This window comes from Pelophylax lessonae (assembly GCF_965119305.1).
Source record: "Pelophylax lessonae genome assembly, chromosome: 4".
Taxonomy (NCBI): domain Eukaryota; kingdom Metazoa; phylum Chordata; class Amphibia; order Anura; family Ranidae; genus Pelophylax; species Pelophylax lessonae.
Window position 1 is genome coordinate 649,922,822 of NC_138771.1, and position 72,089 is coordinate 649,994,910.

Consider the following 72,089-nt stretch of genomic DNA (forward strand, 5'->3'; position numbering starts at 1 on the left):
TCAGTGTAGGGGGGTAAGTGTGTGGGGTCAGTGTAGGGGGGTAAGTGTGTGGTGTCAGTGTAGGGGGGTCAATGTAGGTGTCAGTGAAGTTGGTAGTGTAAGGGGTGTCAGTGTAGGTGTCCGTGTATGGGGGGTGTCAGTGTAGGTATAAGGTAGGTCTGTGTAGTGGTCAGCTAGGTCAGTGTAGGTGTCTGTGTAGTGGTCAGCTAGGTCAGTGTAGGTGTCAGTGTAGTGGTCTTTGTGTAGGGGGCGCAAATTACTTACCTTGCCCCGGGCGCTGACAACCCACGCTACGCCACTGCACTGGGCAGCTCAGTGTGCTGCTGCTTCTCCTCCCCCAAACTCTTTAGCAGCTGAGAACTGAGGGAATGGGATTGCTTATAAAAAAGGGGGGAAAAAAGGTATTTATCAATACACAAATTTTGATTATTTTCCCTTTTTTTTTTTTAAACTGAATGGGTTGTTTTACAAGGTGATCGTTTACAATCCCTTTAACGTGAAACCCTTTGAGACTTTACAATCCCTTTAACCACTTGCCTACTTTGCACTTAAACCCCCTTCCCATCCAGACCAATTTTTAGCTTTCAGTGCTCTCACACTTTGAATGACAATTGCGTGGTCATGCAACACTCAAACCATATAAATTTTTCGTCCTTTTTTTCATAGAAATAGAGCTTTCTTTTGATGGTATTTATTCACCGCTGGGCTTTTTATTTTGTGCGCTATAAATGAAAAAAGACCGCAAATTTAAAAAAAAAACGTTTTTTTTTTAGTTTCTGTTATAAAATTTTGCAAATTAGTAATTTTTCTTCATAAATTTTGGCCAAAATGTATACTTCTACATATCTTTGGTAAAAATAACCCAAATAAGTGTACATTATTTGGTCTGCGTGAAAGTTAGAGAGTCTACAAGTTATGGTGCTAATCATTGAAAATTGATCACACCTAATGTACTGACAGACTATCTCACTTCTTGAGACCCTAACAAGCCAGGAAAGTACAAATGACCCCCAAATGACCCCTTTTTGGAAAGTAGACATTCCAAGGTATTTAATAAGAGGCATGGTGAGTTTTTTGAAGTTGTCATTTTTTCCCACAATTCTTTGCAAAATTAATTTTTTTTTTTTTTTTTACAAAATTGTCATATTCAACAGGTTATTTCTCTCACATGGCATATGCATACTTACAACTACACACCAAAACACATTCTGCTACTCCTCCTGAGTATGGCGATACCACATGTGTGAGACTTTTTTACAGCCAGGCCACATACAGAGGTCCAACATTGAAGTAGCACCTCCAGGCGTTCTCGGAGCATAAAATACACTTTTCATTTCTCAACCACCTATTACACTTTTGAAGGCCCTGGAGCACCAGCACAATGAAAAAGCCCACTAAATGACCCCATTTTGGAAAGCAAACACCCCAACGTATATTCTATGAGGCATAATGAGTCTTTTGAACATGTCATTTTTTTCCAGAATCTTTCGGAAAATGTGGAAAAAAAATGAAAACGCATTTTTTTTACACAAAGTTGTCCATTTATAAGATATTTCCAACACATAGCATGTACATAGCAAAAATGACCCCCCAAAATACATTCTGCTACTCCTCCTGAGTATGGCGATACCACATGTGTGAGACTTTTACGCAGTCAGGTCACATACAGAGGCCCAACATGCAAAGACACATAGCAAGCACATACCATGAATTACCATGAATTACACCCCACAATACATTCTGCTGAGCAAAGGGTAAACAAAAGCTTACCTGTAGTTTTAGAAGCGCAGTTGTCCACAGGAGTTGAGTCCAGGCAGCAGGCAGGGACTTGGTCAGCAACAGTGCATGCAATTCTCCAGGCAAGGATACCAGTCAGTGCATGCGGCAGGCAGAGGCATGATGGCAGTAAGTCCTGCAGGCAGAAGTAGGGCCTCTGTCGGGATAGAATGGGGACAGGGGTAGAGGCTTCTCCCACCCAAATCGCTTTGAAGCCTCCGGGATCCAGACCCTAATCTGAGAAGAAGAAAAACAAAAAAAGTTTTCTTCATCCAGAAAAACATTTCTGGTCCCCTCACATATGCGAGACCCCTGTGGTATGAATCCCACTACTTCCAGAGGCAGGCAAAAATGGTGGTCAAACAGTCCAGGGTCAGTTCCAGAGCAGGCAGAGGTAGGTACAAAATCGGCAGGCAAAGGCGTGGTCAAATAACAGTCCAGGGTCAGTTCCAGATCAGGCAGAGGTATGAACAGAATCAGCAGGCAGAAGCATGGTCAAAAAACAGGCCAGGGTCAGTTCCAGAGCAGGCAGACATAGGTACAAAATCAGCAGGCAAAGGCGTCGTTGTATAACAGTCCAGGGTCATTTCAGGAGTATACAGTGGCATAAGGGGTGAAAGCGGAGGACTACGTTTACCATACTAATAATTTAGACAAGTATGGTAACGGCGGAAACAGTCGTCTACACAGAGGCCTGGTTGGGAAGGACACTGGGGACAGTAATAGCGGGTGTCTTTTCGAATTCCTGCCTTGGTACACACCCTACATTTTTTCTGCCGTTTTTGGTCTCTTTGTGTGGGAGGGATTTTACTGGGAAAATGGCGTTCAGACAGTCTGCTTATTACGTCAGATCTAATGTTTTCTGGTGGGCCGTTTGGAAATATGAGGGTTGTGAAGATTTCCTCCAGGTAATAAAGGAAGGGTTGGGGGCTTTCGGTGGATTTGCGGTATAAAATGTAGGAATTGTATATGGCCAAATGAAAAATATAAATTGCTACTTTTTTGTACCAATGATAGGTACGTCTTGTGGGTAGATAGGGTTCCATCATTTGGTCGTTGAAATCCACTCCCCCCATGAATAAGTTGTACTCATGTACACATGTTGGCTTTCGGACTGGGCCATTCCATCGTCGGGATTCCACATAGTTGTCATTGTGGATCGAAGACAACATGTACACGTCTCTTCTGTCCCTCCACTTCACAGCCAGAACTTCCTCATTTCTCAGACTCGCCGTCTCCCCTCTTCTCAGCTTGGTGTTTACTAGCCTTTGAGGAAAGCCTTTCCGTTTTTTTCGGACCGTGCCACATGCAGGAGTCTTCTTTCTGTGAAGGTTTCGGAACAGGGGCAAACTGGTGTAGAAATTGTCTACGTACAGGTGGTAGCCTTTTTCAAGGAGGGGGTAAATGAGGTCCCAAACGACTTTCCCGCTTGATCCCATGTAGTCCGGACATTCAGGGGGATGCAGCTGGGTGTCCTTCCCTTCGTACACCCTGAAGGCATAGGTGTACCCTGTGGCTCGGTCACATAGTTTGTAAAGCTTCACCCCATAGCGGGCCCGTTTGCTGGGAATGAATTTTTGATGCCCAGCCTGCCGGTAAATTTAACAAGGGACTCATCCACACATATATTTTGGTCTGGGGTAAATAATTGAGGGAATATTTCTGAAAAATAATTTAGAAGTGGCCGAATTTTGAACAGCTTGTCAAATGCTGGGGAATTTCGGGGAGGGCACTGGGTATTGTCGTTGAAATGGAGGAACCTCATGATCATCAGATACCTGGCCCTGGGCATTACTGCAGAGTAGATGGGCATATGGTAGATTGGTTTGGTTGACCAATATGCTTGCAGTTAGTTTTTTTTATTGAGTCCCATGTTGAGGGTGAGGCCTAAAAATATCTTGAACTCCTCCACCGTTAGGTCTCTCCACTCAAAGGGAATAAAAAGATGTGGGGTTACTCTGGATAAATTGATGTGCATACAGGTTGCACTGGGCCACAATGGACGTCAGCAGGTCCTCCGTAAAAATTAAACGGAAGTAGTCAATTGGGGCAAAGTTCTCCGTGTTGACCTGGACTCCTGGCTGGGCAGTGAAAGGGGGGATGATGGCTTCTCCTGAGTTGGGAGGAAGCCACAGGGGGTTCAGAAGGGCATAGGGAAGGCTGGCGTTGGTCCTAACCCTTTGGGGGCGAGGTGACACCCTACTTGAGCTTGGCCTTTCTTGCCGAGGCACTGTGGTGCTGGTGGATGGCACTGCGGAGCTGGTGGATGGCACTGCGGAGCTGGTGGATGGCACTGCGAAGCTGGTGGATGGCACCGCGGAGCTGGTGGATGGCACTGCCTCCTCCTCACCAGAACGCCTTCGTTTGGCAGGTGGGCAGTATTCCTCCTCGTCGGAGTCGGTCTGCGTCCCGCTGCTAATGACCGGCTCGTAATTTACTTCGGAGTCAGACTCTGACTCCGAAGATTCCGAAGCAGAAAGCTCCCTGTCCATGTCCTTACTGATTATATTGAAGGCCTCCTCGGCTGAGAAAAATTTTTTTGCCATCGTTGGTGACACTGATGGGCACGGTGACACTGATGGGCACGGTTAAACTGGCTCACTGATGGGCACTGTGATGGGCACACTGATGGGCTCTGTGGGCACACTGATGAGCACACTTATGAGCACTGATGAGCGCTGTGGGCACACTGAGCACTGGGCACACTGATGAGCACTGGGCGGGCACTGATGGGCACACTGGTGGGCACTGGGCGGCACTGATGAGCACTGGGCGGCACTGATGAGCACTGGGCGGGCACTGATGGGCACACTGGTGGGCACTGGGCGGCACTGATGAGCACTGGGTGGCACTGATGAGCACTGGGCGGCACTGATGAGCACTGGGCGGCACTGATGGGCACACTGGTGGGCACTGGTGGGCACTGGGCACACTTATGAGCACTGGGCGGCACTGATGAGCACTGGGCGGCACTGATGAGCACTGGACGGCACTGATGAGCACTGGGCGGCACTGATGGGCACACTGGTGGGCACTGGTGGGCACTGGGCACACTTATGAGCACTGGGCGGCACTGATGAGCACTGGACGGCACTGATGAGCACTGGGCGGCACTGATGAGCACTGGACGGCACTGATGAGCACTGGGCGGCACTGATGAGCACTGGACGGCACTGATGAGCACTGGGCGGGCACTGATGGGCACACTGGTGGGCACTGGGCGGCACTGATGAGCACTGGGCAGCAGTGATGAGCACTGGGCGGCACTGATGAGCACTGGGCAGGCACTGATGGGCACAGGTGGGCACACTGGTGGGCACTGGTGGGCACTGGTGGGCACTGGTGGGCACACTGGTGGGCACTGGTGGGCACTGATGAGACTGGGCACACTGATGGCACACTGATGGCACACTGGTGGGCACACTGGTGGGCACTGGTGGGCAATGGTGGGCACTTTTTTCGCACTTACGATCTCTCCTCTCCTCACACTGCAGTCTGTGTGTGAGGAGGGAGAGCTGGCAATGAGTGATGATCTCAAATGTTTACATTTGAGATCATCTCTCATTGGATGCCTCGATCGTGACGAATGGCCGCTGTGATTGGCCATTCGTCACGATCTGTGATTGGCTGTGTCCAAGGGACACGGCCAACACAGATTATCCCCGGTGCGCGCTCGCGGGAGCGCACGGGGAGTCTGTTACTACCGAGGCAATGACAGATGATCTCATATGTTTACATATGAGATCATCTCTCATTGGATGCCTCGATCGTGACGAATGGCCGCTGTGATTGGCCATTCGTCTCGATCTGTGATTGGCTGTGTCCAAGGGACACGGCCAACACAGCTTCTGCCCGATGCGCGCTCGCGGGAGCGCGCAGAGGGCGTGTTTATGGGAGGCCGTTTAAAAACGGCCTCCCGAAAATTCAAGTCCGCGCTGCAGCCGTATATAGGCTGTAGCGCGGATGTGAGAAGGTTAACATGAAAACCTTTGAGACTTTACAATCCCTTTAAGGTTTTACATTAATAAAAAAAATCTGATCGTTGTAAGCATCCCTGTCAGTGGTAAACGGTTTGTTTTAACACTCTAACTGCTACATGCGCAGGAGACCTTGTTCTGTTGAAAAACAACATACTGGCTTGGTCAGCAAATAAAAATAAATGAACGACAGCTTAAAAAAATAAAACAAATGCGGCCGCCACACCTAAGAACTGGCAAGCTGCAATATAATAAATGTTTGATTTGGGGTTTAATACCACTTTAACCACTTGCCGACCGCCTACCGCAGATATACTGCGTCAGGCTGGCTCGGCTCCTGGGGGAGCGTGCCCGCCCCCATTAGGAAGCGGGCAAGGCAATCCATGGGGCCAGCGGCCGCGATTGCCCACCAGGCGCCTGCAATTGCTCCTCGCTGAGAGAGAATGACAGTCTGCTGGTGTAAACACTGACCGTTCTTCTCCTTGGAATGATCACAGAGCTCATGTGATCCTTCTATATAGGATCACATGTCTCTGTGATCATTTCAAAAGCCCACCCCCCCCCCACAGTTAGAAACACTCCCCTAGGCTCACATTTAACCCCTTGATCACCCACACTGTTAGCCCCCGTTCACACTAGGGCGACTCACGAGGCGACTTGTGTCGCCCCAGGTCGCTTGACATAACCAAAGCAATGTAATTCAATCAGTGCCGTCTTAATTGCTGCTACTGAAGTCGCTCCGACTTCAGAAAAGGGTCCGGTACTACTTTGAGGCGACCAGTGATCCGACCTCTCCCATATACTTCAATGGGAGTCGCCTCCTTATCTTAATTGAAGCGACTTGTCATCCGACTTTGCAAAAAAATGGTATTGAACAAGAAAAGAGCATAATTTTTATTAAAACATGAATATGTCTTCTGTCAACCTGGCCGTTTTTCTTGCAGGCATTTATCGGGCATTTTTTTAGGCAGGAATGTAATTTTTTGTATTTCGTGTCTGGGGGGTCTAAAAAGTGTACCTGTCAAGTTTCAGCTCTGTAGCATGTCCAGAACCCCTAAAAAACAGCATTTTTCTTATATTTTCAGTAATACGGCTTCTCTGCGGCTGGCTTTTTTTCTTGCAGGCATTTATCGGGCATTTTTTTAGGCAGGAATGTCATTTTTTGTATTTAATGTCTGGGGGGTCTAAAAAGTGTACCTGTCAAGTTTCAGCTCTGTAGCATGTCCAGAACCCCTAAAAAACAGCATTTTTCTTATATTTTCAGTAATACGGCTTCTCTGCGGCTGGCTTTTTTTCTTGCAGGCATTTATCAGGCATTTTTTTAGGCAGGAATGTCATTTTTTGTATTTAGTGTCTGATGGGTCTAAAAAGTGTACCTGTCAAGTTTCAGCTCTGTAGCATTTCCAGAACCCCTAAAAAACAGCATTTTTCTTATATTTTCAGTAATACGGCTTCTCTGCGGCTGGCTTTTTTTCTTGCAGGCATTTATCAGGCATTTTTTTAGGCAGGCATGTAATTTTTTGTATTTAGTGTCTGGGGCGTCTAAAAAGTGTACCTGTCAAGTTTCAGCTCTGTAGCATGTCCAGAACCCCTAAAAAACAGCATTTTTCTTATATTTTCAGTAATACGGCTTCTCTGCGGCTGGCTTTTTTTCTTGCAGGCATTTATCGGGCATTTTTTTAGGCAGGCATGTCATTTTTTGTATTTAGTGTCTGATGGGTCTAAAAAGTGTACCTGTCAAGTTTCAGCTCTGTAGCATGTCCAGAACCCCAAAAAAACAGCATTTTTCTTATATTTTCAGTAATACGGCTTCTCTGCGGCTGGCTTTTTTTCTTGCAGGCATTTATCGGGCATTTTTTTAGGCAGGCATGTAATTTTTTGTATTTAGTGTCTGGGGGGTCTAAAAAGTGTACCTGTCAAGTTTCAGCTCTGTAGCATGTCCAGAACCCCTAAAAAACAGCATTTTTCTTCATATTGTGATTGGCCAAATAAAAAGTCGCCTCGCGCTGAAGTCGCGCCAAAGTCTCGCTAAGTCACACCAAAGTCGCGCCAAATTCGCGCTGGAAGCGACGCTACTTTAGTGGTCGGGGCAGTGTGAACCGGCACTTAACCCCTTTCCTGCCAGTGTCATTATTACAGTAAAAGCGCATTTTTAAGCACTAATTTTTGCAGTAATGTCACTGTTCCCCCCGAAAGTGTAAAAAATGTCAGTTAGGGGTCCGATCTGTCCGCCGCAATGTCGCAGTCCTGCTAAAAATCACAGATTGCGTAGTAAAAAAAACAATAAAAATGACAAAAATCTTTCCCGTAGTTAGCAGACACGATAACTTTTGTGCAAACCAATCAAAATACGCGTATTGGGATTTTTTTTTTTTTAACCAAAAATATGTAGCAGAATACAAATTGGTCTAAAATGTTAAAAAAAAAGATTTTTACATTTTTTGGGGGGGAATGTTATATAGCAGAATGTGAAAAATATTGTTTTTTTTTTTTTTTTGTCAGAATTTTCGCTCTTTTTTTGTTTATAGCGCAAAAAATAAAAATCGCAGAGGTGATCAAATACCACCAAAAGAAAGCTCTATTTGTGGGAAAAAAAGGGACATCAATTGTATTTGGGCACAGCGTCGCACGACCGCGCAATTGTCCATTAAAGTAATGGCCTGGTCATTAAGGGGGCAAATATTTCCGGTCCAGAACTGTTTAATAAAGTTACATTTACCCATTTCCCCTGTAGTATATTTTTGCATCTAACGTCCGTGTCCCTTTAAATGGAGGTTTCCCTTTACTATGTAGTTTAGTTTACTACTATAAAATATCACAAACCAGCTATTATCGGGTTCTCTTTGTTGGCCGGTATCTGGGGACATATGTGAGGAGGTGATAAATATCCCTGGAAGTGATTTTGGGGCTCTAAAGGTCTCTATCTCTAAAATCAAACCCTGATTAGTCAGACTTCAAGTGTCCGGAGAAAGGTTTATCGGAAGATTGCACCATCGAGAAGTTCTGCTTTTACTGAGCGGAATTGTCACAAAAAGCAGAAGTGAAGGGGGGGTTGGGGGGACCGGCAGACAAGGATCAGACACATAGGGATGGACCGGCCACTGTGCACCATCGTCTTCATCACCTGGGCCCACCTGTGTCGGGGTAAGAGCCCACCAGGGCAGATACCGACTAGCCTGCCACTGATAGCATCTTTCCCAACCTAGTTACAGATGGATAGATCGTTCACTGAGAATGGCAGGGCTGATTGTCACCAGGGACGTCAGAAAAAAGATATACAGACCCAGGAACTCAGCACAGGGATAGTGGGAACCCCTTATAATGGACACAGCAGGTGTACAGACCTGGGAGCTCAGCACAGGGATGGTGGGAACCCCCCATAATGGACACAGCAGGTGTACAGACCTGGAAACTCAGCACAGGGATGGTGGGAACACCTCATAATGGGCACAGCAGGTGTACAGACTCGCAAACTTAGCACAGGTATGGGGGGGAGCCCCTCATAATGAGCACAGCAAGTGTACAGGCTCTGAGACTCAGCGCAGGGCATGGAGGGAACCCCTCATGATGGGCACAGCAGGTGTACAGACCTAGGAACTCAGCACAGGGATGGTGGGAACCCCTCATAATGAGCACAGCAGGTGTACAGACTTGCAAACTTAGCACAGGGATGGGGGGGCTCATAATGAGCACAGCAAGTGTACAGACTCTGAAACTCAGCACAGGGATGGTGGGAAACTGCCATTCCACTCCCTGACAGCGAGGTGTGAGGTTGCTGGTTCCTTAGCTCGTGTGCTTCCAGAAGCCAGGGGCTAGAGTTGCTTCTCTGCCCCAGGAAGGATGCTGGATCCTGGGGAGGACCCTGGCGGGGGCCCCCTGGATAAGCCTGAGACTAGGCCTCAGTCTATGGAAGACATGGAGCTCGGCCCAAGGAGGGGTGAATCCCTGCCTACCTATAGACGGAGGACTGTTGAAAAGCTGAGGCGGATTGAGAAAGAGGAGGAGAAATTGGCAACTTTGAAAGTAGAATTTAAAAAGAAAAAGTTGTATTGTGCCAAACTGTACAGTAAGAAGAGACCGGCTCTGAGGCCTGAATTGAAGGACTTGGAGCAAGCTTTGAGGAAGCAGAAAGAGTTGGTGAGCTCTCTGAAGGAAAGCTGTGAAGCACTTCAGGAGAAATACAGGAATGAGGAACGTTTCAGCCGTATGAGGAGAGGAGCCGTTTCCAGCATAAAGAGTGACCCAGTCAGTGAGGAGATTCAGGTACCGACAGAGTCAGCAGAGAGTGAGAAAGTGGGCCCGGAAGATGAGCCCAGCTCTTCGACACCTCACACATCTGCTGAGCCCCCAATGGTGGAGGCCTCTGTCTCCCTCCCTCTGCAGCAGCAATGTGGAACATCTGAGCAGGAGGTTGAGGGGGGTACTGGCATGTTGGAGTTCGTCGCTGAGCTGGAATCCCCTCTGGATGGAAGAAAGTTCCATTTTTCTGCAGATTCCCCAGATGAGGAGATGGATACTTTTCCTCGCCCTATGAAAGAGAGACCTGTGGAGAAAGGAAAAATTACCATTAAGCCTACAACAACCAGGAGGAAGTTTGATCCCACCATCAGCCATGACACTGCAGAGGTAACACAGCAAGCAGGTACAGTGTGTGTGCAAGGTGGTGATGTGAACTTTAATGACAATGTGCTTGCTGAGGGTTGTAGTGCTATGGGCTGTCAGCCCACACCCATAGACAATGTGCAGCATGCAGTGCAACCTGATACACCTGCTGAAAAAATTCCACTTTTAAATGCAAGTGGTGAGAAAATTGGAAAAAACTGTGTGTTTCTGGTTGAAGAGTCTGCAGAGAGGAGCACCACGGACATTGCAGAGGCTTTGCCTGGACCAAATACAGTGGCTGTTCCTGAGCATGGTGGAGGAGATGCTGGGAGCAGTAGTACTATAACTTTTTTGGAGTCTGCAGTAGACAAGGCTGTGATTGAACCCAGGAAAGCAGCTGAGTGCTCAGAGAAGGGGGAGGGGGTGGGTCTTGTCTCTGCTGCTCCAAAGACTGCAAGGGTTGATTCAGGCTCCTTGTCATCAGGTGTGGTAATTGCTGGTGTTTCTGGGAGGAAAACCTATGCTGGTGCTGCTGAAGGGTTTGGGAGGGGGGTGCAAGCAGGGAAGGAGCATGGAAATGTTTTATCTTCCTCATTATTTAAAAGGAGGAATGTGGTACAGCTCAGATGGGAAGGCGAAGGTATTCCGCCATATAGGAGAGCTGTGGTTGATAAGATTCTGCAGATGGGCTTTAAACCTGCAGATATCTTTGCCCTGATCAGTCCGACCGGCTCCTATGAGTATGATTTGTCCTTTGTCCGTCCGGAGTCTTTGGACATATTTTGGGAGAAATATGAACATGTGTGTAGGAGCCTGCCGGACTGGAAAGGGCTCATCCCCAAAGTTGTGTCACGTCAGCCACTCATTAAAATGGTGACAATTCTTGTGCGCAATGAGTCCATACCGCAAGGGGATTTATCTGTATGGCTGAGGAGATATGGAGACATCCTGAGCCCCTTACACAAAATTATGGATGATCGAGGAATATGGACGGGAGGATGGTCTGTGCAGCTAAAACTGAGAGTCATTGATAATGTCATCCAGCATCTGCCATCCTCAGCTTTCCTGGGGAGGGACAGACTGACCATCTTCTATCCAGGCCAGCCAAAGCTGTGCAATAAGTGTGGGGATAAAGGGCACTTTGCATCCTCCTGTCCAGTAATGAAATGCTCTCTGTGTCAGGATTTAGGGCATTTGGCAAAAGATTGCAATATTATAAGGTGCAACTTGTGCAATGCAGTTGGGCATCCTTATAGCCAGTGTCCTGAGGCAATGCACAACCAGCCTGAGCTCATGAGAGAGTTTTTCCGTCTGGACATGGAGGATGCTCAGAGCTCAGCAGCTAGGGTGCCTGCGATTCCCTCCGAGACTGTACCAATACCCAGTGTGTCAGTGTCTTCCCAGTCTGTGGTGCCCCAGTCTGTGCCAATGCTCAGTGTGTCAGTGTCTTCTCAGTCTGTGGTGCCCCAGTCTGTGCCGATTCCCAGTGTGTCAGTGTCTTCCCAGTCTGTATGTAAGGTATCGGTTACTAAGAATGTGTCCAATCCTTCTGTGTCTATGTCTTCCAAAATTGCAGAGGCGGCAAGAGGTGCTGAGGCAGGGGCATCAAGTACAGTGCCAGTCCCCTCCCCTAGACATTGCAGGGCTTCTATTAGGGACCATGGGGTGCAGAGGAGTGGGGAGAATGGTGAAGAGGCTGGTCTGGTGGTAGATAAGGTAAGGGAGAGTGGGGGTGAAGGGGAGGGTGAGAGTGGGGAAACTGTAATTTCCAATTTGTCCAAGGGGGATGTGGAATGGTTGGAGGAGAAAAGAAAGAAGGGCAAAAGAAGGAAAAAAAAGTGTTCAGCTACCCACAGTCCTGAGGTTTTGCCTTTGACAAATAAGTTTGGGGTCCTGTCAGATGATGATGACGATGAATGGGACTTGTTGAGTACAGAATCTTCCATGGATGATGAGTCCCAGGGTGCACTGAAGCGCACTGGTTCTCCAGGGAGAGAGAGTAGTCAGCCTAAGAAAGGGCTGCCTCAATTATCTGTTAAAAGTGGCAAACAATAATGTTATCAGCTGAAAATCAGTCATAAAATATAATTTTTGATTAAAGGCTCCATACATGGTGAAGTTTCTTAGTCTGGCTCTCTCGTAGGGTTTATGCTGTGTGCAATTTGGTTTATTTATTATGTTCTTGTTTTGTATAGTTATATTCAATTATTTTGTAAATATGTTATTTATTATGGTTTTATTGTATATAAGTTGATTGTTTGTAAGAATTTCCAATAAACAAAATTAACCCCTTATAATGAGCACAGCAGGTGTACAGACCTAGGAACTCAGCACAGGGATGGTGGGAATCCCTCATAATGGGCACAGCAGGTGTACAAACTCAGGAATTTAGTGCAGAGATGGTGGAACCCCTCATAATGGCCACAACAGGTGTAAAGACCCCGGAACTCAGCACAGGGATGGAGGAATCTCTCATAATGGGCACAGCAGGTGTACATGCCCAGGAACTTAGCACATGAATGGTGGGAACCCCTCATGGCCACAGCAGGTGTACAGACCAAGGAACCCAACACAGGGATGGTGAGAACCCCTCATAATGGGCAAAGCAGGTGTGCAGAACCAGGAACTTAGCACAGGGATGGTGGGAACCTCTCATAATGGGCACAGCAGGTGTACAGACCCCAGAACTCAGCACAGGGATGGTGGGAACCCCTCATAATTGGCATAGCAGGTGTACAGACCCTAGAACTCACCACAGGGATGGTGAAAACCCCTCATAATGGGCACAGTAGGTGTACAGACTCAGGGACTCAGCACAGGGATGGTGGAAACCCCCCATAATGGACACAGCAGGTGTGCAGACCAAGGAACTCAGCACAGGGATGGTGGGAACCACTCATAATGGGCACAGCAGGTGTACAGGCCCTAGAACTCACCACAGGTATGGTGAAAACCCCTCATAATGGGCACAGTAGGTGTACAGACTCAGGGACTCAGCACAGGGATGGTGGAAACCCCCCATAATGGACACAGCAGGTGTGCAGACCAAGGAACTCAGCACAGGGATGGTGGGAACCACTCATAATGAGCACAGCAGGTGTACAGACTCAGGAACTCAGCACAGGGATGGTCGGAAACTGCCATTCTACTCCTTGACAGTGAGGTGTGAGGTTGCTGGTTCCTTAGCTCTTGTGCTTCCAGAAGTCGGGGGCTAGAGTTGCTTTTCTGCCCCCAGGAGGGTTGCTGGATCATGCCTTGGGAGGACCCGGCGGGGGCCCCCCTGGATAGGCCTGTGACTAGGCTGTGGAAGACACTGGGCCTTGCCCAGGGAGAGATGAGTCCCTGTCTGCCTTTAGGATTGTTGATAAGCTGACGCAGATTGATAAAGAGGAGGAGATATTGGCAGCTTTGAAGGCTGAATTTAGAAAGAAAAAGATAATTTGTGCAAAAGTGTACAGCAAGAAGAGACCGGCTCTGAGGCCTGAGTTGAAGGACTTGGAGCAAGCTTTGAAGAAGCAGGAAGAACTGGTGAGCTCTCTGAAGGAGAACAGCGGAACATTTAAGGAGAAATATAGTAACGGTTTCAGCTGAATGAGGAGAAGAGCCGCTTCCAGCATGGAGAGTGACCCAGCCAGTGAGGAGGTGCAGGTACCAACAGAGTCAGCAGAGAGTGAGAAAGTGGGCCCAGGAGATGAGCCCAGCTCTTTAACACCTCAGACATCTGCTGAACCTCCAATGGTGGAGGCTTCCATCCCCCTCCCTCTGCAGCAGCAGTATAGAAAATCTGAGCAGGAGGTTGAGGTGGGTACTGGCATGCTGGAGTTTATCGTCGAGCTGGAATCCCCCCCAGATGTAAGAAAGTTCAGTTTCCCTGCGGATTCCTCAGATGACCATGGGGAGATGGGTACCATTCCTCGTCCTGTGAAAGAGACCTGTGGAGAGAGGAAGATTCACCATGAATTCTGTAACAACCAAGAGGAAGCTTGATCCCACCGTCAGCCATGACAATGCAAAGGTAACACAGCAAGCAGATACAGTGTGTGTGCAAGGTGGTGATGTGAACTTTAATAATGACAATGGGCTTGCTGAGGGTTCTAGTGCTATGGGTAGTCTGTCCAGACCCATAGAGAATGTACAGCATGCAATGCAACCTGATGCACCTGCTGAAAAAACTTCAAATTTAAATACAATTGGCCGGAGAGCTGGAGATAACTGTGAGCTTCTGGGGGAATAGTCTGCAGAGAGGAGTGCCATGGACATTGCGGAGGCTTTGCCTGGATCAAATACAGTGGCGGTTCCTTAGAATGGTGGAAGAGGTGCTGAGAGCAGTGGTGCCACAACTGTCTCGGAGTCTGCAGTAGACGGGACTGTGTTTGAATCTAGGAAAGCAGCTGAGTGGTCAGAGCAAGGGGAGGGGGTGGATCTTGCCTCTGTTGCTCCAAAGACTCCTATGGTTGATTCAGACTCCTTGTCAGCAGGTTTAGTTATGCCTAGGGACAATGCTGCAAATGCTGGTGGTGTGTCTATGAGGAAAACATATGCTGGTGCTGCTGCAGGATCTGGGAGGGGGAAGATAGCAGGGAAGGAGCATGGAAATGTTTTATCTTCCTCGTTATTTAAAAAGGAGGAGTGTTGTGCAGCTTAATTGGAGGGTGGGGGTATTCCTCCACATAGGTCAGTGGTGGAAAGGGTTCTGCAGATGGGGTTTAGGCCCACAGATATCTTCGCCCTGATCGGTCTGGCCGATTCCTATAAGTATGATTTGTCCTTTATCCGTCCGGAGTCTTTGGACATATTTTGGGAGAGGTATGAGCATGTGTGTAGGGGCCTGCCGGACTGGAAAGGGCTCATCTCCAAGCTTTTATCACGCCAGCCACTCATTAAAATGGTGACAAGTCTTGTCCGCAATGAGTCCATACCACAAGGGGATTTATCTGTATGGCTGAGGATATATGGAGACATCCTCAGCCCCTTAAAGAAGATTGTGGATGATCGGGGAATATGGACGAGGGGGGGGGTGTAATAAGTATGGGGATAAAGGGCACTTTGTGTCCTCCTGTCCAGTGATGAAGTGCTCTCGGTGTCAGGGTTTAGGGCATTTGGCAAAGGATTGTAACATTATAAGGTGCAACCTGTGTAATGCAGTGGGGCATCCTTATAGTTAGTGTCCTGAGGCAATGCACAACCAACCTGAGCTCATGAGGGAGTTCTTCCGCCTGGACATGGAGGATGCTCAGCAGCTAGGGTGCCTGTTATTACCTCTGAGTCTGTACCAATGCCCAGTGTGTCCGTATCTTCCCAGTCTGTGGTGCCCCAGTCTGTGGGTTTGCCTAATGTGCCTTTATATTCCCAGTCTGTGGTGCCCCTGTCTGTGCATAGCCTAGTTTGTCAATGTCTTCCCAGTCTGTATCTGAGGTATCAGTTACCAAGAATGTGTCCAATCCTTCTGTGTCTATGTCTTCCAAAATTGCAGAGCCAGCAAGAGGTGCTGAGGTAAGGGCATCAAGTGCAGTGCCAGTCCCCCTCCCTCAGCATTGCAGGGTTTCTATTAAGGACCACAGGGTACGGAGGAGTGGGAAAAATGCTAAAGAGGCTGGCCTGGTGGTAGATATGGTAAATGAGAGTAGGGGGGAGGTATGTGAAGGGGAGGGTAAGAGTGGGGAAACTGTTGTTTCCGGTTTGTCCAAGGATGATATGGAATGGTTGAAGGAGAAAAGGAGGAAGGGCAAAAGAAGGAAAAAAAGGTGTTCAGTTACCTCAAGTCTTAAGGTTTTACCTTTAGCAAATAAGTTTGGGGTCTTGTCAGATGATGACAATGAATGGGACTCGTTAAGCACAGCGTCTTCTATGGATGATGAGTCCCAGAGTGCACTGAAGCGCGCTGATTCTCCAGGGAGAGAGAGTAGTCAGGCTAAGAAATGGTTGCCTCAATTACCCTAATGGCAGTTCCCACTCCGTTAAAAGTGGCAACCATTAATGTTGCCGGCTTAAAATCAGTGAGTGCTCGTCATATGGCATATTTTTGCTCAGTGAGTTTGATGCTGACATTTTGTTTTTGCAAGAGACCCATCTGAGTAGTCTGGCTGATATACATCTGGCAAAGAAGGAGTGGAGATGTGGTCCTCCCTTTTGGTCTATTGGCCGAGCCTTACAGTGGGGTTGCGGTCCTTTTTTCCAGTTTGGCAACGTGCCGACGAGTAATTGAGGTAGAGATTGGGAGATGCGTGATTTTGGATGTCTCTGTGAGGGGGCAGGACCTGTGCCTGTCTAACATCTATGGTCCCCAGACGAAATGGGACAGTAAATGCCTCTTGACAAAGATTAAGCCTTTTCTTTTTACTGGTCAGCAGGTTATCTTTGGAGGTGACTTCAACACCATTACCAAGTCTAAAGACAGGAGAGGTTTCAGAGATAAGCTGGGCTATGACAGCCTTTTCCTGAATGCGACAGTTAGGGAAGCAGGTCTTGTAGATGTGCACATTAATCGCTGCCCAAACAGCATGGGGTTCACTTTTCAGCGAGGTAATAGTCAGAGTAGGATAGATAGGTTTTTTTTAAGGGGGACTCTACTTTGTTGGCACCTGTGTGTCAAGCAGTGGAGTTTTCCAATCACTGTATTTTATCTGTGACTCTGAATGCCTCAGGTATGCCACCTAGGGGGAGGGGTATCTGGAGATTGAATTCGGCCCTCCTGGATGACGAGGAAGTAAGACAATCCTTTGAGGAATTTTTTCAGGCGCAGGTAACTATCCTAGACTTTGCAACAGTAAGTCAGAATGGTGGGAGCTTATAAAACATCGGACTGTTAGGCTTTTTAAGGCTTCGGGAGAAAGAGACAGCAAGATAAGTATATCACCTACCAGCGTTTGCGGAGGAAACATGACCGCCTTGTTTAGAATTGAGGAGATTCTGGGGCAATCTCTGAGGTGAAGCTCCTCCTGATTAGACATCAATATGACCGACACGCCTCTTTGGTTCAGGAAAGAGACTATGGGAAATACCATTTGCCTGACCCTCACCAGAACTGTAAACAGAGCGTAGCAGTTAAGACGGTCCATGGCCTGAAGGACAGTACGGGCTCTCTGACGAAGTCTAGGTTAGGGATGCTGGAGGTCGTCAGGTCATACTTTGCCAATCTCCTTGGAGGAAGGAACCTTGATCGGGCAAGGATGTTAAGTTTTTTGGACTCTACACCAGGTCTGGACAGTAATGCTCCTTTGATGAATTTGACAGATGAAATCACTGCGGATGAGGTTATCCAGGCTATTGATTAACTAGCCATCAGGAAAACGCCAGGGGGAGATGGTTTGACAGCTGATATTTATAAATGTTTTAAGAAGATCCGGGCTCCATATCTTGCAGAGGTTTTTAATGGCTGTTTGTATGAGGGGTTCTCTCCCTCCTTCCATGAGACCATCTGCAAAAACTCTTCTGTCAAAGGACAAAAATCCTTCAATGATTGGGAATTGGTGGCCCGTTAGCCTTCCTAATGTCAATAGAAAGATACTGGCAAAGATTTTTTTCTGGCGATTATCACCAGTGGCAGGCGGTTTGTTATCCCATCACCAGCACTGTTCAGTCCAGGGTAGAAGCACTTTCTCAGCTGTGTTAGCTATCCAGGAGGCCTTGGAGCGTTGTAGGGCTGCTGTTTGGGGTAAATTTCTGCTGACATTGGATCAGGGTTTTGATAGTATTAATCATGAGTACCTATGGCTCCTTCTTGGCAAGCATGGCCTGGAGGGGGGTTTCATTAATTGGCTCAAGATATTGTACAAAGGGGCTGAAAGCTTTCCTCTGGTTAATGGTTGGGTTGGGCAGCCCTTTGTGGTTGGCTCAGGAGTGCTTCAGGGGTGTCCTTCTCTGAGTTCTCTGCTATATGTGTTTGCAATCGACCCCTTCATTAGAAGGCTAGAGAGTGGACCATTATGTGGGGTACCTTTGGGCATTGCTGGTGAGCCTCCTTTGAAGGTTGTGGCCTATGCTGATGATGTTTCTGATTTTATCTCTGGGACTAGAGAGGCGCAGGAGGTGGTCTCAGTTATAAGGAAGTATACAGAAGCATCAGGTTCAAAGGTCAGCCAGGACAAGTGTAAAGCTTTCTGGATGGGTGTGGAAGGTGAGAGCTTTGTTCTCCCTAGAGACTTCCTGGGGTCCCAACAAAAAATTAGAGTTCTAGGCATTGAATTTGGCCCAGGTGACTATGGTCATGCAAATTAGGTGAACAGGCTGGAGAATGCAGATGCCAAGGTGGCGAGCTGGAAAGGTTGGCAGTTTTCCTTAAGGGAAAAGGTTGATCTGGTCAGGGCTTACCTGATTCCAATTTTTCTGTATGTCGGTTTTGTTTGCGTTTTGCCAGTATCTCTCTATACCAGGATCTATAGTTGTTTCCTCTAGATGTTATGGGGGAACAGGATAAACCTTGTCAAAAGGAGTGTGACTTACCTTCCTTGGTGGGAGGGTGGTCTAGGAATGATCAACCCTGTAGTCTATTTCTCTCTGATGTTTGTAAAGTACAACCTGGGTAACATATTGGCAGAGAGACCGCCTGGGTAGGTTGGTATTTTTTTTTGTAAATTCTTTATATGGGTGGGTTGGTATTTTAAAGTCCTGGTTTAGACCCTTTCTGCGAAACTGGGAAAATGGTGGGCCAGTGAAAAGCCTGAGGGTCAAGCTTGATAAGCTCCCAGCTTATGTTGCCCCATATTTGAAAATACTTTGGCAGTGGCAAGTAACGGCAGAGGAAGTCAGATCTCTTCAAAGGAAGCTTCTTGAGAGGCGGATCATGAGCTCTGTTTTTTGTGAACCACTGGCCTTAAGGTATTGCCCAAGCCTGGTTTTGGGGGAGGGTTTGCGATGGATTAATTTGGAGAGTATCCCAATGTAGTTTATGGATCAGGTTTGGCTCGCTCTCCGTGGAAAACTATATGTGAAGGGCAACTTGAAGTTTCTTTCTATGAGTGATCGGGGCTGCCCGAGAGTGGAGTGTGGAGAAGTGGTGGAGTCCATAGATCATTTTCCGCTTCAGTGCCCTTTTAATATAGAGGTGTACAAGAGGGTAGGGAGGGCTCTGAGTGTACCCTTCCTCCCCCATATGAGTTATGCAGAGTGGGTGTATGGGGCATTCCAGATTTGCCGGGATTATAATTTGGAAAAACTTTTTCTTAGTTAGTTTAGGTCACATTGAATGCACAGTGCCAGGTATCCTTATGGAGTAAAATCCTCCCTGTCGAGGTGGTGGTGCAAGACATTCTGGGTGAGGTTGGGAAGATTCAGGGTCTTGAGAAAGACAGGTGGCAGCAGAAGGCCTGGATAAGGGCATGGAGGAATATCCGGACTCTGTAGCTGCTGCCTGTCGATCTCGGGGTGTGCGTTTTTTCTTTCTGTCCTTGCTTCACTCCCCTAGATTTTCAGATCAAATATATTTTTGATAAGACTACATGCATGGTGACGGTGATGTTCCTTAGTCTGGCTCTCTCGTAGGGATTATGCTGTGTGCAATTCAGTTTACTCCATTTATTATGTACTTGTTTTTTGTTTTGTATAGTTATATTCAATTATTTTGTAAATATGTTTTATTTATTCATTTATTTATTATGGTTTTATTGTTTATAAATTGTTGTTTGTAAGATTTTTCAATAAACAAAATTAACCCCTCATAATGGGCACAGCAGGTGTACAGACCCAGGAACTCCACACAGGGATGAAAACCCCTCATAATGAGCACACCAGGCGTGAAGACCTGGGAACTCAGCACAGGGATGATGGGAACCCCTCAAAATGAGCACAGCAGGTGTACAGACCCAGGAACTCAGCATAGGGATGGTGGAAACTCATAGTGAGCACAGTGGGTGTACAGACCCAGGAGATTAGCACAGGGATGGTGGAAACCCCTCATAAGGAGCACAGCAGGTGTGCAGACCAGGGAACTCCCCACAGGGATGGTGGGAACCCCTCATAATGGGCACAGCAGGTGTACAGACCCAGCAACTCAGAAAAGGGATGGCAGGAACCCCCCACACCGAGCACAGCAGGTGTACATACCTGGGAACTCAGCACAGGTATGTAATCTCAGATGATCTAGTCTTTGGCTGCTTCCCCCTGGGGGGGGGGGGGAGGTGTACCACTCACATCCCTTGGGTATGGGCTGCCTCACAGCTCGCTCTCATCTCTGCTGTTCTCTCGGAAGGAATGTGTTGGAAATGATGGGATGACTGATAGCGTATGTATACAATATATGTAATTAACCATGTTCTAGTGAGATGTTAAAAGGCTTTAAATGTATGGACTTATCCTTCTCCTAACCTCAAGACCTGTTCTGAAAATAAAACTTGTTCTGGGTGTACCCATAGTGCCCTCAGTGAGTCTTTGGAAACAGTACCCATAGTGCCCTCGGTGAGTCTTTGGAACCCGTGCTCATAGTGCCCTCAGTGAGTATTTTAAACCAATGCCCATAGTTCCCTCAGTGAGTCTTTGAAACTAATGCCCATAGTGGCCTTAGTGAGTCTTTCTCACCCATGTCCACAGTGCCCTCGGTGAGTCTTTGGAACCATTTGCCATAATGCCCTTAGTGAGTCTTTGGGACCCATGCCCATTGTGCCCTCGGTGAGTCTTTGGAACATGTGCTCATAGTGCCCTCGGTGAGTCTTGGGAACCTGTGGCCATAGTGCCCTCAGCGAGTCTTTGGACCCTGTGGCCATAGTACCCTCGGTGAGTCTTTGAGACCAATGGCCATAGTATCTTCATTGAGTCTTTGGGACCCATGCCCATAGTGCCCTCGGTGAGTCTTGGGGAACGATTCCCATAGTGCCCTCAATGAGTCTTTGGGACCCATGCCCATAGTGCCCTCAGTGAGTCTTTAGAACCTGTGCCCATAGTGCCCTCAGTGAGTCTTTGGAAACTATGCCCTCAGTGAGTCTTTTGGAACCCATGTCTATAGTGCCTTTGGTGAGTCTTTGGAACCTGTGCCCATAGTGCTCTCGGTGAGTCTTTTGAACCCATGCCCATAGTGCCCTTGGTGAGTCTTTGGAACCTGTGCCCATAGTGCACTCGGTGAGTCTTTGGAACCTGTGCCCATAATGCCCTCAGTGAGTCTTTGAAACCCGTGGCCATATTGCACTCGGTGAGTCTTTGAGACCAATGGCCATAGTCTCCTCATTGAGTCTTTGGGACCCATGCCCATAGTGCCCTCCGTGAGTCTTGGGGAATGATGCCCATAGTGCCCTCAATGAGTCTTTGGGACCCATGCCCATAGTGCCCTCAGTGAGTCTTTGAAACCCGTGGCCATATTGCACTCGGTGAGTCTTTGAGACCAATGGCCATAGTATCCTCAATGAATCTTTGGGACCCATGCCCATAGTGCCCTCAGTGAGTCTTTAGAACCTGTGCCCATAGTGCCCTCAGTGAGTCTTTGGAAACTATGCCCTCAGTGAGTCTTTTGGAACCCATGCCCATAGTGCCTTTGGTGAGTCTTTGGAACCTGTGCCCATAGTGCCCTCGGTGAGTCTTTTGAACCCGTGCCCATAGTGCCCTCTGTGATTTTTTTGAACCCATGCCCATAGTGCCCTCGGTGAGTCTTTGGAACCGTGCCCATAGTGCCCTCGGTGAGTCTTTGGAACCCGTGCCCATAGTGCCCTCGGTGAGTCTTTGGAACCCGTGCCCATAGTGCCCTCGGTGAGTCTTTGGAACCTGTGCCCATAGTGCCCTCGGTGAGTCTTTGGAACCAATGCCCATAGTGCCCTCAGTGAGTCTTTCAAACCAATTACTATAGTTCTCCTTAGTGAATCTTTGAGACCCGTGCCCATAGTGCCCTTGGTGAGTCGTTGGAACCTGTGCCCATAGTGCCCTCTTGAGTCTTGGGAACCTGTGCCCATAGTGCCCTCAGTGAGTCTTTGGAACCTGTGCCCTCAGTGAGTCTATGGAACCCGTGCTTATAGTGTCCACAGTGAGTCTTTGGAACCAATACCCATAGTGCCCTTAGCACTTAGTGAGTCTTTGGGACTCATGCCCATAGTGCCCTCAGTGAGTCTTTGGAACCTGTGCCCAAGCACTCCACACAAACATTCCTGGTTAGCATGCTCTGACTCTGATGTTTCTATCACTCTTCCCCTCCTGAAATGATTTTTTCATTGTCTTAGTCATTAGTACAGTTTATTGAAACTAACATGTAAATCCGGGAACTGAAGCCGGGGTGTAGCCCTTGGCACTGCTGGGCCTTATTCTGACCTTTGCCAGGAAAGGAGAAGTGATACTCTGTAGGGAGAAGGGATCAGTAAGGAGAGGAGTGATACTGTGCAGCGAGAGGTAATCAGTCGGGAGAGGAGTAATACTCTGCAGGAAAAAGTAATCAGCCAGGAGAGGAGTGATATTCTGCAGGGAGATATGATCAGTAAGGAGAGGAGTGATACACCGCAGGGAGAAGGGCTCAGTAAGGAGAGGAGGAATACTCTGCCGGAAGGTGTGATCAGTAAGTAGAGAAGTGATATTCTGCAGGGAGGTGTTATAAGTAAGGAGGAGTGATACTCTGCAGGGAGAAATGATCTGTAAGGAGAGCAGTGATACTTTGCAGGGAGGTGTGATCAGTACATAGAGAAGTGATACTCTACAGGGAGGTGTTACAAGGAGAGGAGTGATACTCTGCAGGGAAAAGTAATTGGTAAGGAGAGGAGTGATACACTGCAGAGAGACTTGCAGGAAGGTGTGATCAGTAGGGAAAGGAGTGATACTCTGCAGGGAGAAGGGATCAGTAGGGAGAGTAGTGATACTCTGCAGGGAGAAGTGATCAGTAAGGGGATGAGTAATACTCTGCAGGGAGATGTGATCAGTAAGGAGAGGAGTGATACTCTGCAGGGAGAAGTAATCAGTAAGGAGAGGGGTGATACACTGCAGAGAGACTTGCAGGAAGGTGTGATCAGTAGGGAAAGGAGTGATACTCTGCAGGGAGAAGAGATCAGTAGGGAGAGGAGTGATACTCTGCAGGGAGAAGGGATCAGTAAGGAGAGGAATAATACTCTGCACGGAGTAGTGATTAGTGAGGAGAGTAGTGATAGTCTGCAGGGAGAAGTGATCAGTAAGGGGATGAGTAATACTCTGCAGGGAGATGTGATCAGTAGGGAGAGGAGTGATAGTCTGCAGGGAGATGTGATCGGTAAGGAGAAAAGTGATGGTCTGCAGGGAGAAGTAATCGGTAAGGAGAGGAGCAATACTCTGCAGAGAGAAGTGATCGGTAAGGAGGAGTGATAGTCTGCAGGGAGAAGTGATCGGTAAGCAGAGGAGTGATGGTCTGCAGGAGAAGTAATCAGTAATGAGAGGAGTAATAGTCTGCAAGGAGAAGTGATTGATAAGGAGAGGAGTGATAGTCTGCAGGGAGAAGTGATCGGTAAGGAGAGGAGTAATAGTCTGCAGGGAGAATTGATCGGTAAGGAGAGTAGTGAAAGTCTGCAGGGAGATGTGATCGATAAGGAGAGGAGTGATAGTCTGCAGAAAGAAGTGATCGATAAGGAGAGGAGTGATAATCTGCAGGGAGAAGTGATAGGTAAGGAGAGGAGTGATACTCTGCAGGGAAAAGTGATCGGTAAGGAGAGGAGTTATAGTGTGCAGGGAGAAGTGATCGGTAAGGAGAGGAGTGATAGTCTGCAGGGAGATGTGATCAATAAGGAGAGGAGTGATAGTCTGCAGAGATAAGTGATCACTGATCAGTAATACATAATACTGACACCCCTCTTCTCTCCGTCCCCCAGCCTGTTCTATAGACCAGGCTCCATCGCTGCTTGTCGCCCTCTCCGGTGATCGGCCCTACATCCAATGCACTGCCAGTATTCCGACTAGCATCGCTCGCCAGGAGATCACCACATCCATCTCCTTCCATGGTGAACAGCTGGATGGGAGAGAGGATGTCCTGACCAACACAACCTATATTAAGAAGACCATAGGGCACAATGTAGAGGTCAGAGAATCAGGAATCTACAAATGTAGACTCACATGTGGGACCCAAATCAAAGATGGCAAAGGAACCTACATACATGTCAGAGGTGAGTACCTACACCAGACTCCTCCCCTTTCCTGTGTCCCCCTGAGACAGACTCCTCCCCTTTCCTGTCTGTGTCCCCCTGAGACAGACTCCTCCCCTTTCCTGTCTGTGTCCCCCTGAGACAGACTCCTCCCCTTTCCTGTCTGTGTCCCCCTGAGACAGACTCCTCCCCTTTCCTGTCCTTGACCCCCTGAGACAGACTCACCCCCTTTCCTGTGTCCCCCTGGGACAGACTCATCCCCTTTCCTTTCCTGTCCGTGTCCTCCTGGGACAGACTCATCCCCTTTCCTGTCCGTGTCCCCCTGGGACAGACTCATCCCCTTTCCTGTCCGTGTCCCCCTGGGACAGACTCATCCCCTTTCCTGTCCGTGTCCTCCTGGGACAGACTCATCCCCTTTCCTGTCCGTGTCCCCCTGGGACAGACTCATCCCCTTTCCTGTCCGTGTCCTCCTGGGACAGACTCATCCCCTTTCCTGTCCGTGTCCCCCTGGGACAGACTCATGCCCTTTCCTGTCCGTGTCCTCCTGGGACAGACTCATGCCCTTTCCTGTCCGTGTCCCCCTGGGACAGACTCATCCCCTTTCCTGTCCGTGTCCCCCTGGGACAGACTCATCCCCTTTCCTGTCCGTGTCCCCCTGGGACAGACTTCTCCCCTTTCCTTTCCTGTCCGTGTCCTCCTGGGACATACTCATCCCCTTTCCTGCCCGTGTCCCCCCGGGACAGACTCATCCCCTTTCCTGTCCGTGTCCCCCTGGGACAGACTCATCCCCTTTCCTGTCCGTGTCCCCCCGGGACAGACTCATCCCCTTTCCTGTCCGTGTCCCCCTGGGACAGACTCATCCCCTTTCCTGTCCGTGTCCCTCTGGGACAGACTCATCCCCTTTCCTGTCTGTGTCCCCCTGAGACAGACTCCTCCCCTTTCCTGTCTGTGTCCCCCTGAGACAGACTCCTCCCCTTTCCTGTCCTTGACCCCCTGAGACAGACTCACCCCCTTTCCTGTGTCCCCCTGGGACAGACTCATCCCCTTTCCTTTCCTGTCTGTGTCCTCCTGGGACAGACTCATCCCCTTTCCTGTCCGTGTCCTCCTGGGACAGACTCATCCCCTTTCCTGTCCGTGTCCCCCCGGGACAGACTCCTCCCCTTTCCTGTCCTTGACCCCCTGAGACAGACTCACCCCCTTTCCTGTGTCCCCCTGGGACAGACTCATCCCCTTTCCTTTCCTGTCTGTGTCCTCCTGGGACAGACTCATCCCCTTTCCTGTCCGTGTCCTCCTGGGACAGACTCATCCCCTTTCCTGCCCGTGTCCCCCCGGGACAGACTCATCCCCTTTCCTGTCCGTGTCCCCCTGGGACAGACTTCTCCCCTTTCCTGTCCATGTCCCCCTTGGACAGACTAATAAAAGGGTTTTGTTTTCCCCCCCCAGAATTTGGCTATCGGGAACCGGCTGACCAAGCGGTTGGACTGCAGTCTGGACTGATCGCGCTCTTGGTTCTTCTCTTGCTCCTCTCCATTTCCGGGACATATCTAGTTCTGCCATTCCACCGGATGAAACAGGTAATATTTATATGCCAAGCTATGCCATCTAGTGGTCATAATGCGGTATTTTCCTGATTGGGAATTTCAGGAGAATACTGCGTTTTTGGCCCCTAGGTGGCGCCGACAATCATTTAAATACAATTCTGTGGTCTGTGGCTGACAGAGAGCCCCAGGTCCAACCCCTCAATGAGATTGTAATACATAAACAATCCCGGCTAGCGGTAAGGCTTGTATTTAGATATTCATCCTTTATATTTACAGCACACCAATAAATAGCAAATATCTCAGGGTTTGCACAGCCATCATGAATAATCTCTGTACTTTGCCTAATATATGTATTTCCTATGATCTTCAGCGCCATCCAGTGGCTATATTGTGGTATTTTTCCTGAAATAACTAATTCAGGGAAAATACCGCTTTATGGCCACTAGAGGGAGCTGAGACAAATTGTTTCTATTCTGACCATTATCTAATGCTCCAGTCTGATGATGACCCCTCTTGTTTGTTTGTTTTTCTCTACCATCAAAGCCTTCTAGTGCGCCCGCCGCACCCCAAGCAACCCCAACACCGACCGTGCAACTGCCGCCGGAGGAGACACCCGGCTCCCTGTACACGGTGAGTCTCCCCAGCGACATCCATAGAGAAATCTTCAGGGGCTCCTTTTATTCCACATTGTACATGACACAAAAAACACCAATTATTATTTAAATATCTTTTTTTTGTTATTGTTATTATTTATCAAACCTCTATTTATAAAGAAGGCATCACAAAAAAAATACCCGTAATGTGTCTAATATGTGCATTCTCCCATCAGCTCCATCTAGTGGCCATAATGAGGTACATCAATGGGGGGAAATACCACCTTATGGCCACCAGATGGAGCCTGACGATCATTGGAAATGCACATATTATACACATTATGGGAATTATTGGTGACGAATGTGTGAATACGATGTCTAAGAAAGGATTTCCCTTGCATTGTAAATGTTCTCTCACTTCCTGTTTAGTCAGCTGGACAGGAAGTGAAGGGAAATCTCCCAGATGGCAAAAAAAGCTGTCAGTAGATTTTGTCCTCCACTGCTATATCCTTTAATTACACTTTGCTGTACAGAGTCTCCAGCTGCGTTCAGATGACGTGTACGACGTCCTGGAGGAAGACATTTCCAGGAAGACCAATGTGGTGAGGGGGGGGGTACTAATCTTTTATTTGGGTTACAATGTTATAACTCTCCTCTCCTGACATACTCTGCTCTGCTGGAGGACTCTGCTCCTTCTTCTATCTAACTCTCCTCTCCTGAAATACTCTGCACTGCTGGAGGACTCTGCTCCTTCCTCTATAACTCTCCGCTCCTGAAATACTCTGCACTGCTGGAGGAATCTGCTCCTTCCTCTATAACTCTCCGTTCCTGAAATACTCTGCTCTGCTGGAGGACTCTGCTACTTCCTCTATCTAACTCTCCTCTCCTGAAATACTCTGCTCTGCTGGAGGACTCTGCTCCTTCCTCTATAACTCTCCTCTCCTGAAATACTCTGCTCTGCTGGAGGACTCTGCTCCTTCCTCTATAACTCTCCGCTCCTGAAATACTCTGCACTGCTGGAGGAATCTGCTCCTTCCTCTATAACTCTCCGTTCCTGAAATACTCTGCTCTGCTGGAGGACTCTGCTACTTCCTCTATCTAACTCTCCTCTCCTGAAATACTCTGCTCTGCTGGAGGACTCTGCTCCTTCCTCTATAACTCTCCTCTCCTGAAATACTCTGCACTGCTGGAGGACTCTGCTCCTTCCTCTATAACTCTCCTTTCCTGAGATACTCTGCACTGCTGGGGGACTCTGCTCCATCCTCTATCTCTCCTCTCCTGAAATACTCTGCACTGCAGGATGACTCTGCTCCTTCCTCTATAACTCTCCTCTCCTGAGATACTCTGCACTGCTGGGGGACTCTGCTCCATCCTCTATCTCTCTAAAAAAGCTGTCAGCAGATTTTGTCCTCCATTACTATATCCTCATCCGCGTTCAGATGACGTGTATGACGTCCTGGAGGAAGACATTTCCAGGAAGACCAATGTGGTGAGGGGGGGGGGGGGGGGGGTACTAAACTTTTATTTGGGTTACAATGTTATAACTCTCCTCTCCTAAAAATACTCTGCACTGCTAGAGGACTCTGCTCCTTCTTCTATCTAACTCTCCTCTCCTGAAATACTCTGCACTGCTGGAGGACTCTGCTCCTTCCTCTATAACTCTCTGCTCCTTCAATACTCTGCACTGCTGGAGGACTCTGCTCCTTCCTCTATAACTCTCCGCTCCTGAAATACTCTGCACTGCTGGAGGACTCTGCTCCTTCCTCTATAACTCTCCGCTCCTGAAATACTCTGCACTGCTGGAGGACTCTGCTCCTTCCTCTATAACTCTCCGCTCCTGAAATACTCTGCACTGCTGGAGGACTCTGCTCCTTCCTCTATAACTCTCCTCTTCTGAAATACTCTGCACTACTGGGGGACTCTGCTCCTTCCTCTATAACTCTCCTCTCCTGAAATACTCTGCTCTGCTGGGGGACTCTGCTCCTTCCTCTATAACTCTCCTCTCCTGAAATACTCTGCTCTACTGGATGACTCTGCTCCTTCCTCTATATCTCTCTTCTTCTGAAATACTCTGCATTGCTGGAGGACTCTGCTCCTTCCTCTATAACTCTCCTCTCCTGAAATACTCTGCACTGCTGGGGGACTCCTCTCCCTCCTCTATAACTCTCCTCTCCTGAGATACTCTGCACTGCTGGGGGACTCTGCTCCATCCTCTATCTCTTCTCTCCTGAAATACTCTGCACTGAAGGATGACTTTGTTCCTTCCTCTATAACTCTCCTCTCCTGAGATACTCTGCACTGCTGGGGGACTCTGCTCCATCCTCTATCTCTCCTCTCCTGAAATACTCTGCTCTGCTAGAGGACTCTGCTCCTTCCTCTATCTAACTCTCCTCTCCTGAAATACTCTGCTCTGCTAGAGGACTCTGCTCCTTCCTCTATCTAACTCTCCTCTCCTTAAATACTCTGCTCTGCTAGAGGACTCTGCTCCTTCCTCTATCTAACTCTCCTCTCCTGAAATACTCTGCACTGCTGGAGCACTCTGCTCCTTCCTCTATCTAACTCTCCTCTTCTGAAATTCTCTGCACTGCTGGAGGACTCTGCTCCTTCCTCTAACTCTCCTCTCCTGAAATACTCTGCACTGCTGGAGGACTCTGCCCTTTCCTCTATAACGCTCCTCTCCTGAAATACTCTGCACTGCTAGAGGACTCTGCTCCTTCCTCTATATCTCTCCTCTCCTGAAATACTCTGCTCTGCTGGAGGGCTCTGCTCCTTCTTCTATCTAACTCTCCTCTCCTGAAATACTCTGCTCTGCTGGGGGACTCTGCTCCTTCCTCTATAACTCTCCTCTCCTGAAATACTGTGTACTTCTGGAGGACTCTGTACCTTCCTCTATCTTACTCTCCTCTCCTTAAATACTCTTCACTGCTGGTGGACTCTGCTCCTTCCTCTAGCTAACTCTCCTCTCCTGAAATACTCTGCTCTGCTGGAGGACTCTGCTCCTTCCTCCATCTAGCTCTCCTCTTCGGAAATACTCTGCTGTCCTGGAGGACTCTTCTGCTTCTTCTATATAACTCTCTTTTCCTGAAATACTCTGCTCTGCTGGAGGACTTTGCACCTTCCTCTAACTCTCATAAAATATGGTGCACTGCTGGAGGACTCTGCTCCTTCCTCTATCTAACTCCCCTCTCCTGAAATACTGTGCACTGCTGGAGGACTCTGCTCCTTTATTTAACTCTTCTCTCCTGAAATACTGTGCACTGCTGGAGGACTCTGCTTCTTCCTCTATTTAACTCTCCTTTCCTGAAAATACTCTGCACTGCTGGAGGACTCTGCTCTTTCCTCTAACTCTCCTCTCCTGAAATACTCTGCACTGCTAGATGACTTTGCTCCTTCCTCTAACTGTCTTCTGAAATTCTCTGCTCTGCTGGAGGACTCTGCTCCTTCCTATATCTAACTTTCCTCACCTGAAATACTCTGCTCTGCTGGAGGACTCTGCTCCTTCCTCTATATCTCTCCTCTTCTGAAATACTCTGCATTGCTGGAGGACTCTGCTCCTTCCTCTATAACTCTCCTCTCCTGAAATACTCTGCACTGCTGGAGGACTCTGCTCCTTCCTATATCTAACTTTCCTCACCTGAAATACTCTGCTCTGCTGGAGGACTCTGCTGCTTTTATGGTATATCTCTCTTCCTATATATGTTGTGGTGGAGGACTTTGCACCTTCCTTCATGTAATACTCCTCATTGTCCTTCTGGAGGACTCGTTCTATTTTCTCCTTGCTTTGAATTTTCTATACTGCTTACGCACTCCATTCCTTCTCCTGCTATTACATTTCGATTTCTTTTTGTGTTGATTTTTATCATATCTCAGATTGATCTTCACTTAATTCTACAGAAACTTCAAGCTGAAGTCCACACTGTCCCTGGCCAAAGTCCCATGAAAAGACCTAAACCTCAGGTTAGAAGATGACATAGCAGTACAAAGTATCTTTTTACACGTTCCTTTGTATAAGAAGTCTGGGATTCTTTTATTTCAGGCCAAACCTGCTTCAGTACCAGAGAAGCCGCAGACGATCCCGGACAAGCCCCCAACTAAACTGGTAAGTGCTGTAAACAAGAAGCTAAAAAAATGATACCATTATAAAAGAATGAATAATAACAATCGGTTATCCACAAGGTTGATAATATTTGGGCAAAACCACACCTCCTTTTGTCAAATCACGTCAAGTTTGGGACTATACAGGGTCTGTTGATTCTCAAATTCCTTTTCTTATCATTGTTTAACTGGTCTTCAGAACCCTGACAAACGACATTCCTTAACCACTTACGGGCCGCCCGCCGCAGTTCTACGTCGGTACTTTGACGTTAAATACCGGGGTTATGGTAGCAGATAGCTGCCATAACCCCGGTATTTATTTAATCCGCGGGCAGTCCGCTTTAACATAAGGGTGGTCCCAGCGGCGGATTCACCACGGGGCCACCCTTATGGGCGGTGAGAGCGGTGCCCCCCCCCCCCGTGCTTTCCGGTCGTTTTGCCCACTACCTGGACCAGTCGATAGCGGGGAAAACGATCCAGTCCGCTCTCCTCTCAGGCAGGAAGTCGAGTGAGGGCAAGATGGCCCCCACTCCACTCTATGGCCTTGGAGGACTGGAGCGATGTCATACATCGCTTCCTAGCAACAGATTTAAAGCCCATTTTTTTCCATCATGAAAAAAAATGATTTTTTTTTCATCATGAAAAAAATGATTTTTTTTTTCATCATAAAAAAATAATTTTTTTTTTCATCATGAAAAACAATGATTTTTTTTTTTTTTTTTTTTTTCTTCTCTTTTAGTGTAGATGTGAGGTGTGAGGTTTTTTTGACCCCAGATCTCACAATAAAGAGGTCCTGTCCTGCTTATTTCTATTACAAGGGACGTTTACAATCCTTGTAATAGGAATAGAAGTGATCAAAATTAAAAAAAAAACAAAAAAAACAAATGTAGAAATAAAAAATAAAAGATAACATAAATAGGGAAAAGAATTAAAGCACCCCGTCCCCGTTAGCTCGCGCACAGAAGCGAACGCATAAGCATATGTAAACGGTGTTCAAACCACACATGTGAGGTATCGCCGCGATCGTTAGAGCGAGAGCAATAATTTGAGACCTAGACCCCCTCTGTAACTCTAAACTGGTAACCTGTAGAAGATTTTATATTGTCACCTATGGGGATTTTTAAGTATCAAAGTTTGTCGCCATTCCAAGTGCGTGCACAATTTTGAAGCACGGCATGTTGGGTATCTATTTACTCAGCGTAACATTATCTTTCACATTATGGAAAAAAATTGGGCTAACTTCACTGTTTTCTTAGTTTTTAATTTAAAAAAGTGAATTTTTTCCAAAAAAATTGCATTTGTAAGACAGGTGCGCAAATACGGTGCGATAAAAAATATTGCAATGATCCCCTTTTTATTCTCTAGGGTCTCGGCTAGAAAAAAAAATAGTAATTATATATATATATATATATATAGATATATATAGATATATATATCTATATATATATAGATATATATATATCTATATATATATATATATATATATAATTTTTGGGGGTTCCAAGTAATTTTCTAGCAAAAAAAATGATTTTAACTTGTAAACAACAAGTGTCAGGAAAAAAAGCCTGGTCCAGAAGTGGGTAAACTGTTAATATCAAGTTCCAAAAAGTTATAGTGTGTCTGTGTGTGTGTTTTTTTTTTTTTTTTTTAAACAATAATTTGTTTGTCTTTCTAGAAACCAAAGAAAGTCAAAGTAGAAAGTTCTGTGTACGAAAACATCAAGCTTTGACGCCTCTTCTCCCGCTTTCTTCATCTCATCAACCAGCATGATATTGTACTCTCTACCCTCATAAATTTGTAATGTTACACTGTTCGGTCCAAAAACTTTTTTCTTTTTTTTTTTTTTCATTAAAAGATTACATTACCATTCCTCCATAGGAACATTTCCAGAGACCTCCATCTGTAAATGTAATTCTGCTCTGGAAGAATAATGCCAAGTCAAACCCAGACCTCCAGTGTCCTAAGTCGGGTTTTCTGGTCTCCACAGAATGTCTATTTCCCTTCATGTTAGTACGGGGAGCAGAGGAGGGTTGTGGACAGGACCAACAAGCTCCTCCATCCTTCTGCTGCTCACAATGTAACCTAAAATCAGAAAAGAGAACATGCCTCCCCAATCTCCAAAAACTCCATACCCAGATAGGCTTACACAGGTGGTCCCACAGAAAATTGACCATCCAACCTAAAAAAAAAAAAAAAAAAGAGAAAAATTGCTGCTAAAAAAAAAAATCCTGAAATGTTTGTGTGGCAGAGGTGCCTGGCATTGGTGGATTTTGTGTATGGAGCAGACAATCAAAGAGATTTTGCTTCCTTCCATGGTAAAATGTACTTTTTTGTGGTTTCGTTGAAAGGCTTACTCCACTTTCGTGGTGAAAAAAATAGCAACTAAAGAAAAAACCAATATAGCCTATACAATTGTGACACAAATCATATTGTAATTAAAAAACGACCTTTCCTTTTCAATCTGCAGCTGTTGTCATTTTCTGAAAATGTAATATGGTCGCCTGGAGGTGTTCTGTACACAGAATGTATACTGGCCACACCCCCAGAAACATAATTTCCTGCTTGTGTGATTGGCTCACCAATTTTCCCAGAAGTCTGCACTAAGATACAAGTCAGATTTCTGGCATCCCCTGCAACACAAATGTCATTTTTGGTGAGATACTCCCAGTACGAACACGTCTTAAGGGATGCAGGCCCAGCAGATTTCCTCATTAGAGCTCTGCAGCTGCCACAGCTGATAGATAATTATGAAACCACTCCCATTTGACCCACTCAGCACAGAGGAACAAGCAGTGATTTCTTCAGAATAACAAAAGATAGGAATCTGCAACAAAGTTTGTTATAATCCTTGCAATGTACAGAGATCACCCAGCGAGGAATGCTTTTTTCTCAACAAAAGTGGAGTTACGCTTTAAATATTGTATAACGCACTTCGTGGCCACTAATCAGAACAGGCGTGTCACACACTTCAGTTGGGGCATTAAAAACAAAATAAAATTGTTCTCAGCGAGTGGGTATCTAATCTAGGGGGTAACACCCCTTTAAAGTGGTTGTAAAGCCTTACCTATACCCAGCGAAGCGACTAGCCCCCTCCCAGGCGATACACAGTGATTAAACAAATCCTCATACATAAGTTGTACCTGTTCATCTGCAGCATTCTAGTCTCCAGAGCCATTCAAAGTCAAGAATTTATAAAGCTTGTCTGAGCTGTCAGGAAAAAAAAGGGGGAGATTACACTCTGCGGAGCTCAGTGAGGAGAGTTCTGAGAGCTGATTGGAGGGCAGGGACGCACCCCCCCTTCACACAGGAACAGAGCCGAGGCTTTCAACCACAGGCTGTGTGCTGGAGCTCCCTCCCCTGTCACCTTTTACCGCCTGGTGTCAGGAAAACTTGTCAGAAGTGATTCGTGCTGATAGCTGAGGAACGAAGCAGCAGACTTGAGACAAGTACACACTATAGAGGGATGTGCTTTGTTCATTTTTTATGTCTGAGGTTTAACCACTTCCAGACCGCCCACTGTATATTTACGTCCGTATTTTGATGTTAAATGCCAGGGTTATGGCAGCAGATAGCTTCCATAACCCCGGTATTTTTTTTCAAAGGTGGGCCGTCCACTTTAACATAAAGGGTGGTCCCAGCGGCGGATTCGCTGCAGGGTCACGTTTATGGGTGGAGGGAGAGGTGCCCCCCCTCCCCGGTTGTTTTCCCCGCTTACCGGAGCAGTTGACAGCGGGAAAACATTATGTTTCACATTATAAGAAAAAATTGGGCTAACTTTACTGTTTTCTAATATTTTAATTCAAAAAAGTGTATTTTTTCCAAATAAATTGCGTTTGTAAGACCGCTGCGCAAATACGGTGTGATAAAAAAATATTGCATTGATCTCCATTTTATTCTCTAGGGTCTCTGCTAAAATATATAATGTTTGGGGGTTCTAAGTAATTTTCTAGCAAAAAATACTGATTTTAACTGGTAAACAACAAGTGTCAGAAATAAGCCCCGATCCATAAGTGGTTAAGGCCCATCTCTGGGCACCTTCAAGATTCAGAGGGCTCACGGGGCTGCTTACCTCTGCCTTGCAGTATTGTAAAGTTTGCTTTCTTCTAACAGTTCCAAAATATTGCTCTGAGGGCTCATTAGCAGCATAGAGTGCTTCCCAGCATGCCTGTTATTTTGTGCGTTCCCACACATTTGTGCATGGCGTATTTAGAGCAGCCCATTAAATTCAATGGGCTGCGAAGGTGCAAGAATTTTTCAAACGGCACCGCACCTAACTGCATGGTACCCTGCGTTTTGGTGGCTGCGAACACATGCGTGTTTGCCAGATGTGTCATTTAGAGCACCCGCAGGTGTCTGCCAGATGTGTGGGTGTGTCATTAAGGGCACCCGCGGGTGTCTGCCAGATGTGTGGGTGTGTCATTAAAGGCACCCGCTGGTAACTGCCAGATGTGTGGGTGTGTCATTAAGGGCACCCGCGGGTGTCTGCCAGATGTGTGGGTGTGTCATTAAGGGCACCCGCGAGTGTCTGCCAGATCTGTGGGTTTGTCATTAAGGGCACCCACGGGTGTCTGTCAGATGTGTGGGTGTGTCATTGAGGGCACCCGCGGGTGTCTGTCAGATGTGTGGGTGTGTCATTAAGGGCACCCACAGGTGTCTGCATTTTTTTAGTTTTTTGTGCTGTGCGGGAAAACATGGTGGGAACAAGCCCGCAGTTTTGCCATGTAGCACAGCTCCTGCTGTACTTCCAGTCCTGAGACATTCTCTGAATGGAAGAGGTAGGGATTGTGAAGTCACTTCCCCACCTCATCCAATCAGGGAATGCCGACCATTCATTGAGAAAAATACCATAGTTAAATGGTGGCCACACCAAGCTAGCAGCTGCCCTGCTGCATAGTAACCACAAGGGGTCGCTTGTTTGGCGCGGCTACAATTCACTGTACGTTTCTCCCACACACGGATCCCAGAAGTTTGTGGCGATCACTGTAGTAGCGGAGACTACTACAGTGATTTACAGCTTCTACATTGGTCCCACAGGTATGGAATATGCATACTTATACTGGTCCAAGCTGGATGCATGGAACTATGCTATAAAATTCATACCTGGAGTTCAACTATAAAAATAAATTATTAATGTCAAAGGTAGACTGTTTTTTCATACGATGCGGCCGTGTCCTTCTCCTGTATATCTGGAAACTAGAAAAGAGAGCATAGCACAGATGCTGAAATGTAGATATACTTTATTAATGATTTATGTATACTGCCAACGTGTTTTGGGGGCTCTACACTCTTCATCAGGAAATCATTCATCTTTAATTGACCTGCTCCTTCTTCTGACCTGAATTTCACCTGCTTCATAGACTTGTATGGGAATTCCTTAGTCCTTATCAGATCTGTGATAGTAATAAATTGTTACTTTCTATTACAATTTATTATTACTTTTTTTTTTTTTTTGTAATTACTTTATTTTGTAAAAAGCCAAATAAAATACAGATATTAACTGGATTCATGTATTTATGGTGTCAACACAATCTCTGTAGTAAAAAGACTGCTAAAGTAGTAATGAAAGAAAGGATGTCCACCAAAACAGTCCATTACCGAGACATAGCCATGGACAGTCCTGCAGACTTATCTCCCAGAGAGAATACAATGGTTATGGAAAATCCAACAATAGGACCAATGGGGGAACTGGGACTATATGATACCCAAATGTGAAAAAGAAAGCGTGGTAAAAAAAGAACAAAAGTATAGAAGAGTAACAATTGTAAATTTTTAGTGCGACCCAATGGTAAACCAAGGTACAACATCACAACAATCTATTTAAGATGTTTGTATAGTCATTATTTTTCTGTATATCTGTTTCGGATATGCTTTATAAGTGGACATATCTACCCCAGAAGTAGACTTTATGTTGAAACGCGTTGGGGTCCTCGTGTCCACATACTGTATTTCAACCTTATCGTGCTCATATTTGTTTCCACCCCATGAATTTATGCCATTATTTGTGCCCCCCTTGTTTTTATTGTGTACCTAATGGTTCTCCATTGAGGTGTCTTCAGGTTTTTTTGTATGAATAAAATTTACAATGTTTAAATAGTATTACTCTTCTATTCTCTTCTTCTTTCTTTACCATGTTTTCTGTTTCACATTTGGGTATCGTATAGTCCCAATTCCCGCATTGGTCCCATTGTGGATTTTCCATTACCTTTCAAGGGACAGATACCCCCTCTTATTATGATTTTTGATCTTGGAACGTAGCTGCCTTGAATGAGAATACAATGAAGAGCATTGCAGAATCAAATAAACACATCAACTGTTTAAAACAGGGGTCTCCAAACTGTCAAAGAAAAGGGCCAGTTTATTGTCCTTTAGGCTTTAGGGAGGCTGGACTGTGGCCAGCAGGAGTAGAAAATGCCCCAACATCAGTTCCCCATCATTGGTTTTATTGTGAGAAATTGTGCCCCATTGTTTTTGTAACGGAATCGTGACCCCACACTGTGCTTGTAAGCTTCCATCAGTATACGGCTTCCTCCAGTCCTTGAACATAGATATCAGATATTACAGCGCCCCCGCATACAAAACTAGCCGGAACTTAGCTTGTATAGATCTGGAACAACAACAACTTTTATTGATCAGACTCACACACAATATATACCACACAGGAGGACATCCCCCTCCTGATCAGATTACCCCACCAGGTCAGGCGCCTGATTACATTATCATATGCAGATGAAATTGTGTACAGAAATATAATTAACATATCTAAGGAACAACTAACACAAACAGTATTCTACTTTCCCCACAGCAACTAACAGATGACAGTGATCTAATTAACTTGAGTTAATTAACTAGCAAACTTGATGTCATCAAGCTCACAAAGTACAATACACATTATTATAAGTGTAAACACATCCCCCCACAGTAGACAATAGGTGAGTAATTCAGCACAATCAACAATGTGTGGAAGACAGGTGGTTGAACTGATGATATTAGCATCTGCTATGGGTCTGACTGTGCAGAGCTGTCCCCTATTGGCAATAGGCAGCTAGGCCTTTAACATGGATCCTAGGCCTAGAGTCCCAGAGTCTTAATTTATTCTTTCAGGTATATTGTTGATAAATATTACTGTCCCATTTGAAGCAATCCAAACCATATTCTCAGTGTCCATTAAGTACCTGTCCATCATTGCCCCTAGACACAGGGTGACTTACACATAAGAGGGGCCTAGGTAGCTCAGAGAGGGATTTCTCAACCTCTCTAAGGTCAGCTGGGTTCCACGGGCCCCCCCAACCAAAGTGACTCCCATCACAGTTTTTATCAATGGGAAGAATAGTGCCCAATTGATGGTGTTATTAGGGGGAGTGGTACCCCATCATTGGAGTCTGTTGGTGGAATATTCCACCAAGGGCCAGATAAAGGCAAGCAAAGGGCCACATCTGGCCCCCCGGGCCACAGTTTGGAGACTACTGGTTTAAAGCATTGAACAAAATTGTGCAATGTTGCCAATAACTGGAAATGAAGAAAATTAAGGAAGGGGATGAAAACCTGGCCAGAGACCACATGGGAGCATAAAAGACTCCCATACCTGGGGTCGGTTGTCAACCAAAAAACAAAATAAAAAACGGGGTGAGGAGGGACAGAGAGTGAATAAGAAGGTGAAGTTGACAGGGTGTGAGGGCGGAACCAAGGGAAAAAAACGGGAGGAAGGGAACAGAAAGGGAGGCAGGACACAGGGGTGGGCCAGAGGGGGGTAGGAAGAGCAGAAAGGTCACATGGTCACCCCTTTCCCGGGTAAGAACAAGGTAGGCGGGCATTGACAGGGAGTTTGACAGCTCGTTGAGGTAGGAGTCAGAGTACACAAAATACACTATATTACCAAAAGTATTGGGACGCCTACCTTTACATGCACATGAACCCTACGGATTAAGACTGAGATGCCATTAAAGTTCAATATTGAGTTGGCCCACCCTTTGCAGCTATAACAGCTTCAATTCTTCTGGGAAGACTGTCCACAAGGTTTAGCAGTGGTTCTTTGGGAATGTGGACGAGAAGGCCTGGTTTGCAGTCTGCGCTCTAAATCATCCCAAAGGTGCTTTATCGGGTTGAGGTCAGGACTCTGTGCAGGCCAGTTAGGTTCCTACCCCCCCCCCCTCCGCTTTCGTTGGGGGGGTCAGCATCTCTCAATGTCTATTTTTTGACAGGTCTCCCCGTCAAGTGTAACAATCAGGGTTACTATGCAGATCAACAGCCATAAGTTGTTTAATGACAGCGGTTGCATCTTGCCAGAACGGCTGGATCTTCGGACGTTCCCAGAAAATCTGCAGAAATGGTCCCACCATCCCCTCCACAGGGCCAACAGGAGTCAGGGATCTGAGGAAAGATATGGTGGGGTTGGATGGGGACCCTGTACTATCCGGTGAGGGATTTGTAGCTAGTCTCCTTGAACCCTGGTGGCGATAGACGACTTTTGGGCAAAATAGAGAATCTTCTTTCTCTGGATAGGAGTAAGGTTTAAACCTAGACCAGAATCCCATTTTGTGAGAAACCCCAGCACTAGCCCTGCCTGTACCCCAACACTAATCCTCCCTGTACTTCAACACTATTCCTACCTGTATCCTAATACTAACCCTCCTTATATCCTAACACTAACCCACCATGTACTCCAACACTGTTCCTACCTGTACCCTAAAACAAACCCTCCCTGTACCCCAACATTAACCCTTCCTGTAACCTAACACTAGCCTTCCTGTAACCTAACACTAACCCTTCCTGTAACCTAACACTAACCTTCCCTGTATATTAAAACACTTAGCCCCCCCTTGTAACTCTAGTATTAACCCTCCCTGTACCCTTACACTAACTCTCCATGTACCCTAACAACACAACCCTCCCTGTAGCCTATCATTAACTGTCCCTGTAACCTTAACATTAACCCTCCCTATACCCTAACACTAGTCCTCCCTATATTTTAAAATACTTACCCCCCCCCCCCGTATTTCTAGTATTAACCCTCCCTGTACCCTAACACTAACCCTTCCTTTATCCTACCACTAACCCTCCCTGTACCCTAAAACCAAATCTCCCTGTCCCCTAACACTAACCCTCCCTGTACCCTAATACCAATCCTCCCTGTAACCTAACACTAACTCCCACTGTACCCTAACACCAACCCTCCTTATACCCTAACACTAACTCTCCCTGTACCCTAACACTAACTCTCCCTGTACATCAAGACTAATCCTCCCTGTACCCTAACACTATCCCTCCCTGTTCCCTAACACTAACCCTCCCTGTACATCAACACTAACCCTCCCTGTACCCTAACACTAACCCTTCCTGTAACCTAACACTAACCTTTCCTGTATAATAAAACACTTACCCCCCCCCCCCTTGTAACTCTAGTATTAACCCTCCCTACACCCTTACACTAACTCTCCATGTAGCCTATCACTAACTGTCCCTGTAACCTTAACATTAACCCTCCCTATACCCAAACACTAGTCCTCCCTGTATTTTAAAGCACTTACCCCCCCCCCCCCCCCCGTATCTCTAGCATTAACCCTGCCTGTACCCTGACACTAACTCTTCCTTTATCCTACCACTTACCCTCCCTGTACCCTAACACCAACTCTCCCTGTCCCCTAACACTAACCCTCCCTGTACCCTAATACCAATCCTCCCTGTACCCTAACACTAACTCCCACTGTACCCTAACACCAACCCTCCTTATACCCTAACACTAACCCTCCCTGTACCCTAACACCAATCCTCCCTGTACCCTAACACCAATCCTCCCTGTACCCTAACACTAACTCCCACTGTACCCTAACACCAACCCTCCTTAAACCCTAACACTAACCCTCCCTGTACCCTAACACCAACCCTCCCTGTACCCTAACACTAACCCTCCCTGTACCCTAACACTAACCCTCCCTTTACCTTAACACTAACCCTCCCTGTACCCTTACACTAACCCTCCCTGTACCCTAACACTAACCCTCCCTGTACCCTAACACTATCCCTACCTGTAACCCTAACACTATCTGTCCCTGTACCCTAACACTAACCATCCCTGTTCCCTAACACTAACCCTCCCTGTGCCCCAACACTAACCGTTGCTGTACCCTAACACTAACCCTCCCTGTGCCCTAACACTATCCGTCCCTGTACCCTAACACTAACCGTCGCTGTACCCTAACACTAACCCTCCCTGTACCCTAACACTAACCCTCCCTGTGCCCTAACACTAACCGTCGCTGTACCCTAACACTAACCCTCCCTGTACCCTAACACTAACCCTCCCTGTGCCCTAACACTAACCGTCGCTGTACCCTAACACTATCCCTCCCTGGGCGGTCCCCGGGTTACAAACAAGATAGGGACTGTAGGTTTGTTCTTAAGTCGAATTTGTTTGTAAGTCGGAACAGGTACATTTTTTAAGTGTAGCTCCAGCCAAAAGAATAATTTTTAAGTTTTTTCGGATGATGTAGCACCCTCCTAGTCAGGTGCTAGGCAGGCAGAGTAGTTTTGGTTCTGTCTGCTTAATAGCAGAGCAGCAGGCTAAATGTATGTACACCCTGCTTCTCAGGGAGCAGGATTTGTTAGTCAGGCCTGCTCCATGTGTCCAGTGTGCGATTTGTCTGGTCTGAGGGAGTGTCCCCACTGTGTCCAATGGGGAGGCACGTTGGACAGTGGAGGAAACCCAGCCAGTGTCACACAGGCTTTGTTACTGCCCCAGGGATTGGCACAGACTGGCTGTCTCAGTGCATTATGGGGCAGGGTATATAAAGCCATGGACACATGTGCTCAGGATCTTTGGGCCAGGTCCCAGAAGGAGGGTGGCCGCTGCCTCCTCTTCTGCAGCAGTGATGGTGGTCACAGGCAGTTGGCCTGGGGAACCAGAGAGAATGTGAACCCAGAGGTCCAGGAGAAGCTGACTGGAGGAGTTGGGGCTGCAGTGAATCTGGAAAAACAATGTCCGTGAGTACAGAGGAACTTGCCCAGGGGTCTGCCCAGGAAGGGGACCATTCGGGAGTGTAGAGTCAGTGGACGGATGTCAGCTAGCACAGGAGAAAAAGGTGCTACTAAGGGACTACCCTGAAGAAAAGCACCATAGCAACATTTACATTACCTTCATTCAAGTGGCAGGATGAAGCAGCGGCCTTGCCGCACTCTCAAGTCAGTTGTTCTCAGCATTGTGAATAGTTAACAGTTGGAGTATCCCACTCATCCCTTCTCCTATCCCAGTTCTAAAATAAAACCACAAAACAACATCCCATGGACTGATCTTTAACTGAGCCAAGAACTTACAGTGATAAGTTTCTGCAAACAGTTGCTACGGGTAACCCAGGGGAATCCAGAAAGTGGTATATCCAGCAGCCCTCTAGGGGGCAGTGCTACAATAGCATAGGGAAGGGTTACAACCCAGTAACATTTGTTTTGCTGTCTGTGCCCCTGTCCTTGCCCCTGTCCGTGCCCCTGTTCAGAAGATTTCACCTCACTTTCTGTCCCTGTGACAATTAGATTTTGAAAATTTTGGGTTGTTGTGGAAACAAGGATTGGTGATAAAGCTTCAATGGAGACACCTTATTCCCATGATTCCCTCTTCCAGGAGTGAATTTCACTTCCTGTTGTCTCCCTCTGTTTGTAAGTAGGAGTCGTTTGTAAGTTTTTTGATGTTTGTAACCCGGGGACCGTCTGTCTATTAAAACACCTAACTTTAACACTTTAACCCTAACACTATCTATCCCTGTTCCCTAACACTAATCCTCCCTGTATATTAAAACACTTACCCCCTGTAACTCTAGTATTAACCCTCCCGGTACCTTAAACTTAACTCTCCCTGTACCCTAACACTGACACTCAATGTACCCAACACTAACCCTCCTTGTCCCTAACACCAACCTTCCTGTACCCTAACACCAACCTTCTCTGTACACCAACCCTCCTGGCCTGTACCCTAACAGTAACCCTCCCTGTACCCTAACACCAACCTTCTCTGTACACCAACCCTCCCTGTACCCTAACATTAACCCTCCTTGTCCCTAACACTAGCCATCCCTGTACCCCAACACTAACTTTCCCTGTACCCTAACACCAACCCTCCCTGTACCCTAACACTAACCCTCTCTGTACCCTAACATCAACTCTCCTTATACCCTAACACTAACCCTCCCTGCACCCTAACACTAACCCCCTGTACCCTAACACTAACCCTCCCTATACCCTAACACAATCCTTCTTGCACCCTAACAATAACCCCCCTGTACCCTAACACTAACCCTCCCTGTAAATGCAACATTACAGTCCCTGTACCCCAACACTAACCTTCCCTTTAACCAAAACACTAACACTCCCTGTTCCCTAACATTTACTCTCCCTTTAGCCCTACCTGTGACTGTAGCATTAACACTCCTTGTACCACAAAACTAACATTTCCTATACCCTAACACTAACTCTCAATGTACCCAACACTAACCCTCCTTGGCCTTATCCTTCACCTTCCCTGTACCCAAACACCAACCCTCCCTGTACCCTAACATTACCCTCCCTGTACCCTAACATTAACCCTCCCTGTATATTAAAACACCAATTACCCATGTAACCCTAGTATTAACTCTCCCTGTACCCTAACACTAACCCCCCTGAACCCTAACTCTCCCTGTAACCCAAGCATAACCCTCCCTTTACTCTTACACTAACCCTTCCTGTACCCTAGTATTAACCCTCCTTTTACCCTTATACTATCTCTACCCTGTACCCTAACACTAACCCTCCCTGTAACCCAAAAACAACCTTCTTGGTACCCCAGCACTAACCTTCCCTGTACCTTAACAATAACCCTCCCTGTACTCTAAGACTAAGCCTTCCTTTAACCCCAACACTATCCCTCCCTGTAACCCTAACACTATCCCTCCCTGTAACCCTAAAACTATCTCTCCCTGTAACCCTAACACTATCCCTCCCTGTACCCTAACACTATCCCTCCCTGTAACCCTAACACTATCCCTCCCTGTAACCCTAACACTATCAATCCCTGTACCCTAACACTATCCCTCCCTGTAACCCTAACACTATCCCTCCCTGTACCCTAACAGTATCCCTCCCTGTACCCTAACAGTATCCCTCCCTGTAACCCTAACACTATCCCTCCCTGTAACCCTAACACTATCACTCCCTGTACCCTAACACTATCCCTCCCTGTACCCTAACACTATCCCTCCCTGTACCCTAACACTATCACTCCTGTAACCCTAACACTAACCCTCCCTGTACCCTAACACTATCCCTCCCTGTTACCCTAACACTAACCCTCCCTGTAACCCTAACACTATCCCTCCCTGTATATTAAACACTTATCCCCCCCCCAGGTAACCCTAATATTAACCCTCCCTGTACCTTTACATTAACCATTCCTGTAACCCTAACACTGTCCCTCCCTGTACCTTAACAGTAATTCTTCCTGTACCTTAACACTAACCCTCCTTGCACCTGTAGCACCCTCCTAGGTAGGTGCTAGGCAGTGAGTATAGTTTTGGCTCTGTCTGCCTATCAGAGGAGCAGCAGGTAAAATCTATATTGTTCTCTGCTTATCAGAGATCAGGATCTGTAGTCAGGTCTGCTCAGTGTGCCCAGTGTGTGATTCGTCTGGTCTAATGGAGTGTCCCCGCTGTGCCCAATGGGGAGGCACATTGGATGCTGGAAGAAACCTGGCCAATGACACACAGGCTTTTGGTACAGCTCCAGGGATTGGCACAGACAGTTGGTCTTGGTGCATTATGGGACAGGGTATAAAAAGCCACGGACACATGAGGTAGAGGTCTTTTGGCTGGAAGCAGAGTCCCAGAGTCAGCTGCCTCCTCTTCTGAAGTAGTTGTTGGGTGGTCACAGGCAGTCGGCCTGGTGAACCAGTGGTGTGAGGCTGAACCCAGAGGTCCAGGAGAAGCTGACTGGAGGAGTTGGGGCATTGCGAGAACCTGGAAAAACAGTATGGTGAGTACAGAGGATCCTGCCCAGGAAGGGGACCACTTCGGAGGATAGAGTCAGTGGACGGGTGTCAGCATGTGCTTAGAAAGGGGGTACTGGGGGAGTACCCTGAAGCAGGGGCGGCCCGTCCATTGGGGGTGCCCCCCCCCCTATCCATATGTCCGGTCCCCTGATCTCCATGCATTTTTTTTTTGAAGCATGTGATCAGAGTCAGAGGCTCTAATAGGGTGGGCTCGGGGCGGAGAGCACTGCGCCCTTAGCCCACCCAGTTGTATGACAATAGTGAATGAATATTTGCTATTATCACACTGATTCTCCTCCCAGCCAATCAGGAAGTGGGTCGTGAGACCACTTTCCTGATTGGCTGAAAAGAGAAGAGATTTTACTGGCCGTTGGCCAGGAAGAGGGAGGAGATATGCGGCCGGAGGAGACTCACAGCCACTCGGGGAAGGAGCAGGTAAGGATGCTGACTGTCCGGCTGGGCAGCCAGCTGTCTGTCCGTCCGTCCCGGGAGGAGGGGGAGTGGTAGATTTGATTGCCAGCCGGCTGTCCGTCCCAGGATAAGGAAGGGGGTGGTAGATTTGATTGCCGGCCCACCGTCCGTCCCGGGAGGAGGGAGGGGGTGGTAGATTTGATTGCCAGCCGTCCGTCCCAGGAGGAGGAAGGGGGTGGTAGATTTGATTGCCAGCCGTCCGTCCCAGGAGGAGGAAGGGGGTGGTAGATTTGATTGCAGGCCCGCCAGCTGTCCCAGGAGGAGGGAGGAGATAGGGGGTGGTAGATTTGATTGCCAGCCGTCCGTCCCAGGAGGAGGAAGGGGGTGGTAGATTTGATTGCAGGCCCGCCAGCTGTCCCAGGAGGAGGGAGGAGATAGGGGGTGGTAGATTTGATTGCCAGCCGTCCGTCCCAGGAGGAGGAAGGGGGTGGTAGATTTGATTGCAGGCCCGCCAGCTGTCCCAGGAGGAGGGAGGAGATAGGGGGTGGTAGATTTGATTGCCAGCCTTCCGTCCCAGGAGGAAGGAGGGGGTGGTAGATTTGATTGGTTGATTGGTTTCGCCACCCTCCCCCCCCTCCCCCCCTCCCCAAATTTTTATTCACCAGCCGCCACTACCCTGAAGAGAAGTACAAATAGGAACACTTACCTCATCTTCATTCAAGTGGCAGGATGAAGTAGAGGCCTTACCGCATTCTCAAGCTAGAAGTCCTCTGAATTGTGAATAGTTGTTGGAGTATCCCACTCATCCCTTCTCCTATCCCAATATAAAATAAAACCACAAAAAAAACAACTACACCTAGACTGAGCCAGGAGCATAAAGTGTTAAGATTTTTGCAAGAAGTTGCTACGGGTAACCCAGGGGAATCCAAAGGTGTCATTTACCAGCTGTCCTCTAGGGGGCAGTGCTACACACCCTTACTCTGACACCCCCTTTACCACCCCCCAGGTTCTCCATGTTTCATGAATCTCAGACTCATCAGATGGATATTTCTAGACATGTGCTGAGCTGACAGATCTCAGATAGCTCGGGGCTGACTTGTGGCTGTGTCATTTCTGGGAATCGCCTCCTGCAGGTCTGTGTACTTTGGTCTCGGAGTCATAGACTCATTGTTCATTGATGGAATTTATGGGATGGGGGGTCAGTGAAGATTTCCAGCACTGAGTCACAACTACAAATCAATTACAGGAGAGCCAATCAGTGAGCCGCTTAGTCCTATGTGATGCACTATGGCTGCAGAGAACCCCCCTCATCAGGTCACAGGGGGTCTATTTATAAAATATTATTGTAGCCGTTTGTCCATCAAAACTGCATGTAAGTTCTGCGCAAATTAGGCAAAATCGAATGTTCTCAGGCTTCATTCCCTGCCATTTGAATGCAGAAAATACTGCATTATGGTCACTAGGTGGCACTAAGGAACATACTTATTATCTATGGTAGTCAGCGCCATCTAGTGGCCATAATGTTATATTTTCAAGTTCGAATGTATACAATACTGCATTATAGCCACTAGGTGGCACTAAGGAAAATACTTATTATCTATGATAGTCAGCGCCATCTTGTGGCCATAATGTTATATTTTCAAATTCGAATGTAGACAATACTGCATTATAGCCATTAGGTGGCACTAAGGAAAATACTTATTATCTATGATAGCGCCATCTAGTGGCCATAATGTTATATTTTCAAATTCGAATGTAGACAATACTGCATTATAGCCACTAGGTGGCACTAAGGAACATACTTATTATCTATGATAGTCAGCGCCATCTAGTGGCCATAACATTATGTTTTTAAACATTTGAATTGCTGAGAATATACCCTGAGAACATTCGATTTTGTCCCATTTGCACAGAATGGATTTACATGCAGTTTTGATGGACCCTTAACAACTTCCGGACCGCCCGCCGTTGATTTACGTAGGTACTTTGATGTTAAATACCGGTGTTAAATACCGGGGTAGCTGATAGCTGCCATAACCCTGGTATTTTTTTAATCTGCCGGCGGTCCTCTTTCACATAGGGGTTGTCCCAGCGGCGGATTCGCCACTGGGTCACCCTTACGGTGCGCCGGGAGAGGTGCCCCCTCCCGCCGCTTCCAGGTCCTTTTCCCAGCTTACCGGAACCTGCCGGCAGCGGGGAAGACGATCTGGCCCGCGCTCCTCACAGACAGGAAGTCGAGTGAGGGCAAGATGGCCCCCACTCCACTCTACGGACCGGAGCGACGTCAAACATCATCTCCTAGCAAACGATTTAAAGAGCCAATTTTTTTCATCATGAAAAAAATGACTTTTTTTTTTCTTCTTTTTTTAATGTAGATGTAAGATGTGAGGTCTTTTTGACCCCAGATCTCACAATAAAGAGGACCTGTCATGCCTATTTCTATTACAAGGGATGTTTACTATTTTTTTCCTATTTATTTTATCTATTATTTTTACACAGTTTTTAAAAAAATTAAAATAATAATAATAAAATAAATAAAATAATAAAATTAATAAAAATTTTGATTATTTTTATTATTTTATTATTATTATTTTTATTTTTTTTAAAAACTGTGTAAAAATAATAGATAAAATAAATATGCAAAAAATTGTTTTGTCGCCATTCCGTAAGCATGCGCAATTTTGAAGCATGACATGTTGAAAATCTATTTACTCGGCGTAACATTATCTTTCACATTATTAAAAATAATTGGTCCAACTTTACTGTTTTCTTATTTTTTCATTAAAAAAAGTGATTACCCCCCCCCCAAAAAAAATGGGTTTGGAAGAATGCTGCGCAAATACGGTGTGATAAAAAAAATATTGCAACGATCTCCATTTTATTCTCTAGGGTCTCTGCTAAATATATATACTGTATATTGATGTTTGGGGGTTCTAAGTAATTTTCTAGCAAAAAAAAAACAGATTTTTAACTTGTAAACAAGAAGTGTCAGAAATAGGCCCGGTCCTTACGTGGTTAAGAATGTAATTCCTGAAGTCTGTGCTGTGTAACTTCCTATTTACCAGCTTCTCAAGAAAAGTAGAGGCTGTTTATAACTGCTGGGGGGGCACATTGGTTTTGGGTTGGGATCAGGACCATCTTTAATATTGATTGGACCCTGGGCAAATATTTTCTTGGGCCCTCCAAAATCCACTTATTACCTATTTGCAGGCAGTGGGGGCTCAAGGGGCAGCTGCTTTGGGCCCCACAACAATGACTGGGCCCAGGGCGAGTTGCCCCTTTTGCCCTGTGTTAAAGACGGCCCTGGTTGAGATGTCAGCCAAGCTCATCTAGACCAGGTGTCCCCAAACATTTGGTCTATGTATTAAAAAAAGTGGCATCACCTAACAATGCCGTCCTTGCACCTGATTGGTGACCAGCCCGGTGGTGGAGGAATTGATTAGCTGCCGATGTGCATTTCCAGAACTCAGTTGGCGAGATTTCCCCTCACTTCCTGTCTCGGTGACACCGTTCTGCAAGACAGGAAGTGACAATTTAAATGTTTGCGCAGCACGTTCCCAATGCATTAACCAGGCGACCTGCCCTGTGTCTAGGGGCTCCAGTTCACAGGAAAGCGATGGGTTGAATAAAAGAAGTGGCACATGCTGGTAGGTTAATTGGCTCCAGTATAAAAATTGGCCCTACTGTGTATGAATGTGAGTTAGGGACCTTAGATTGTAAGCTTCTTGAGGGCAGGGACTGATGTGACTCTACAATGTATATGTAAAGCGCTGCGTAAAATGACAGCGCTATATAAGTACCTGAAATAAATAAAATAATAATGCAAAGTACGTAGTTCCTGAGTTGGGGACGCGCTGCGCAAAAATGCAAATTGTCACTTCCTGTCTGTTAAAACGTTGTCACCGGGACAGGAAGTCAGGGGAAATCACTCTATTGGAGTCCCACACAGCAGGGAAAAACTACAACTGCTCCTTCCAAAACCAAGAATTTGCTTTCACATGAAGTCAGCAGATGGGAAGATTGGGAATACATTTCAGTAGGAAGGGACTGTCTGTGTTCAGTGGATTTCCTTTGTAAATAAAGTTGATTGAACAGAGAGCCTGGGAGGAATGGCACTCCCAGCTGTACAATGGAGGGGGGAGGGGGAGCAGGAAATGAGGACAGGCCCGAGGAGGAGTCACACCAGGAAAACAAGCAGAGGAGACACAGCCTAATATCCCTGTGTACACCGACACTGACACTGCGGGCGACATTCACTGCGACACCCAGGGGGTGGAGGAGACCATGTAATCACAGCGACACAAACAGCAACAGCGCAATCCGGTGAGACCTCCATTATATATCATATAACCAATGTATCAGCTGGGATCTCTGTATACAATGTATCAGCTGGGATCTCCTGTATACAATGTATCAGCTGTGATCTCCTGTATACAATGTATCAGCTGTGATCTCTGTATACAACGTATCAGCTGGGATCTCTGTATACAATGTATCAGCTGTGATCTCTGTATACAACGTATCAGCTGGGATCTCCTGTATACAACGTATCAGCTGGGATCTCCTGTATACAATGTATCAGCTGGGATCTCCTGTATACAATGTATCAGCTGGGATCTCCTGTATACAATGTATCAGCTGGGATCTCCTGTATACAATGTATCAGCTGGGATCTCCTGTATACAATGTATCAGCTGGGATCTCCTGTATACAATGTATCAGCTGTGATCTCCTGTATACAACGTATCAGCTGTGATCTCCTGTATACAATGTATCAGCTGGGATCTCCTGTATACAAAGTATCAGCTGAGATCTCCTGTATACAACGTATCAGCTGTGATCCCCTGTATACAAAGTATCAGCTGAGATCTCCTGTATACAACGTATCAGCTGTGATCCCCTGTATACAATGTATCAGCTGTGATCTCTGTATACAATGTATCAGCTGAGATCTCCTGTATACAATGTATCAGCTGAGATCTCCTGTATACAATGTATCAGCTGTGATCTCCTGTATACAATGTATCAGCTGTGATCTCCTGTATACAATGTATCAGCTGTGATCTCCTGTATACAATGTATCAGCTGCGATCTCCTGTATACAATGTATCAGCTGTGATCTCCTGTATACAATGTATCAGCTGGGATCTCCTGTATGTGCAGGAGAGGAGTGTGGAGGGGATGACAGTGAGCAGTATGTACAGGAGAGGAGTGTGGAGGGGATGACAGTGGGCAGTATGTACAGGAGAGGAGTGTGGAGGGGATGACAGTGGGCAGTATGTACAGGAGAGGAGTGTGGAGGGATGACAGTGAGCAGTATGTACAGGAGAGGAGTGTGGAGGGGATGACAGTGGGCAGTATGTACAGGAGAGGAGTGTGGAGGGATGACAGTGAGCAGTATGTACAGGAGAGGAGTGTGGAGGGATGACAGTGAGCAGTATGTACAGGAGAGGAGTGTGGAGGGGATGACAGTGGGCAGTATGTACAGGAGAGGAGTGTGGAGGGATGACAGTGAGCAGTATGTACAGGAGAGGAGTGTGGAGGGGATGACAGTGGGCAGTATGTACAGGTGAGGAGTGTGGAGGGATGACAGTGAGCAGTATGTACAGGAGAGGAGTGTGGAGGGATGACAGTGGGCAGTATGTACAGGAGAGGAGTGTGGAGGGATGACAGTGAGCAGTATGTACGGGAGAGGAGTGTGGAGGGATGACAGTGGGCAGTATGTACAGGAGAGGAGTGTGGAGGGATGACAGTGAGCAGTATGTACAGGAGAGGAGTGTGGAGGGATGACAGTGGGCAGTATGTACAGGAGAGGAGTGTGGAGGGATGACAGTGGGCAGTATGTACAGGAGAGGAGTGTGGAGGGATGACAGTGAGCAGTATGTACAGGAGAGGAGTGTGGAGGGGATGACAGTGGGCAGTATGTACAGGAGAGGAGTGTGGAGGGAATGACAGTGAGCAGTATGTACAGGAGAGGAGTGTGGAGGGGATGACAGTGGGCAGTATGTACAGGAGAGGAGTGTGGAGGGGATGACAGTGGGCAGTATGTACAGGAGAGGAGTGTGGAGGGGATGACAGTGGGCAGTATGTACAGGTGAGGAGTGTGGAGGGATGACAGTGAGCAGTATGTACAGGTGAGGAGTGTGGAGGGATGACAGTGGGCAGTATATGGAGGAGAGGAGTGTGGAGGGATGACAGTGAGCAGTATGTACAGGAGAGGAGTGTGGAGGGATGACAGTGGGCAGTATGTACAGGAGAGGAGTGTGGAGGGGATGACAGTGAGCAGTATGTACAGGAGAGGAGTGTGGAGGGGATGACAGTGGGCAGTATGTACAGGAGAGGAGTGTGGAGGGATGACAGTGGGCAGTATGTACAGGAGAGGAGTGTGGAGGGATGACAGTGGGCAGTATGTACAGGTGAGGAGTGTGGAGGGATGACAGTGAGCAGTATGTACAGGAGAGGAGTGTGGAGGGATGACAGTGGGCAGTATGTACAGGAGAGGAGTGTGGAGGGATGACAGTGAGCAGTATGTACGGGAGAGGAGTGTGGAGGGATGACAGTGGGCAGTATGTACAGGAGAGGAGTGTGGAGGGGATGACAGTGGGCAGTATGTACAGGTGAGGAGTGTGGAGGGATGACAGTGAGCAGTATGTACAGGAGAGGAGTGTGGAGGGATGACAGTGGGCAGTATGTACAGGAGAGGAGTGTGGAGGGATGACAGTGAGCAGTATGTACGGGAGAGGAGTGTGGAGGGATGACAGTGGGCAGTATGTACAGGAGAGGAGTGTGGAGGGATGACAGTGAGCAGTATGTACAGGAGAGGAGTGTGGAGGGGATGACAGTGGGCAGTATGTACAGGAGAGGAGTGTGGAGGGGATGACAGTGGGCAGTATGTACAGGAGAGGAGTGTGGAGGGGATGACAGTGGGCAGTATGTACAGGTGAGGAGTGTGGAGGGATGACAGTGAGCAGTATGTACAGGTGAGGAGTGTGGAGGGATGACAGTGGGCAGTATATGGAGGAGAGGAGTGTGGAGGGATGACAGTGAGCAGTATGTACAGGAGAGGAGTGTGGAGGGATGACAGTGGGCAGTATGTACAGGAGAGGAGTGTGGAGGGGATGACAGTGGGCAGTATGTACAGGAGAGGAGTGTGGAGGGGATGACAGTGGGCAGTATGTACAGGAGAGGAGTGTGGAGGGATGACAGTGGGCAGTATGTACAGGAGAGGAGTGTGGAGGGGATGACAGTGGGCAGTATGTACAGGAGAGGAGTGTGGAGGGATGACAGTGGGCAGTATGTACAGGAGAGGAGTGTGGAGGGATGACAGTGGACGGTATGTACAGGAGAGGAGTGTGGAGGGATGACAGTGGGCAGTATGTACAGGAGAGGAGTGTGGAGGGATGACAGTGGGCAGTATGTACAGGAGAGGAGTGTGGAGGGATGACAGTGGGCAGTATGTACAGGAGAGGAGTGTGGAGGGATGACAGTGGGCAGTATATGGAGGAGAGGAGTGTGGAGGGATGACAGTGAGCAGTATGTACAGGAGAGGAGTGTGGAGGGATGACAGTGGGCAGTATGTACAGGAAAGGATTGTGGAGGGTATGACAGTGGGCTGTATGTACAGGAGAGGAGTGTGGAGGGATGACAGTGGGCAGTATGTACAGGAGAGGAGTGTGGAGGGATGACAGTGGGCAGTATGTCCGGCAGGAACCTCCTGCACCTCCTGTTGAATATCTTGTCAGCCATTGTTTTGCCTTGGCCAATACATCATCAGAAGAGAAAGCGTGGTTCTTGTATCGAGGATTCAAAAGACTTGCCAGCACAACAGTTTTAATCTCTTCATTCTTCTCAAAACATATATCAATCAAAGCTCTCTGGCTTGACAGACCATCATCTGAAAGTTGGAGGGTGTTGTGCGCCATGACACTGAGGTCTGACATATCAGCAAGCCTCATTACTTTCCGCGTGTTTGCGCGGCTGACGCCTGGCAGTGTGGGTGGCTTGGTGTCACCCTGTTGTGGGTGGCTGGCTTGGTGTCACCCTGTTGTGGGTTGGTGGCTGACGCCTGGCAGTGTGGGTGGCTTGGTGTCACCCTGTTGTGGGTCGGTGGCTGACGCCTGGCAGTGTGGGTGGCTTGGTGTCACCCTGTTGTGGGTGGCTGGCTTGCTGGAACACTGTGGTGGGTGGCTGGCTTGCTGGAACACTGTGGTGGGTGGCTGGCTTGCTGGAACCCTGTTGTGGGGTGGATGGCTGGCTGCTGGCACCCTGTTGTGGGGTGGGTGGCTGGATGCTGGCCTGGCACCCTGTTGTGGGTCGGTGGCTGACGCCTGGCAGTGTGGGTGGCTTGGTGTCACCCTGTTGTGGGGGGCTGGCTTGCTGGAACACTGTGGTGGGTGGCTGGCTTGGTGTCACCCTGTGGGTGGCTGGCTGCTGGCACCCTGTTGTGGGGTGGGTGGCTGGATGCTGGCCTGGCACCCTGTTGTGGGTCGATGGATGGCTGGCTGGCACCCTGCTGTGGCGGGCAGGTGGCTGGCTGGCTGGCACCCTTTGGTGGGTGGCTGGCTGGTACAGGCCCAGGGCCCGTGGGTGGCTGGCTGGTACAGGGCAGCTGTGCGTGGTTGTATGTGGCCGCGGCGGCTGTGTTAAACACACTGTGACTGTAGTGTACGTACGCTGTCCCGACTCAAGGCGAGGCTGAGGGAGGCGGCCTAGGAGAGCAGAAGCTGTCCCTGTGCGCAGGGGCGCGTGGCCCAACCTACGCAATGACGTCATGGCAATATCGGTAACCGCCGGGGCCGATTCCGATATATCGGAGATGAGTGTAGAGGAATGACAGTGGGCAGTATGTACAGGAGAGGAGTGTGGGGGGATGACAGTGAGCAGTATGTACAGGAGAGGAGTGTGAAGGGGATGACAGTGGGCAGTATGTACAGGAGAGGAGTGTGGAGGGAATGACAGTGGGCAGTATGTACAGGAGAGGAGTGTGGAGGGAATGACAGTGAGCAGTATGTACAGGAGAGGAGTGTGGAGGGAATGACAGTGGGCAGTATGTACAGGAGAGGAGTGTGGAGGGATGACAATGGGCTTTATGTACAGGAGAGGAGTGTGGAAGGAATGACAGTGGGCAGTATGTACAGGAGAAGAGTGTGGAGGGATAACAGTGAGCAGTATGTACAGGAGAGGAGTGTGGAGGGGATGACAGTGGGCAGTATGTACAGGAGAGGAGTGTGGAGGGGATGACAGTGGGCAGTATGTACAGGAGAGGAGTGTGGAGGGGATGACAGTGGACAGTATGTACAGGAGAGGAGTGTGGAGGGGGATGACAGTGGGCTGTATGTACAGGAGAGGAGTGTGGAGGGATGACAGTGGGCTTTATGTACAGGAGAGGAGTGTGGAAGGAATGACAGTGGGCAGTATGTACAGGAGAGGAGTGTGGAGGGATGACAGTGGGCTGTATGTACAGGAGAGGAGTGTGGAGGGATGACAGTGGGCTTTATGTACAGGAGAGGAGTGTGGAAGGAATGACAGTGAGCAGTATGTACAGGAGAGGAGTGTGGAAGGAATGACAGTGGGCAGTATGTACAGGAGAAGAGTGTGGAGGGATAACAGTGAGCAGTATGTACAGGAGAGGAGTGTGGAAGGAATGACAGTGGGCAGTATGTACAGGAGAAGAGTGTGGAGGGATAACAGTGAGCAGTATGTACAGGAGAGGAGTGTGGAGGGGATGACAGTGGGCAGTATGTACAGGAGAGGAGTGTGGAGGGGATGACAGTGGGCAGTATGTACAGGAGAGGAGTGTGGAGGGGATGACAGTGGACAGTATGTACAGGAGAGGAGTGTGGAGGGGGATGACAGTGGGCTGTATGTACAGGAGAGGAGTGTGGAGGGATGACAGTGGGCTTTATGTACAGGAGAGGAGTGTGGAAGGAATGACAGTGGGCAGTATGTACAGGAGAGGAGTGTGGAGGGATGACAGTGGGCTGTATGTACAGGAGAGGAGTGTGGAGGGATGACAGTGGGCTTTATGTACAGGAGAGGAGTGTGGAAGGAATGACAGTGAGCAGTATGTACAGGAGAGGAGTGTGGAAGGAATGACAGTGGGCAGTATGTACAGGAGAAGAGTGTGGAGGGATAACAGTGAGCAGTATGTACAGGAGAGGAGTGTGGAGGGGATGACAGTGGGCAGTATGTACAGGAGAGGAGTGTGGAGGGGATGACAGTGGGCAGTATGTACAGGAGAGGAGTGTGGAGGGAATGACAGTGGGCAGTATGTACAGGAGAGGAGTGTGGAGGGAATGACAGTGGGCAGTATGTACAGGAGAGGAGTGTGGAGGGAATGACAGTGGGCAGTATGTACAGGAGAGGAGTGTGGAGGGATAACAGTGGGCAATATGTACAGGAGAGGAGTGTGGAGGGGATGACAGTGGGCAGTATGTACAGGAGAGGAGTGTGGAGAGGATGACAGTGAGCAGTATGTACAGGAGAGGAGTGTGGAGGGGATGACAGTGGGCAGTATGTACAGGAGAGGAGTGTGGAGGGGATGACAGTGAGCAGTACAGGAGAGGAGTGTGGAGGGATGACAGTGGGCGGTATGTACAGGAGAGGAGTGTGGAGGGATGACAGTGAGCAGTATGTACAGGAGAGGAGTGTGGAGGGTATGACAGTGGGCAGTATGTATAGGATAGGAGTATGGAGGTATGACAGTGGGCAGTATGTACAGGAGAGGAGTGTGGAGGGGATGACAGTGAGCAGTATGTACAGGAGAGGAGTGTGGAGGGGGTGACAGTGGACATTATGTACAGGAGAGGAGTGTGGAGGGATGACAATGGGCAGTATGTACAGGAGAGGAGTGTGGAGGGTATGACAGTGGACAGTATGTACAGGAGAGGAGTGTGGAGGGGATGACAGTGGGCAGTATGTACAGGAGAGGAGTGTGGAGGGGATGACAGTGGGCAGTATGTACAGGAGAGGAGTGTGGAGGGGTTGACAGTGGGCAGTATGTACAGGAGAGGAGTGTGGAGGGAATGACAGTGGGCAGTATGTACAGGAGAGGAGTGTGGAGGGAATGACAGTGGGCAGTATGTACAGGAGAGGAGTGTGGAGGGAATGACAGTGGGCAGTATGTACAGGAGAGGAGTGTGGAGGGGATGACAGTGGACATTATGTACAGGAGAGGAGTGTGGAGGGATGACAATGGGCAGTATGTACAGGAGAGGAGTGTGGAGGGTATGACAGTGGACAGTATGTACAGGAGAGGAGTGTGGAGGGGATGACAGTGGGCAGTATGTACAGGAGAGGAGTGTGGAGGGGATGACAGTGGGCAGTATGTACAGGAGAGGAGTGTGGAGGGGTTGACAGTGGGCAGTATGTACAGGAGAGGAGTGTGGAGGGAATGACAGTGGGCAGTATGTACAGGAGAGGAGTGTGGAGGGAATGACAGTGGGCAGTATGTACAGGAGAGGAGTGTGGAGGGAATGACAGTGGGCAGTATGTACAGGAGAGGAGTGTGGAGGGATGACAGTGGGCAGTATGTACAGGAGAGGAGTGTGGAGGGGATGACAGTGGGCAGTATGTACAGGAGAGGAGTGTGGAGGGGATGACAGTGGGCAGTATGTACAGGAGAGGAGTGTGGAGGGATGACAGTGAGCAGTATGTACAGGAGAGGAGTGTGGAGGGATGACAGTGGGCTTTATGTACAGGAGAGGAGTGTGGAAGGAATGACAGTGGGCAGTATGTACAGGAGAGGAGTGTGGAGGGATGACAGTGGGCAGTATGTACAGGAGAGGAGTGTGGAGGGGATGACAGTGGGCTGTATGTACAGGAGAGGAGTGTGGAGGGGATGACAGTGGGCTGTATGTACAGGAGAGGAGTGTGGAGGGATGACAATGGGCTTTATGTACAGGAGAGGAGTGTGGAAGGAATGACAGTGGGCAGTAAGTACAGGAGAGGAGTGTGGAGGGATGACAGTGGGCAGTATGTACAGGAGAGGAGTGTGGAGGGGATGACAGTGAGCGTTATGTACAGGAGAGGAGTGTGGAGGGATGACAGTGAGCTGTATGTACAGGAGAGGATGACAGTGAGCAGTATATGGAGGAGAGGAGTGCATTGGAAGGGAGGGGTTTAGGAAACTCATCTTCCATATACTGTACCTTCTATGTTCACCCTTGTACTATTGCTCCCAGGCATGTTGCTGCAGAAGTTCTAAGCCCCCCCCCCCCTCCTTGTATTTTACCCAGTAGGAAAAGTTGGAGCTGCAGCGTGGGGTCAGGATGCAAGGGCTGGGTTTGGTTTCTTTTGTGTTTCCTGGAATGCAGGGCTGTGACAAGGTCCTTTAGTACCAAAGATAAAAGAGACAAAGTGTACCGACCCCCCCATCCCTGATCTGTGCACTATTTCAGCAGTATAGGCTGCAGGTGCTCTGTTTGTGTCAATCTCCTGCTTAAGTGCCCAAGGCATCTGCCTCTTCTGCCTACCCCTTTTCCAGTCTGAAATGTAGGGGAGTCGGGAGGCTTTGTATATGTGTAGGAAATGATTCTTGCCTGTATCAGAGATTGGGGCCACTCTGCTATGCACAGAAGCAGGGGGGGGGGGGCATTGTGTCCCCAATATCTGCTGCTGTCAAACTCAGATATTGTTAAATATAATAAGAAAAAAACAAATGCGTTACATCACTGCAATAAATGAAGATTTCCCTCACAGCATTTTTGTGGACTTATGTCAGTCCCGTGGTGTCAGCCATGCCTAGTTGTCTTTACTTCAACCACTCTCAGATCTCCATCACAAAAAGTCTGATCATTCTGTAGTCCAAGATAAGAACACAGGAAGTGTGCACAGGACAGCTCTGAATTTCCGGCAGGATCAAAAGCTTTGTTTTTTGTTTTTTTTAGCTTTCGTCAAACCGATATAACAAAACACCTCTAATGACATACTTAGCAAGATAACAGAACAGTTCATTTTTAGGGTTGACATACACTTTAAAAGTACAGGTGTGTGCGGAAGCTTTTCACGCCCTCCTGGCACCATTGTAACTTATATGAGCATCTTGTCCCCTAATGCTTATCCATGACCTGCCTATCACCCAGGCTGTATTTATAAAAAAAATACTGCGTTTCACCACTAGATGGCACTAAATAATATATCAAATTCCTATGATCTATGATTTGGCCATCTAGTGGTCAAATTTGGTATTTCCTATTTTAAATAGAAAAAAAAAAGTGAGCTCAGTGAGTAAATTGCTATGCAGTTTCTTTTTTAATTAGAAATACACCCCCAGTGTGTTCAAATAGCTCTTATGTAATTTGGTTTTGTTGTTTTTGTATAAAGACTTTTTTTCATTGACGATCAACAAACCGGTTTGGTCGGAATGAATATGATGCAATATCGCGGATTGCTTGGCAGCTCTGTCTTTTTGTGTAAGAGCATCCTAGAAAGGTGGCTAATACAGCAACACATTGGTTCTTCTGCACAGGAAGATAATGGAGGGTATGGGTAGCTAATGCGCTGCGCCCACAAAGCAGCTGCGGTGCTCAGATCTCACGGCTACACAAGGCTATGGTACGAACCCTGAACTCTATTAAGGTAGTGAGGACTATTATGGCTGAACAATTACCAGTAGACGTCAACTTCCTCATTCAACTGTTTACAGCAAAAATCATAAGTCTATCATCCTCACCGATGTCATTGGACTTTATTCAGCAACTCTGAAGGTGGTTGGATTGTACCAGAATAGAAAACCACCCCCTAGTGTCTACGACAGGTTGGAGTTTGGTGTTGGTGGTCCCTGGTGGCGTTGTTTTCAATATGATAGGAGACCCAGGACTGAGAAAAAGGAAGGAAGCAGGGATTGCTCTAGCTGTGCCTTGTGCTTTCCACCATTGCCTGTCTGGAAATGCATGCTTTGGGCAATTTGAGTTTTTCCAGGCTTGCGCAGGATCTGCCGGCTTCCAGAAGTTGGTGATCTTCAATGACTACATGAATGCATCGCAGAACAGAAATCATCAGTTTTGGCAGTGAAAATTTTATATTGAATTGGAAGATGGAGCTGAAGACTTCCTTGTTCTCAATCCTGGTCTCTAGTTACGATGCAGACTGCAGACAGGCTGAATGTAGATAGAGCAATGTTTACATGGGTGGGGAGGAAAAGGTCAAAGGCGAGAGGTTGTATCTGCAGAGCTATCACGTACCTGGTGCTGGAGGCCATTGGAGAGAGAGGGCTTCCCTTGTGGCTATGTTCCAGACTCCCCTGAGGGTGGAAACAGGAGAGGTCAGGCCCAAAGTAGCACGGGTCGCCTGCTGGACTGTTTGCAGGAGGTTCCAGAGTACAGCTGGTGTAGAATCAGCAGACAGGTGGCCCCCGTGAGGTGTTGCAGAACTTGGATAATACTGAGACTGGAGCGTGGTGAGAAGAAAGCCTAGGTTCGGAGCCTGGTAGGTATCAGAGCAGACGTGGTCAGGTAGATAGCTGAGGTTAGGTGCCAGGTGAGTATCAGAGCAGACATGGTCAGGTGAATAGCCAAGGTCAGGAGACAGGTGGGTATCAGAGCAGATGTGGTCAGGTGAATAGCCAAGGTCAAGAGACAGGTGGATATCAGAACAGACATGGTCGGGTGGATAGCCGAGGTCAGGAGCCAGGTGGGTATCGGAACAGACATGGTCAGGTGAATAGCGAGGTCGGGAGCCAGGTGGGTATCAGAGCAGACGTGGTAAGGTGAATAACTGAGCTCAGGAGCTAGGTGGGTATCAGAACCGCCATGGTCAGGTGGATAGCTGAGGTCAGGAGCCAGGTGGGTATCAGAGCAGACATGGTCAGGTGAATAACTGAGGTCAGGAGCCAGGTGGGTATCGGAGCAGACATGGTCAGGTGGATAGCCGAGGTCAGGAGCCAGGTGGGTATCGGAGCAGACGTGGTAAGGTGGATAACCAAGGTCAGGAGCCAGGTGGGTATCAGAACAGACATGGTCAGGTGAATAGCTGAGGTCAGGAGCCAGGTGGGTATCAGAGCAGACGTGGTCAGGTGAATAGCCGAGGTCAGGAGCCAGGTGGGTATCAGAACAGACATGGTCGGGTGGATAGCCGAGGTCAGGAGCCAGGTGGGTATCGGAACAGACATGGTCAGGTGAATAGCGAGGTCGGGAGCCAGGTGGGTATCAGAGCAGACGTGGTAAGGTGAATAACTGAGCTCAGGAGCTAGGTGGGTATCAGAACCGCCATGGTCAGGTGGATAGCCGAGGTAAGGAGCCAGGTGGATATCAGAGCAGATGTGGTCAGGTGAATAGCCAAGGTCAGGAGCCAGGTGGGTATCAGAGCAGACATGGTCAGGTGAATAGCCGAGGTCAGGAGCCAGGTGGGTATCAGAGCAGACGTGGTAAGGTGGATAGCCAAGGTCAGGAGCCAGGTGGGTATCAGAGCAGACGTGGTCAGGAGCCAGGTGGGTATCAGAGCAGACGTGGTCAGGTGAATAGCCAAGGTAAGGAGCCAGGTGGGTATCAGAGCAGACATGGTCAGGTGAATAGCCAAGGTCAGGAGACAGGTGGGTATCAGAACAGCCATGGTCAGGTGGATAGCAGAGGTCAGGAGCCAGGTGGGTATCAGAGCAGACGTGGTAAGGTGGATAGCCAAGGTCAGGAGCCAGGTGGGTATCAGAGCAGACGTGGTCAGGAGCCAGGTGGGTATCAGAGCAGACGTGGTCAGGAGCCAGGTGGGTATCAGAGCAGACGTGGTCAGGTGAATAGCCAAGGTAAGGAGCCAGGTGGGTATCAGAGCAGACATGGTCAGGTGAATAGCCAAGGTCAGGAGACAGGTGGGTATCAGAACAGATGTGGTAAGGTGGATAGCCGCGGTCAAACACAGGAAGCAAGCAGGAGACTGGTCAAGAAAAAGCCAGGTCTGTAACAGGAGACACAGGAATATCACGGAGATAATGCACTGGACAGGCTTTCCTATAAAGGCCCATGTGAAGTGCTGGTAGAGATGCTGGGTCCTAAAGCCCTTCTTCTGCCATTGGTGCCCTGACAAGTGCTGGTAGAGATGCTGGGTCCTAGAGCCCTTCTCCTGCCATTGGTGCCCTGACAAAAGCTGTCTCTTGTCCCTGAATGTATTAGGGATGATGTGTTTTAAAAATACAGCAATAATTAAACTAATGTGCGCAAGGAAATTCTGTGGCTCCCGGGTAGGGTTGAGGTGTTCTGGAATAAGCCATACTGAGTGTAATTTTGAAGCTTTATTAACAAAACAGTGGGGTGAAACTATTAGGAAAAAACTGATAAGTACATATAATCAGTAAATAAAATATACAGACAATACAAAGAACAATTCGGCTGTGGATAGCAGAAAGTGATTCTCACCAGTGATGCTGCCTCACGGGATGCAAAGAGATGCAAGTTCCAGTCCAACATGTGCTCTGATAGGTGACTCCTTTTCCCCAGTCTCTAAGATGGAGTCTGAGCTCCCAGAATGCACCTGATTCCTTTTCTTAGATTGAAAGATAATGGGAACTTTTATTAAAGCTAAACAGTTTCTAGTTTCTGCAAAATGGTAAATATATTACTGGCTCCATCTAGTGGTCAAATTTGATATTGCAGGTTGAGCTTTTCCCTGCTGTAGGCAGAACACTCAGACTTGGTGGAACCTCTATGAGGGGCAGTATTCCTCCCTGCCAGCCACTGCTGTTCACTTTCCTGTTATGTGCTTGGTTTTAATGTTCCAACTGTATGTATAGGCAGAATGTAGAAAAGGATTAGACCCATTGTCAAGATTGTATTGCTATGTCCCCACTGGGGGGGATGCCTTCTCTATTTGTGCTGGTGACCTTTGTCACCAAGAGGGTAAATGAGGGGAAGTCCAACATTTTAGAGTTATCACTAGAACAGGAATAAAGGATTTCCTATTGGGACACCTGTTCCAATGACAACTAGGAGGGGAATTCGCCTCACTGTGCAGAGATTTCCTGTTACTTCCTGTTGTGTCTCCAGAACTGGAAGTGGTGGAAAATCTCCCCAGTGGTGACAAAGGAAGCAAAATTTGGCACAGACAGGAATCCCTATCCACTGTGAGAGGGACAATCCAGGTGATTTCAGGAACCTGAGGGTTGCAAGGCAGCAGTAGGTACTGATGGTATAGCGTAGCAGGCCGGAGAACTGTGGGGCATGTCAGAGACTGTGTGGAGGCACAGGTGTCACAGGTGTCACAGGTGTCACAGAGGCTATCACAGAATGTTCTGGGATGCACTAAAGTCATAGGGTGCACTGGGGTCACAGATTACACAGGATCCTCTGAGATGTAATAGAGTCATTGGGCACAAAGTGACACACTGGAATTCTAAAGGGGGCAAAAGATGCAGTGGGATGCACTGGAGTCATGGGGTACACTGCAGTCTCTAGATGACACTGGGGGCACACATGAGGTCACTTTGAATCACTAGATGACACGAGGGTACTGGCGTCACAAGATAACACCAAGGTGCATGGGAGGTCGCTAGATGACACGAGGGTACTGGAGTCACTAGATGACACTGGGGTGCACAGGAAGTCGCTAGAAAACTTGGGGGCAGTGAAGTCACTAGATGACACTGGGGTGCACAGGAAGTCGCTAGAAAACATGGGGGCAAGTCACTAGATGACACCAAAGTGCATGGGAGGTCACTAGATGACACTGGAGTGCACAGGTCGTCACTAGATGACATGGTGATACTGGAGCACAATGGATGGCACTGGAGTGCTCAAGAGGTCACTCGAATGACACGGGGGCAGTGAAGTCACTAGATGACATCGAAGTGCATGGGAGGTCACTAGATGACACTGGGGTGCACAGGAGGTCACTAGATGACATGAGCACACTGGATAGCACTGAAGTGCTCAGTAGGTCACTAGATGACACTGGGGTGCACAGGAGGTTACTAGATGACACTAGGGGGCACAGGAGGTTACTGGATGACACTGGGGTGCACAGGAGGTTACTAGATGACACTGGGGTGCACAGCAGGTCACTAGATGACACGGGGTGCACAGGAGGTTATTAGATGACACTAGGGGGCACAGGAGGTTACTGGATGACACTGGGGTGCACAGGAGGTTACTAGATGACACTGGGGTGCACAGGAGGTTACTAGATGACACTGGGGTGCACAGGAGGTTACTAGATGACACTGGGGTGCACAGGAGGTTACTAGATGACATGAGCACACATTTGATTGCACTAGATGACACTGGGGTGCACAGGAGGTCGCTTAGAGTCAGTGGATGACTCAGGGGTGCATAGGAGGTCACTTGGAGACAGAAGGTCACACAGAGGTGCACAGAAGGTGCTCTAGAGGACACTTGGGTGCAAAGAAGGTCACTTGTAGTTAGTGGATGACACTGGTGTGCACAGAAAGTCATTTTGAGTCAGTGCGTGACTCGGGGGTGCACAGAAAGCCACTTGGAGTCCGTGGATGACACTTGGGTGCACAGAAGGTCACTTAGAGTCAGTGGGTGACTCGGGAGTGCACTAGATGACACTGGGGTGCACAGAAGGTCACTTGGAGTCAGTGGGCGACTCGGTGGTGCACAGAAAGTGCACTAGATGACACGGGGCTGTAAATAAGCTCACTTGGAGTTAGTGGATGACACTTGGGTGCACAGAAGGTCACTTGGAGTCAGTGGGTCACACGGGGGTGAACAGAAGGTGCACTAGATGACACTGGGGTGCACTGAAGGTCACTTGGAGTCAGTGGATTATACGGGGGGCACTGGAGCGCACTAGATGACACTTGGGTGCACAGAAGGTCACTTGGAGTCAGTGGGTCACACAGGGGTGACAACAAGGTGCACTACATGACACTGGGTGCACAGAAGGTCACTTGGAGTCAGTGGGTCACACAGGGGTGACCAGAAGGTGCACTAGATGACACTGGGGTGCACAGAAGGTTATTTGGAGTCAGTGGATGATACGGGGGGCACTGGAGCGCACTAGATGACACTGGGCTGCACAGAAGGTCACTTGGAGTCAGTAGTTGACACGGCAGGGCACAGAAGGGGCACTAGATGAGACCGGGGCACTGGAGTTACTAGATTGCAGTGGGGTGCACAGCAGGTCACTCAGTCACAGGGGCAGGTAGGTATAGCAACAGTGAGCTCAGGTAAAGCATGGCAACCTGACGCTTCGCAATTTGGAGCTGCGCCAATTGGGAAAGCTTTTTCCCTTATTTGCCACACTGCCAATCGGAAGAGCTGCCTGGGATACAATGGTGTCATAGGACGCACAAGGGCGCACTGGAGTCCCAAGATGAAACGGGATGCTCTGGTAAGCACTAGAGTAGCTAGATGACACAGGGGACTAGAGTGCACTTTATGACATTGGGGTGCACAGGAAGACACTTGGGGAGAGATTTACTAAACCTTAGGAGTGCAAAATCTGGTATGGCTCTGCATAGTAACCAATCAGCTTCCAGGTTTTTGTTTTTCTTTTCTTTTTTTTTTGTCAAAGCTTAATGTAACAAGCTGAAGTTGAAAGCTGATTGGCTACCATGCACAGCTGCACAAGATTTTACTCTCTGCAGTTCTAGTAAATCTCGCTATTGAAGCATGTATAGCAACGGTGGGGCCCACACCAGTAAGGAAAGCCGTCTTCTAATTGGCTGCAGTTCTGACACTGGGTAAAACCCAGGAGTTCCAGGGGTTGCGCATCCGGGGTCCTAACCCTTCCTTACCCCATCCGAAACGAAATACACAAGCTTTCTATATACATCCCCTTTTACTTCCAATGGTGCCTATGTAGTATAGGAGGATCTGAAGTACGGGCTTTACTCTTCCTTTGGATTCCCCAGAGCTGTGGTCACTCAGGATTATCTCTACACCTGATGGACTCTGTACTCCAGGGAAGGAAGTTCTCCTATCATTCCTATCATATTACATCTGAACTGCCTATCCCCATAGAGGTCAGCAGGGAAGCAAACAGAAGCAACTCAAATGCAAGCCAGTGTGCCGCACTGATGTTCCATGGAGTGCACACCAACCCCATAGGTGTCCACACAGGTTTGGTGAGCCGATTAGAAGAATCAAAGCCATCTGATTGGTTTTAGGATCTGCTTGTAGCATGTATATCAGAGAGTGGTCTCTCTGCAGAGGTCTGACACACCCTCAGTTTAGTCAAACCTCTGCAGAGAGACCACTGCTTCCACTTAGTGAGAGAGGGTTGATCTCTGCAGTATGCTGGCAGGGAAAAGGATTTTCTTCTTAGACTGTGGCTGTTTTTTAGTAAAATGTAAGGGGAACAGGTGACTTACCCCCTTCCTTACTTGTGACAGTGCTGGCACTTCCTCTCAAGCACCCAGAAAATCCTCATGAGAGGCTTCAATTTCTGAAATGCTACGTGGATTAGAGTCACTAATTTAATACATGGGTCCTTCTGTTTGCAGAATCTGGTACACAAGATGAAGCCCATCTCTCCCCTGCATCACCTGCTGGTATCGGCGGTGCTGATCCTCGCCAGCACCTCATTTGCACATGCCCTCATCTACGCGGTAAGATAACCAATTCCTCATTATCTTTATTCTTTTTACATATTTATAAATGTGATCCGTTGTGATGGTGGTCTATTTTATTTTATTATATTTTAAGGGGTCTAATTATAAAAAAAAAGAAAATCCAGTGTATGAATGTCATGCACCACATTCCCACAGGTGTCATAAATAATCCAAGTGTCTAATATGTTTATTACTGAAGATTGTTAGCTCCATCTAGTGGCCATATTACCTCAATCAGGAAAAAAAACACATTATGGCCACTAGATGGAGCTGAAGATCAAATTTCAGGTAGATACCGCATTTTGACCACTAGATAGAGCACAGGACCAAATGTCAGGAAAATACCGCCTTATGGCCACTAGAGGGAGCTAAAAATCAAATTTTCAGACAATATCTGATTATGGCCACTAGATGGAGCTGGGGATCACATTTCAGGAAGATACCACATTATGGCTACTAAATGGACCTGATGATCAAATTTCAGGAAGATACCACATTATGACCACCAGATAGAGCTCAGGATCAAATTTAAGGAAAATATCACCTTATGGCCACTAGATGAAGTGGAAGATCATATTTCAGGAAAATATCACCGTATGGCCACTAGATGGAGCGGAGGATCAAATCTCAGGAAGATACCGCATTATGACCACTAGATGGAGTGGAGAATCAAATCTCAGGAGATACTGCATTATGACCACTATATGGAGCTGAGGATCAAATCTCAGGAAGATACTGCATTATGACCACTAGATAGAGCTGAGGATCAAATCTCAGGAAGATACCGCATTATGACCACTAGATGGAGCTGAAGATCAAATTTCAGGAAAATATCACCTTATGGCAACTAGATGGAGCTGATGATTATATTTCAGGAAAACACCTCATTTTGACCACTAGATGGAGCTGTGGGTCATATTTCAGCAGGATACCACATTATGGCCATTAGATTGAGCTGAGGATCAAATTTAAGGTAAATACTTCTCTGGCCACTAGATCGAGGTGAGGATAAAATGTTAGGATAATACCACATTATGGCCACTAGCTGGAGCTGAGGATCCTATTTCAGGAAAATACCACATTATAACCACTTGATGGAGCTGAGGATCAAATTTTAGGTTACTACTGCATTCTGGCCACTAGAATGAGCTGAGGATCCTATTTCAGGAAGATACCACTTTATGGTCACTTGATGGAGCTGGCAATTAAATTTCAGGTAAATACTGCATTCTGGCCACTAGATGGAGGTGAGGATCACATTTCAAGAAGATACCGCATTATGGTCACTTAAAGAGGCTGAGAATCAAATTTCAGGAAAATACTGCATTATGGCCACTGGAAGGAGCTCATAGGAAATTTGCATACTGGACGCATCACAGGGATTATTTATGACAGCTGTGCGAATTCGGGGACATTTCAATATACAGATTCTAAGTTTACAATTTTATAAAATTTTATATAATTTCTTCAATTGTGTGTATCATAGAATACATATTGGAGGGGGGCGTGGTCTGGACATGGCCGGCTGAAGCTGCTCTTGCTGTGAGCTCCGTGCCTGTCCGTGCCTAACCATGCTTACATTGTCTGCCGACGGAGGGGATGCGGTCTGCGAGACGCCGGAAGACTAGGGGAACACCTGGGCAATCGTCAACCCCCCGCAGAGCACCGGTGAGAGGAGATATAAGTACTTTTTTCTCCCCCTCTCAAACTCCCGCCGCTGCGGCCAATATGGCGGCGCCCAGCTCCTCACCGCATGTCTCGGGGGACGTACCGCCGGCATCTCCGGCATCCTCAGCTGCCTCGGACGCACTTTCCACTACCCCAGCTGCCCTCCGCCCGAGTGAGCCGGAAACCTCCTCGTTTACACAACGAGGGGGGGTGGATGACGAACTCCGTGCCCTGCTGCGGGCTCTGCCAAGCAAAGCAGACATCGAGGCCATAGTGGGCCGCCTCGAGACTGCTCATCAGAGGGCTATCCAGGAGGTCCGGACCGAAGTGCAGCAGGTCTCGGGTCGTGTGACTGCTGGGGAGACTGCCCTTGCAGCCATGGAACGCAGGGTGGGTGCTCTGGAGGTGGTGCAACAGAGCCAAGTCACGTCCACCATGGCAATGCAGCTGCACATGGAGGACATTGAAGACCGCAGCAGAAGGAACAATGTGCGGCTCAAAGGACTTCCTGAGGCGACTGGCCCTGAGGACCTGCAGGAAACCGTCTCTGCCATCTTTGCCCAACTTCTAGGGGAGTCTATGCCTGCCAACCTGGAGTTCGACTGTGTCCACAGGGCGCTGGGTCCGCGCTCCCCTGACCCCGACAGACCCAGGGATGTGGTATGTCGCCTACACAGGTTCTCCCACAGAGAAATAATTATAAGGAAGGCTTGGGACGCGGGCACCCTAGACTTTGATGGAGCACCCCTGAAATTGCTGCCTGACCTGTCCCGGGCTACTCTCTATCGTAGGGCATTGCTGCGCCCACTGCTGGACTTGGCTAGGAGATCGGGGGCCACTTACAGATGGGGCTATCCCCTTTCTGTCACCTTTCGGAAGACTAACTCGTCCTTCACTTTGAGATCCCAGGCGGAACTCCCAGCATTGTTTGCTTTCCTCGAGGCGGATCCTATCCAAGTTCCGGATTGGCTGGTTTTGCTTCCCCGTCCGTCAGATCGCAGATCTGCCCCGAGTGGGGGCCCCTTCAGCTCCCCCGCCCGCAGAGGTCTCGCCGGGGCTCCAGGCCGCGTTCTGCAGAAGTCCCCAGGGAGCAATGAGGCCGCTGGTGTGCTTTGGCTACTGAGAACCCTGCTGGTTGTGCCCTTAATCCGACATTTGCTCTTCCTGCCTATCTCCCCCGGACTGTGGACTATGAATAGCCCCCTGCCGTCCAGTGCTTATGGATATTTCCCCGGATGGATTTGTGGACGTTGCTCTCTGACCTGGATTGGCATCTCGACTTGATGAGACACCCTTATGCACCCCCTGGCCTGGTGCTTGCAACTCGCCGGAGTGGTGGTTCGGCTTACTCCTGGGCCGCCCCCCCTTCTCCCCCCCAGGCCACCTACATGAATCCCTGATGGTTAAATATACTGTATGTTATTGGTGTTTCTCTTTTATGCTAGGACTTAGCGCTATGGGATGACCCTCCAGGCTACCCTCTTCGGTGCACATCTGGGAAGGTTCGGGGGCACTGTATTGATATGTGGGGCCGGGGTGGAGGGGTGGATGGGGTGCATGGGACTGTTCTCCTGGGGGTGACTTGCGGTGATGCGATCCTATGATAACGGGCTGCCTAGTCGGGAGGGGGGATCCGGGGACGAGCACCGTCTTCCTAGCGAGATAGTGTTCGCATACAAGGTAACGCAGGATGGCCTGGAAGTTGGTGGCCACTACATCATTGGGACGCCTCACTCGTGTGGGGGCATCCCCTGTATTGTCACCCTGGGGCGTATTAGTTGTTATATTATACCGGGTTATATGACCCCGGTGGTGCGATCCCCCTGGAGGGACGGCGTGGTTCTACCGTGCGGTCTCACCGGGGCATGATACGCCATAGGGGTCTTGAGTGTTATTTACTCTTGCCTGCCTTTTGTCTGTCTACCTTGGCGTCTGCCGGGGTTACTTTACATTGCACTAGTTCTGAAATACTTAATGGGATGCTCTGCTTGGTCCATCTCGGCGCCACGGTTTGCCGCGACTGGCTTGATGCCGGATTTTCCGGCTTGGGTGCGGGATGCGGCGGACTGGGGTGCTGACTTCTACCTCGCATGCCCCTGTAATCGTCCTACAGCTTCCGAGCTGATTTTCTGTTGCTTCCCCTCATTGTCATTATGTTGTCTTTCCCTTTTAGCTAGGTGGGCCGGACCCGCACAGATTTTGGTTGGTTCATCTCCACCCTCGACCCCCAGTAGGTTGGCACTAAGGGTGCTGGTCGCCCTGGTGCTAGTGCAGTATTTCTGCTCTATTAGTTTCCTCGGGTACTACCCACTTATCCCTGTCTTTGTCTACTGTTCGTCTTCCCCCCGTCTTCTTCCCTCCTTGAGGGAGCGTCCTTTTCCCCCCTTTTTTCTCCTTCCCACTTCCCTCCCCCACTTTCTTCCACCCTTCCCCTCCATTTCTTCCGGCCTCCCTCCCTACCTCCCCTTCCCTTTCTTTACCTTCCTCCCTAGGTGGGTGGGGGGGGCACGGTGCTAGGCCATGGACACCCTCAGGTTGTATTCCCTGAATGCTAAAGGGCTCAATGTACCGGAGAAGCGGAAAGTACTCCTGAATTAGTTGCTCCGCTCCCATGCTGACGTCGCCTTCATTCAGGAGACCCATTTCAGAGATGACCGCCTTCCGCTCCTTAAAAACAGATTCTACCCCTTCTTGTATCACGCTACTAATGCCGTGGCGAAGTCCAAAGGTGTCTCCATCTTGCTGTCAGCTAGAATTCCGTGGAAGTGCGAGGCCTCGCTGCTAGACCCGGGCGGGCGCTTCTTGTTTCTCAAGGGGACGGTCTGCTCACACCGCTTGATGTTCGCCTGTGTCTACACCCCTAACGAAGGCCAGGATGGTTTCCTGGCTGACGTTCTGGATAAGCTTGCCGACTTCCAAGTGGGTCAACTGATTCTAGGGGGGGACTTCAATATTCCCTTGGTCCCGTCGATTGATACCTCCTCCGGGACCTCCTCGATTCCCCATGGCGTGCGGAAGCGCTTCTTGCAAGCACTCCACAATACCCAGCTAGTGGATGCCTGGCGCCTGCAGCATGGTAGTGAGCGCGACTACACCTTTTTCTCTTCACCCCACAAAACCTACTCGCGTATTGACTTCTTTTTGGTGCCCCACCGTCAGTTGCACGCAGTGCGGGACACGGAGATTGGTGCGATAACCTTCTCGGATCACGCCCCGGTCTCCATGCTGTATGGCCTGGCAGATGGTGAGGGTGGGGGGACCAGGGTGTGGCGCCTTAGCGATTCTCTTCTGCAAAATCCCGACGTTCATGCTGAAATCTTGCAGGAACTAACTAATTATTTCAGAGAAAACACCACGGAGGGCTGCGACCCGGGTATGGTGTGGGAGGCACACAAGACCGTGATTCGGGGCCTATTCATCAAACATGGCTCCCGTATCAAGAAAGCCCGCCTTCAGCTCTTGAACAAGCTGCTGGCGGATATCCACGTGCTAGAAGCTAGGCATAAACGCTCGTTAACCAGGGATGACGAGAGGGAACTTTTCTCCCTACGACAGAAGGTGAAAGACCTGCTCTTCACGAAGGCCAAGGCGGACCTTCAACGGTCACGTCAAGCCTTCTATTCGTCTGGCGATAAATGTGGTCATTTGCTGGCGACCTCCGTCCGCGCTCAACGTATGGCGAGTTATATTCCCCACGTTCGCTCCACGGGAGGGAGCAAGGTAGCTCTGCCCAGATTGATTGCTGAGGAGTTCCGGGCGTTTTATTCTGACCTATACAACCTTCCACCCCAAGCGGTCCCCTCGGCACATATTGAGGACTATGTGTCCTCGGCATGTTTGCCCAGTCTTTCGGTAGAGGAGAGGGAACAACTGGAGGCTCCGATCTCTCTACTGGAATTACAGGGGGCCTTGGGCTCTTTTAAAGTTGGCAAAGCCCCGGGCCCGGATGGGTTCACCCTCCCCTATTATTCTACATTCTTCCAGATCCTGGGTCCCCACTGGCTGGAGTGGCTGAACCTCCTCGGATCTAACAAATCGGCCTTTCCGACCGACTCGTTGAGGGCACATATCTCCTTGATCCCGAAGGAAGGGAAGGACCCGGCTCTCTGTAGTAGCTATCGCCCGATCTCGTTGCTGAACATTGACTTGAAGGTCTTCTCCAAGATCATAGCGTCCCGCCTGGGCCCTCTTATGCCACGCCTCGTGCACCTGGATCAGGTGGGATTCATCTCCACCCGTGAAGCGCGTGACAACACGTCCAAAGTGCTTAATCTCATCCACTTAGCTCAAACATCAAAGAAGCCTTGTGTCCTTCTGAACACGGATGCGGAGAAAGCCTTCGACCGCGTCAGCTGGCGGTTTATGACAGCCACGCTGCGGTCGATTGGACTTGGCTCCTCTATGTTATCCTGGATTGGCCACATCTATTCGAACCCCACCGCCCAGGTGAAGTGTAATGGGATCTTGTCGGAGTCATTCAACATCGCAAACGGCACCCGTCAGGGTTGTCCCCTCTCCCCTCTGCTCTACGCGCTCTCCTTGGAGCCCTTTCTCTGCAGGGTCAGGGCCAACCCTGATATTTCGGGGATACGAGTGGGGGACTTGGAGTGCAAGGTATCGGCCTACGCGGACGATATGTTGTTCTCCCTCTCTAACCCAGTGATCTCTGCCCCCAATCTCCTCCGGGAACTGGACCTCTACGGTTCATGTTCCAACTTGAAGATCAATCTGGGCAAATCTGAAGCGATGGGAGTGGCGATGCCACCGGCTCTCCTGTCGCAGGTGACTTCATCCTTGCCCTTCCGTTGGACCTCCGGGGCACTGACGTATCTGGGCACCCGTATTGCCCCTGACCTCTCCTCCCTGTACGCCCTCAATTTCTCCCCATTGTTGGTTACCATCCGCCAGCTCCTGG

The 72,089-nt window shown here is 48.4% G+C and overlaps 2 protein-coding genes across 2 annotated transcripts in view; both read left to right on the top strand.

Annotated features, from left to right (window-relative positions):
* Positions 1-8,842: 8,842 nt before the first annotated feature.
* On the top strand, positions 8,843-32,416 carry NFAM1 (NFAT activating protein with ITAM motif 1; the record flags this gene model as incomplete). The annotated part of the gene is made up of 9 exons (XM_082253935.1): positions 8,843-8,897; positions 24,092-24,382; positions 25,805-25,935; positions 26,446-26,532; positions 27,029-27,128; positions 27,887-27,984; positions 30,390-30,452; positions 30,532-30,594; positions 32,266-32,416. The coding sequence occupies 9 exons, from the start codon at positions 8,843-8,845 to the stop codon at positions 32,317-32,319; spliced, it is 942 nt and encodes a 313-aa protein (XP_082110061.1). The 3' UTR covers positions 32,320-32,416.
* A 32,997-nt stretch (positions 32,417-65,413) lies between these two features.
* Positions 65,414-72,089, top strand: part of RNF167 (ring finger protein 167) — a gene marked incomplete at its 5' end in the record, with an annotated part of 52,699 nt that continues 46,023 nt past the window's right edge. Inside the window, one exon of the mRNA XM_082256258.1 lies at positions 65,414-65,503. Within this exon, the coding sequence (XP_082112384.1) occupies positions 65,414-65,503 (90 nt within the window). The remainder of the gene's footprint in view (positions 65,504-72,089) is intronic.